Genomic DNA, 72,089 nt, shown 5'->3' on the forward strand with positions numbered 1-72,089 from the left:
CAATTGTCTTGGCCGTGATATTTTGATTAAAAAAAAATTCTTTTTAACATACAACGATATAATTTCAGTATAAAATAATTAAAATTCAAAGTCGGTCTTTGCAGGATGGTCAAAGACAGTTAAACTTGCATAAGTACCAAAGAAACTTGTCAGGATATAGAGCACATTTTGTGTCCCTGAAATTTGCAGAAATTAGAAGCAAGCGTTGACTTTTAAACGGAATTAACGACATGGTCAGCTAATAATCTTAAATTAGCAAAATTTGGACTTTTCAATTAAAACAATTGATGTTTCTTTTTCTGTAAGATGGCAAAGCACGTGTTAAAGTATATATTGTGCATTATCCAGCACAATAAGCCGGCGTTTTTGGCGGCTTACCTGCTGTTATCATCTATGAGACTTTTAAGCATACTGTCGACTTCGTAACAAACAGGGCCTAGGTGTAAGAAAGCTATCTATTTATTCCAATCATGTCTGCGATATCATATTTGGGAAGGAGTTTCCTTTAAGAATGGAATTACTGCAGACTAAATGAGTGTAGCTCGGTCTTGTCTCTTTGAAAAGCGGTTCATCTAGCGTTATTGAAAAAATAATTGTAATATCAAAGAAAATTGCAGTTATCAGTCTATTGTATTATCAGTATTAAAGACAATAGGATTCGGTGCTACGATGACACCGAGACGTCAGTTTTTATCCTCAGATTTTGCTTGTTATTCATTTCCAACCTTCATTGATTGGGATAAGTAAGTTTGAGAATTTCTCTTCTTTAGGTATCGGGATTGACGCAGGAAAGGTCCCTGATTAAAAGGTATAAATAAAGCACAAAATTCCGCTTTCATCAAATAAAGTGAACGACTTGCTGGATTGCATTTAACGGTAATTATTAACTTATCTACTGATCAAAGCTGGAAACGCTTGAAAGAAAGATGAACTCATCAACAGAAAACAGCTCTTCCATTACACCTGCGGCAGACTGCCGCATTTGGAAAGAAAAATATGACCACGAAGACTACATTTTCACATTGTTTTCCATCATCTTAAACATGTTGACTTGTCCAGTGATTGTCTTCATCAACTCGCTGGTAATAGTGGCTGTAATAAAGAAGCGAAGACTTCAGACCACGTACAACATGCTACTGGCTTGTTTGGCAGCAACAGATCTGACAGTAGGAGTTGCCGTACAGCCAAGTTTTATATTCGGCGAGATATCTCTCATCACCTGTTCTTCATTAGATGATTATTGCAGACTCTATAGAGAAACAGTCTTTGCTTTCCTTTACCCATCTTTAGCATCTCTACTTTTACTCGCGTTGCTGAGCATTGAACGTTTTTTAGCTATGAAATATTCATTACGCTACTTCGAAATTGTAACTAAATCTCGTTTAAATGTTACTGTAACTTTTTGCTTAACAACTGCAGCTATTCCAGCGGGTATAAGGCTAATTGCTTCCCTTTCCAAGCTACCTACGTCGTTGACAATTACCATAGCTTGTATAAGCTTTTTAGTAATCATTTACTGTCAAATTTTTGTATATCTCGTAAGTCGACGTCATAGGAACCAGATTCAAGCCATACAAGTTTCACAAGATACAGAGCGAAAATTCTTAGAAGAGGCCAAAGCTGTAAAAACCACAACCATTATAATTGGATTCGTTCTGTTTTCATATTTTCCTTCTATTGTATATCAGTTTCTTGAACGATATTTTGGTAATGCACTCCTTAGTTCTAAGCCTCTTATTTTGTCTTGCATTTTGCTCAATTCGCTGTACAATCCTATTATTTACTGTTGGCGAAGCTCAGTACTTCGCAAAGCGCTTTTTGAACTGCTTCGAAGAACCAACAGCACTGGGTAGAAGATCAATCGTCAAAAGAACACAATGAAAAGGAGACCTACTGTAGATAATATTCCAACTGTCTGGAAAACTGTTACAAAAACAATTTTTGTTAAACTCGAATGCTGTCATTTGGCTGAGATTACACAATTCATCCATACTTCTCTTATGCAATGATAGTGTTGCGGCAGTGTACTTATTTTTGCACGCATCATTATAATGCTTGCTATTGACTAGTATCGAGCTTGTAAAGCGACATGTATTGTTTGTATATGGCATGTAATATGTACTAATTTGTCAGCCTTTTTTAAAACAGAGTTTACTTCAAAAATATTCCGCCCGCAATCTCCTCTAAAGTCGACGATATTCTGTGGCAAACGAAAACGGTTTGCTGGGAGATCCGAAATAATAGCCTCGCTGAAAGTTTTACTCCTTATTATGGCGGGAACAAGAGTTAACTTTTTTACCAGGCTGCTAGAATCAGTAGAGTACAATTGTGTTGCTCAGAACTCGATAGCAAAGATCAATTTCACTAAAGCATAAAATACCCAGACCCAGATATGGATAACAGAACTTAACTGGAGTACTACGCTTAACACTGAAAGATAATTTTTAAGTTTTGGATCTTCTCGCAGACTTTACTGCCTTTCGTCTTCATTCAATTGGTTTTGTTGGATGTTAGCACTCCAATGCTACACTGAAATCCGAATGGAAATAAAGTTATGTATTTATGAATGTAAAAAGTCCTTTTCGTATAAATCTTTGGTGTCAAATTCTGCATAGCTGTGCTTTTAGTAGTTTCCGGGAGAGTATTGACAATTGTTTCCTGTATTCTAGATCTCGCGTTACAAAGCTGGCGAAATCTGCTGTATTGAGCTTTTAAGCCATTTCTTTCCGACGGAACCCGCGGACATTCAGTCACGTGAGGCGCTCAGACCAATTAGACCAATCGTGAGCGAGCGAAAATATCTGATGGATAAAAATGGCTGATAACTGAGATTCTTTGAACCAAACAGAAGGCTAGAAATACGTTATCAGAGGATAAAAATGTAATAGAGGAGGTATCAAATAAGGCACCAAATTCTGCTTCCATGTACATGATAAAGAACACTGCCCACTCGATTTCAACCAGAAAGGAATACATACAATTGTCATTATTTTACTTGTATGCTGAAAGGAAGGTGAACTCATCAACAGAGAACAGCTCTTCCATTCAGGACCCCGGCGTGGAATTGTCTGTCTATCTACAGAGAGAGAGTTTTAATTAATAATGAGAAAATTCTGAAAGGCGTGTGTCAGCGAAGATCGGAAATAAACCATTCCACCATTTTTCTCTCAAGGGAGAATATGAGCTTGTCTGGTTTTCTCTTTAGGTTGCAAACATATATACTCTACGAGCAGTTGGTTTCTCCTAAGCCGAACGAGAGAGAAACCCGGCACTGCGGGCAACCGTTCGTTCCTTTGAGCTAAGCTCGCACGCATGCGCTCACCAACATAACTGTTGCGTTTAAGCGAGCCTACCGTGTAACGATCAAAGTCTAAGTCCAAGGCCGCGTTTTATTCGACCAAAATTTCCGGAAATTCTGGTTCAAAGCCGAATGGAACAGAAAGTTTAAGGAAATTCGTTTCGAAAATCTCGGTAGACCTCTCGAGGTTGTCCTTTTTCCTGTTCCATTTGGCATTTCTACCCGGTATGAATCGGCCCTAGTTCCTGTAGTCAAGAATTTTGCTATCACCAAAGCTACAAGATGGCGGCGAGTCGACACTACACTGGATGTACAATGATCTGCCATAGTTCGAGCCTGTTATTGATAGCCTATCTTCCACAAAAACGTTAGGAGCAAATTTTTGTAAATCGTGTAGAGCTCAACGAAAAATCGCAAAATTTGTTGAATTTGAAACTCATACGAAAAATCGTAAAATTTGTAAAATTTGTAACTGTGTTCAATCCTGGACATAAGTGTTTCATGCTCGTAAAGTACGTTGAGCATCAAGTCACCTCTTGTGTTGAGTGCACGGAGAATCACGTGGAACCACAATAACAGGAGTCAAATGGAACTAAATTAGCTCTGAACATGGATGCTTATTTATTACTAACATTTTATCATTTACTTACTAATATTTTATTACTTACTTACTCACTTACTTCTTTCCTTACTTAGTTCTTCCTTTGAGTTAGATTAGAACATTTTATGCAATTGGTCTTATAGGGAGGCGCGGTGGCCTCATGGTTAGAGCGCTCGTCTCTGGATCAAGCGGTCCGGGTTTGAGCCCTGGCCGGGGACAATTATGTTGTGTTCTTGGGCAAGACACTTTACTCTCACAGTGCCTCTCTCCACCCAGGTGTATAAATGGGTACCGGCAAACTTAATGCTGGGGGTGACCCTGCGATGGACTAGCATCCCATCCAGGGGAAAGTAGAAAAACTCCTGGTCGCTTCATGCTACAGAAACCGGGATGAGCTCCGGCCTGGCTAGTATGCAGACATAACCTACCTCTTATATTTTTAAGCTGAGGAAAAGACGTAATGCTTTTAAACACTGTTGGACAGTAATATACGCAATAGAGAGTAGGCAATCGTAATAATGCATGTGCAATTATATTACAAGTAACATTTGGAAATTCCCTTAAAATTGCACGAGCATTCAAGCAATTAGTGCAATTTTAAAGAACGTTCAAATATCGCTTTTAGTATAAATCCTTAACTGCCAAGCTTTGAAACTATTACTCGTTTATTATATGACTGAGAAAAGTACGAATGCGTGTGCGTTAATTTACACTGCAGTGCAAATAACAAAAAAAATCGATGAGCAGCATGAGAACGGTATGGCATAGGTTTGATTTCTGCTCTACGATGCAAAACTTTTATTTGTGGCAATTTTAGGAAATCTGGAAGAACTAGGGTGGTCGTGATTAAATTGCGGGAAATATTCAAGACTTGAGCTATCGTGGCTCAAGAAAAGATCTTTAGTAAGAGAGCAAATCCCCCATCCCGGGGGGTACTCCCAGAAAAGTTGGGTAGGGTTGTGCGGCCCACTTCCCAAAACCCTTACCCTATTCATGACCAAAATCTGCGATTTTTGCTACCCTGTTAATGAACTGACCAAAAATTCGATACCCTATTTATGACCTTTGCAGCTGGCACAGTTGCCTTAATGGGGAAGGGCTTTTGTAGACGGTCTTATTAATAATGATGAAAAAGTAGCTTCTTCTAAGGAACAGACGCAATTCATGACTAGAGTGCTAAAACCACACACTATTTAAGACTAAAATGGCCAAAATCGATACCCTATTTGCGGCCAAAACGGCTGAAAAACCCTACCCTTTGGGGCCGCACATACCTATATAGTCCATACAAGGGAGTAACCCTCCGTGCAAAGCTGCACTTTCGTTTGCTTTGCGCTCGGTTGGCTGTTCATTTTTCTGCCGTTCATTCAGTTTGTTTTTGTTTGGATAGGAGAGAGAAAGTTCCCAAATGTATTTTAAAAAAACTAGCAACTGCCGAAGCTCCTTTTGGGTTAATATCAAAATAGGCATCCCCACAGCGTTGGAGGTTTTCCTTCTTTTTGTAAACCAAACATGAGCAAGTACCTGCGTGTAAAGCCGCTTGGGCCGTCCATACATTGCACGAGCACCCGTGTAAGAACTGGGTACCAAGCCTGAAAATAACTTAAGAGGGATAACCTTGGATATAAGGCCTACATTGGGAATTTTCTCTTGAATAGTTATGATTAATATTATTTCAACTCATCGCTATCCATGGTTATTATCTTCGTTTCAATTAGGAGAAGCTGCCGTGCTGCACAGGAACTTTTGCTTGTATAAGATGTATACTCTCCTCGTAAACACAAATGAAAGGCAGATCAGGACGCCTGTTGAGGTAACAGAATTAGTAGCAGCTTGTTATTAAGTACAAATATTTTTCCTGCATATTTGGGGGACAAATGTTTAATTTTGTCGTTTATTGAGAACAGATCGCACGGACGCATTAATCTATTGTTAGAGTATTAAAAGAACCATTAAAATAAATACCATCGAATTGAGCTATGGACTGCTTAACAATCGTTGTTTTTATCCTTCTATTTAAATAGTTTATTTACATACACATGCATCCAGTGTCGCTGTCTCCTTTTGATCTGGTTTGCCAGGTATAATAAATATATTTTTGACTGATTTTCTGTAATACACGACCCCTCAAGCATGTAGTGATTAAACGATAATCGTGTTTTAAATAAAGGATTTTACTTTACTTTTCTTATGCATTTAGTCGATGCAATGGAATGAAACATCACGCGACTGACATTCAATCAATCATTGTAAATCTTAACAATTTGGCTTATCCCATGCCTACCTTGAAAACTGTTCACCAGCACATACGGGTATTCCAAATAAGGAGTCTGATAGAAGGCAAGAACAAAACCCAAGATCCACGTGACCCCTAACACTGACGTCAGCTTCAACACGATAACAGGCAGATTTCTCTGAGTGGAGGCAGCCTTGTTTCCCTCGGGGAATAAGTGTTATACGCAATGGTTATTGTTTGTTTGCGTATTAAATTTGAAAACAATATTAGCTTGTGAGAGTATGGTGGCGTGATAAATGGGAAATGTTACCTTTCACGAATCTAATTCATTGTAACTATGTTTAACAAATGAATAATTGGGTAGAAATATAAAAGAAACATTATAGCTCAGGCGTGGTCATTTGTCTTGTTAAATGCGTAACATACTTTAAGAGTCCTGGGATAAATTCTTACAAATACCTTATTAAAACATTTCAAATTCACAAGGAAACCACAATTTTTTTTATTTTATAATCACCCGTCTACGCTACTCGTCATTCCTCACAGTATAAATAGTTAAATATGTTATCTTTCAAAAAAGATTTGGGCCGGGTTGTTCAAAGCTCGATTAAGCTAACCCAGGATTTGCGAGAATTTTGATTTCAGTTTTGTAACTTTTCCGTGATGGTTTCTGTTAATATCGTTTGACCTTTTTTAAGTTTTTAAGTTTGAATTATGTTAAACTTCAAAAAACATAAACAGTGAAAACATTTGTATTCAAGAAAATTTATACTGCGGCTTACTTTTAATACTGTCTTTGTTAGCGTTAACCGGCTTCCGAACAACCCGGTCCAGTGTTTGTTTATTCCTAAGTATTTCACATTCCGCTCAGTATATCTTTTGCGAGCCGTTATCATGCACAACTGTGATATAAATCCGGTCATATTAGGTTTTTCTTGACGATAGAACACTTTTCCTTGTGAAAGCAGCGCTTACAATTGCGATCGTCGTCTACCAGCGATTCGTAGAAATCGGTTTACTTCTGTCACTGAAGTGGCGATCCCACTCGCTCGCTACTCACTGTATTCGCTATTTTTAGTCAGAGGAAACCTTTGCTCTTTCAGGATAACTTGCGAATTAATCTGATTTTGGTAACATTTATACCTGTGCACTTTTTCTCATTGCAACAACGGTCTGGATTAGAGCACCAATGTTAAAAACCAGCATCAATGAAACAGGGATCGCCACGGCAAATGTACGAGCGGGAAGGTTCAGCTGACATCCGTCATGATTTCCTAAAACATTTTTGAAACACAACGCATTCATCGCTGGAATAAAGAATTTTTCTTTACATTTGAAGACCAAATGAGTACATTAACTATTTTGAAATATTTTTCCTGTGGTTAAGTAAAAGAATTAAGTATAAGAGCAGATGGTTTGTAAGTAACTTTTCTTCAAATCAAAAATCTTTTAATTTCCTGGATTTCACGTGCCCAGTTTAAGACTGCGCTCAAATCATTGAACACACTTTAACCGCTGGTTTTTTCTTGGTCCTTTCTTTTCATGTGAGTCTTGTAGCGCTACAGTCCCAGCAGTCCTACTCACTTTAATCTTTGGAGTTTTTTTTAACCTGTATTGAATTTGCACTTCATTTCGTTTAGCTGCTGTTATTGGCCAATTTCTCCCTTCTTTAGAACCGTTTTCCAAAGTCATTGCAACAAATGTCTATAATATTCGCTTTGACTTTAAAAGTAATTTCTATTTACAAGGCTAAAAAAGGAAAAAAAAGGAAAAAACACCATTTACTTTTTACCTTTTTTAGCCTTGTAAGTAGAAATCAAATCTTAAGTATGTTTATTTATTAGGATAAGTACTCACCATAACTGGTACTTCCGATGCTGGTGACCTCTAATACCACGCAGATACCAACAGTGACAAAGGGCAATCCCCAGCAGAACAGACAATTCCGTGTGTAAGTTCGTCTTCTTTGTTCGTGAGTCAGAGGGGAGTTGAAAATCTTTATATCTGCGTCTATTAATGAAAATGTTATAAGCATAGAGATAAACCTATATAGTCTTGTTCAGTTACATGCTAACAATGAACAGTTTGAGAATTGATTATATCGCCAAGCATTGTTATCTAAACAGTACGGACAGCAGCATCGTTATTGTCGTCTTCGTCACTATCACCACTGAATTTTGGGTATGAAGAGATTGCTTGCAGTTTTTAGGTTTAAACTGTTGACCAATTGATCTGAACACAATTAAAAACTATTCATTTCCTCCTGACATTTGGTAAGTGGTTTTCAGCAGTATTTAGGATACGGAAACGATAGGTAAGGTAAGGTAAAGTCTGCATGCGAGCCAAGTGGCCCATCAGGCCGGAGCTTATCCCGGTTTCTGTAGCATGAAGCGACTAGGAGTATTTCTACTCCCCCCTGGATGGGATGCTAGTCCATCGCAGGGTTACCCCCAGCATTAAGTTCGCCGGTACCCATTTATACACCTGGGTGGAGAGAGGCACTGTGAGAGTAAAGTGTCTTGCCCAAGAACACAACACCATGTCCCCGGCCAGGGCTCGAACCCGGACCGCTCGATCCGGAGACGAGCGCACTAACCATGAGGCCACCGCGCCTCCCACTACGGAAACGATAAGGTACATATATTCTTGTTGGAATTACGAGATTTGGTCCAATGCGGTATATCCATAATTCCTACGTAAATTATGCTTTAGATCTAAATCTTATTGCCCTTTCAACCTACAATCTTAATACATCATGGTTGCCGGCCCTCGGAAATGTGATCTTCTTTAATAAAACAAATATTTGCCCGAGAAGCAAAGCTTCGAGAGCAAACACGCTAGTTTTAAGAACGTTAAATTTCCAAGGGGCAACTATCAGACCAATAGTTCCGAGACATAAACACTCTGTTGTCTCAGTTTTGTTTACCACTAAATTTTCTTCCACGCAAGTTCAAAAATTGAATGTTTTTTCAACTCTTTTAGACGGAAGCGGTGAAAGCCAAATGTAAAACTTATAGAGGAAAACAGACTAAACCAACTTTAATTGTTTATTTTCTATAAGCCCGCTTGTTTACAGACAAATTTTCACGGACGGGTACTGTCGATCTGGGTATTTTCCTCGGACGGACACTATGGCTGATAGTGTCTCCGCGGATGAACACTATCGCGTCACGTGATCAATTTAAACCAATAAGAATCGGAGAAAATTTTGTGGTGAACTATAATTGAACATATCGTGTACTCACTTCCACTTGAAAACACCTTTTGAGTGTTGTAGGCAATGGTACTCATCCACGAGAACACAACCAGGACAAAATAATGCAGCAAAACACCAATCACTGCGCAGACTCCAGAGGAAACAACATCCGGGTCAGACACAAGATATATCGACTGCATGGCTATCATTGCGCATGACAGATGCATCACCTTTTTACCAGGAAAGGTACGTAGTTCAGCAAAGAGCAAATAGGTCACCAGAAGGAAAAGAAGAAAGGCGATTGACACAGAAAACCCAACATATGTAATGATTTGTATCGCTGGAAATTGCTGTTCGGTTTTCACGTCCTCCAATGTAATTCGTCGCTCAGTGTAATTACGGGAGAAGTTAGTGCACAGGATCAAAGTGTTGTTTGCCAGGACAAAGCTTTCGTTGCTGTACGTCATGTGATGAGCAAATACAAGCACGGAATTATTGCTCAAGATCTGAAACTCATTGGGAAGGAAACGAATCTCAGCGGTGCACTTCTTTTGGTTGACGACAGTGACACTGATTGAAGAGCTGGCAGGAATAACAGGAATACACCTACCCTGAAATGGATCATATACTTCATTGATTTCGCAGGTGTAATCGACGTGTAAAGTAATTACTCCCCGTGGAACTTGCCGTGTCTGTGAGCGGGCTTTAGTAAATGCAAACAACAGTGAAGGAAGCCTGGGTGCGACCCGTAGGCCTCTACTGCATATTACCTTTTTATTCAGGATGGTTCTGTTCCAAAGAAGAGCACAGTGAGGGTTCTTAAATGACCCATGAGGCTTAATATTCACGCCATTGGCATAGGAACGACACAGATTTTTGAGTTTTGTGTCTTGCCCTATCAAGGCGGCATTTGGTGTAATAATACACTTTTGTGCTACTTGAATGTCAAATGGCCTAACCTCCCAAAACGTGTCAGGGGATCGGATAACCTGTAAGGATATATCAGAGACGCCGCGCTTCATCCAAATTTGGACATCCCAAAGACGAAGGTTATCTGACTTCCCATGACACATAGCGCAGTAGATGTTGGCATAAGTCAAAGATGTTACCATATCAACCACTGGAACAGCTGATGCAGGGTCAGCGGAATAATTTGTTGACAAGCAGGCGTGTTCTGTTTGTGCATCACTCCAAGATAAAGGACAGCTGGCGACCATCACATAGCCATAGATATCTTTATTTATGGAGGAAGGAGCCTTTCTACACTCTAAAACCTCTGGTGACATGCCTTTTTCAGATTTGTTCGGTTTGATCCTTAAATAAAACAGACAATAGATAATTACTCACTTTCTGTAGTTAACCCTCGTTTAATAACTCCAAATATCATAGAATCCTGCTTTTAAACTCAGTCAGGCAGCTCGGTCGGCCTCAAAACAGCAAGTTTGTAGCATCGCACTATCCACAATTTACATCTGGCACACCTTTGTTTTGATAAGTATACATTTTATAAGAATATCGAGGCTGAAATTTGCGAAATTTTTTACAAATGTTTTAAGAATAAACCCGAGCTAAACCTGTGGCTGAAAGTTTGAAAATAACAAAATTTTACAATACAGTTATACGTCTTTGAACTGGAACTTACTTTGGCTATCTAGACAACTGATTATCTGAACCAAACCAACAAACATCTACACAAGCACTTTTCTTAATACTTTAACTCCTAAAATGGCTAAAAATCACGAGATAAGCGTATATTATTCGACAAACGCGATCTTTGCTTCATGTCACGCACCGCCATAACTCCGAAATTTAAAATGCGCTGGTTTCCAAACGAAGGACGCTATTGAGCTGGAAAGTTGTAAACAGATATAAATTTAGTACCTGTTACGCCTGACGAGGATAAAACCTTTAGGGGCTCTTAAGTTTTGGATTTGAGAATTTGATGACGTCACGTTAACACACTCTATATGTAAGTTTATTGCTAGTGCGATGAATTAAACCCTTACCAAAGATCAAAGTCAACGCAGCAATCACCAAGAGTCTTACAGAGCGGATCACAGTAGCAACCATCGCGGAGGCCATCTCTTCTTTTGGATTTGGTGTTATTAGGGTTACATGAAAGAAGGGAACGATTACAGAATTTGACGTTTCCATCATTGTGTCGCGGGAGAGAAAACAACTCATCGCACCAAAATGTCTTGTTCGCCTCAAACGGCTGGCAAGGATACTCTCTATCCGTAAAGGTACCTAGTCACAAAAATCACAACAATCCAATATGAACAATTTAAGAAAAATCCAATAGTGGTCATTAGTAAGTAAAAATAATAAATTATTTGTAGTGAAAGACGTGAAGTCATAAGCGTTCGGTGGAAATATAAGGAAGATGACTGTTTCAGTCATTGATCCAAGTCACTAAAAAATGTACCAAGCTCTATACTTGCTTGTATCTCTTCTTAAGCCCGCGCGCTTGATGAATGACGTGGCGTGACGTTGCGACATGATGTATGCGCAGTAACAATGGGCGTGAACGTCCTTTTAAGGTGATTCCTCAGTATTGCATTGCGCATCCCTGCTGCGCACTCGCGTCTTTAGCGCGCGCACATGAGCTCGTGCACGTACACAACGTAAGAGATTTCCCTCAAGCTAAACTCGACAGCGAAATAAATGCTCGTTTTCTCTTAAACGAGCACGGTTACCTCTATTTATATTACATAATTTTGGTTTAGAAATCATCCTCTTAAAGTCAAAAAATTAAGAAAAAAAATCGTTCGGAAGGAAAAAAAAGTATGGCTAAAAGAGTGCACAAAACCGTTACTCGAGGATGCAAATTATGACCTCAAAAACAACGATGCGAGGAACGTTTTGAGTCAATGTCGTTTAGAATTGTATGATTTTTCCATAAATTATGTATTACATTGTTTCAAGTACCCAAGACTTTCTGTCTATCAATTTTTTTTTCAAGTATTGCTTTAAAAACCTTTGCCTCCACCTACCGCAAAATGTACCGTGAACTGATGAAATAAAGAGCGTGTTTAGGCACTATGAATGGGGTAAGATTGGCCCATCATATCTCTTAAACGAGTATGGTGACGTATCCCTTTTATTGTATTTTTCCGAAACAGTGCTTGGTAGGGAAAGTTTGAAAAAAATTGTTCGGCAACTTTTATTTCTGAGGAATCACCTTAACGACGTCTGGCCAGGACTTTAAAAATCTCTGGCCAAACGATCGCAACATCTCAACGCAACATATCGCGCGCCCTTTGCGACGTTTTGCGACATATTGAACATTTTCACATTTTACGCCCAACAATGTTGCGATATGTTACGCTGAAATGTTGCGATCGTTTGGCCAGAGCTTTACGCTTATGCGCAAGAATATGTTTAATACTGCAACGATCCCTTGCCCTTCAAGTGTCATAGCAAATACCCATAACATTGTGAAAACAGTCTTGAAGTATATTCGAGGATTAGTAAAGGTGAATACTTTAACATCACTTACTTTCTCCCGTGGATGAAATGCCGAGAAAAAAGATTGCCCACCACAAAAACATTCCTAGCACCGTAGAAAAGCTGCAATATAATAAAATCTGAAACACAAGAAGAAACAAAGTTGTGCTTGACATGTGACACTCGGATTCTATTTGTGAAACCATTTGATTTGCATTCTCAAACCTAGACGGCAGTCCGTTATACACAGTTGATCATAAAATTCTTGCTAGACCCAAGGAGCAAGTTAACAGGGAAGGCGCCACGCTAAAAGCATGAAAGCCACTGATGTTTTGATTGAGCACAAATGCAATTACCCTCTCGAGTAAAATAGGCCAGTATGGACCACAAACTTAGTAATGCGGCAAACGCATCGAAGGGTAATGGTAAACAATTGCACATTATAACAAAAGACGAACACTAGCATACAGTAAGCAACTGTCAATCAACTTTAGTGATGTCCACGGTCACGTGGTTAAGCAGCAAACACTATTCCTCACTTAGTCAGGTGGAGGAACATCTCTTAGCTCGCGATTACCTTCGCAAATAAATCTCTACCAGCAAACCAAAGTCTTTCTAACATGACAGGGAGTATCTATCTAAAACACAAACTGTTTGATTAAAATGGACATCACAAGATATCTTATTTGTGAAAACGAAAAATGAAGAAAGCGCAATAGGACTAAATCTATTAGGATTTATCATAGAGCCCCTCGCACACTGAAACAAAACGTTACTATACTATAGGAAAGCTGTCCTCGAGTAACTTCTAGTGAAGAGAAAAACTGCTGTTTCCATGCACGACAAATATTAACATTGCATATTATGATTCTGGCGCTGCACGTCCATGTTCAAAGGTTTCAACCTTTTACTTTTCTTGCCGGAGAACAACTGCTTCATGTGAAGAATTACACTCTAATTATAAGAAGGACAGATCCAAAGTTAACTTTTCCATTATACTGCAGTGAATAACTGCTTTGCGAATTATTAAAATCCCAGAAAATAGTTTGTTTGCCTAATTAATCCCTGTTTGTCCTTTTTCAGTTTTCTATGACAATCAGAAATTATCCATCTTTCTATTCAACGTTGATCAATAAAATGATTGAGATTTTCAAGGAAAATGGACAATGGTTTTGATATATATTTATTGAAAATATTATAAACTTTTACGCAGATATTTATTATGCAATATCCAGTTGACAATTAACGATTTGCAGGAAGCGCAACGAATTCTTCTTTGAAAACTGTTCTTTGCTATGTCAGTTACAGAGAAAAGTTTGGAAAACGAAACTTCACCGGTATTTTAACAGTTTGAAGCGTAAAATTTACGAAGTGAACATTTTCTGGCCTTTCCACTCTAGGTTAGGGATGCATACATAGATAAACAAGACGCAATAAGTAAACAATAAGAAAAATATGAATTTATACCAGGGCGATATATGTATTGAAAACCATTCAAAGACTTACCCACCGAATCTCTCTCCGGATTACAGTGCAAGTGGGTTCAGGAAAATTGTTCAGTTGGATTTAATAAATTTAATAAAGGGTGGAAAATTTCACACCACGTACCGGAGATTTATTCTTTGATAGAGTAATCCAAAGAAGTTTTAACCACTGTATTTCCATCTCAAAATTTGATTGAAGAAGTCTCATTGGTTGGTTTATTAAAATGTCGTTCTTATGTATCTCGAGGCTTAATTGAGCAATACTTAATTCACATAAACTGAATTAACCAAAGGAAAAATATTGCCTGCGTTCATCAACAGGATGTTTTGCATTCTCAATCTACAGTTCTTATTGTATATGGCTGCATTCCAAAAAAATGGCTGCGACATTTGCCTCATATATGCGTTATTATTTTATATTTTGCCACAAGCCCCGAAAACATGGTCCAAAGTGGCGAGAAACAATGAAATATAGAAATAGAAATTTACCACTATTAAGTAGCTTTTCTAAAATATATGAATGCACTTAGGAAATCTAGGTTTCATTCCAATTAATTATATTGAAATGGAATATTGAAGAAGATCTAGAAATCTGCGTTAGTCACTGACTCGATAGAAATTGTGCAGTCATGTGTATGCTCAGCGGTTTTCCCCAAGCGCCGCTTAGAGGCCTGGCCGCCATCTTTAGGTTGCTTACAGTGGGGTTTTTATTTTATAATTGGTGATATCCTTTTGTCTGGGTCAGCTCAGGATATATCGATCAGTTTTTTTTAATATGGAGCAGCTAGAGTACCATCATACATAGACAATTCGATTAAAAAATTGATCATTTTAGGAGTACTTCAGTATGAAGATTAGACAGTTTTGTGAAATTCTGAGTTACCACTGTAACGTGTTAGGGGCTGAATTGCAACAACAACGACAACAAAGATATCAATTTTCCTTGAAGTTAACGCACGACGAATTTATTGTTATTTATTTCAATGGAACCGCTACTGTCCTCTCTATAACCATCACCGAATAAAAACCTTCAACTAGATTACATTTCTAGAAAAAAAACGCCTCGAAATGTTCTTGCCACAAACCTAAAATGCGAAGAAATCAGTTAAAAAGTATTAACGAAATTTCATGTAATATAACTGTAGAGAGGCTTGGCCTCGACGTCATACTTTACTTTTCAGAAATTCTCTCACTAAACCAAGCGTCCTGAAAAATACGTGACATCGCTATGACCTTTATTTTTAAGTAAACCTCACTGTGAGTTTAATGCATCATAGCACTGTGCAGCCGTTTAAAACATGAACCTTTACTAACTGGATGACATTCAGAAAAGCCAGAAAGCGCCCTGAAGTTCACTGGTCCTTGTGGAGCGCAGCATTTACCAACTGACGTTTACAGCTTCTCAGCTTTTACATGATGTTGTTTTACCCTAAGTTGCCGTTTAGGGAATACTGGATGATGGAATAAACTCGTAATAATATAGAAAATTAGGCTGATATTTGAAAAAATTAAAAAAAAAAAAAAAAAAAAAAAACCATGGAAAAACTTACCCAAGGATCTATCTTACACGGGAACAGACATTGGGAACTGAAATTGAAGTTGCTACGGTATTCTCAGTGAAATCTGAAATAAATTGATTCCTTCAATACATGTTCAATCAATACACGTGTTTGCGTGTTTCGTGAATTTTCTAAATGGACGATCAAGAGGAGATTGCCGCAAGTGCTTTACTGAGCGATTCTCAAGTTCCAATAACCGAATAACAACAATGATGACGGTATAAACTAAACAAATAAGTAAATGAAGAATATCCAGTGATTAAGCCGCTTAACTGCTTCCCATTTCGAAAGTGTTGACAGTAATTGCTTATAAAATCATTTTGAGGAAATTGAGAAAATTTAAGGTTATCTGAGAAGACAATAGAACCAAACAGCTGTGAGATACCGCCAGCAATTTACAGAAGGATCCATTAGTCATAGAAACCTGAAAAGATCTGGTATGTACTTGAGCAAGTTTTCTTGCACTCTTTCTCAAATCTAGATGGTCTTCCGAGCTCAATTTGAGCTCAATTTTAGCTATACCTGGCGCGTGTCCGCAAAGCCAACTGTACTGCTTTAAAAGCACAGTTTACGTTTTAATTCCCAGGAAATATCAGTACGGTCCAGTAATTTAAATGTTACTTTATACTGATCCCGATACTTTACATTCTGTGTAGTGTAAAGAACAGCTGCAATCGTTTGTTCTTTTCTTCCTGCGATAGAAGGAACATAAAAAGATAATAAATTTTCAGGACGGACTTGCTATTTGGAACAGAAGACTTTCGGATATAATCAGCAACCACAGCAGCAATTTGCGTGGAACAACTATGCATTAATAACTTATGTTCAAATTAGATGACGAAATCGATCGATGCTCTACGCTTGCGACACTAACAACATTACCACTAGCCGAGATACGGTTCAACTTGATTGGTCAATCTATTTTTGAAATTCTACATTGTTATATGAAGCATCATTTATCAAACAGCAGATTCATCCATGACGAAAAGGACATTCCTGATTGGTTCCCTGAACGCTCCGAATTTTGCAATAAGGACTGAAAATAGACCTTTTTCGACTGGGCGGTTTGTTGCCCCATTTCAGACCATGTGATGATTCTCTTGAGAATTCTTCCTTTCAAATTTTCAAATAGTTGCGTGTATATGATGAAGTAAATAAATAAAATAAATTTATAGATTGATAAAAGAACAATTTTCTGGAGAATGTCACGTGGTCTGTAATGGTGCAATAAACCGCCCAAGCGAAAAAGGTCTATTTGCTTTTCCAAAACATTCTTCCTAGACAGAAATATATTTTCCTATATAGCTATAGGGATAATTTCATGAAAAACATAACTTCCACGGAAGCGGACTGAAAAAGGCAAATGTAAACTTAGCTTTCGGTCGCGCGCTTATCGAGAATTGATGCATTTATTTATCAGCAGAATTTGAAAAGATCCATTGTAAAAATTATAGGTGATTAGCTTGTTCGGATCGTGCTGAGGAATATTGGTCTCGTTTTTCTTTCTTGGAAAGTTTATGGACTTCACCTGAGATTTAGTCCATAAACATATATGTATTTTGAACTTTAAACAGATGCGGGATAAACATGTAAAAACATGACAGATCAGACAGATTGTTTTTGGTTTTTATCATCTGAAATTTGAAGACTTTTTCGAATTCGCCAAAACTAAGTGTACGAGAGCTAATCATTCGTACAAACTTTATATCAAACCTGCCAAACTCAATTGTTACAAACATTCTTTTTTTTATTAGAATAGTTAAGCTATGGAATAATTTACCAAGAGACTTAGTGGAAGCTGATAGCTTCCAGCTATTCCGATCGAAGCTCAAATTGTATCCGAATGTTTAATTAAGGATCCTTGTTTTTATATATTTTCAGTATTTCTCGTATTATTTTTAGGGAGTTTTTACATAGGGTTTACCTCATAACTTCCTTTTCGAGACGCCTTTTCTTTTTTATCTTTTGTTTTTATATGTATACTTTTGTAACTTTGCGTCTTGAATAAAGAATGTATGTATGTATGTATATGTATGTAAGCAAGCTGTAGCAGTTATGTAGTTGCGAAAATAAGGCCTGGGTTGAATTAATAATGGGTATATTCTCGATATATGTATGACTATCCGAATTTAAATCAGTCTAGGTCAGCACTTGCCTCTAACACCGATTTTAGTTTACCTTTAGCAATACTGCCTCAGTCCAAGGACCTTGCGAGCACAGCTGTTGAGCATGTCGGGGTATGCGTTCCATTTTCCACCAGTGGTTTTGGGTTTCGTATCTGCTGGTGTCTTTTTTAATAGTATTTAGATATTTTTGTCAAGATCGTACGCCCATTTTTGCAACAAACTGGCTATGAAGTCCCCTACCTACAACCTCGTTCCCAGGGTCTCTCATCTTACCGCCCCCTGGACCTGAGAACGAGGTTGCTCGACCTACAGGCCCTGGTATAGTACAGCTGTGTACATCTTTGTGGTATAAAGTGAGACAAAGTCCCAGGCTTGAATGGGACTCAAACCCATGACCTCTGTGACGTCGGTGCCCATCTCATAATTTTTCTTTCACTGACGCGGTCTAGGTAATAAAACAGTCGAAAATTTCTACTATTGCTGGTTTTCAGTGTCACCCAATTCAAAATAAAAATCAAAACCGGTCAATGGATAAAGTCCAGAATCTGGGAAATGAAAGAAGGTAATTATGCAAAGACTCTCGCCAAAATTCTGGTCACAGCAATTTTTCTTGTGCGAGATATGCGGAGAAATTTTTTACCCTTTTTTTTAGAGATTTGTATGGCGACGCCATGCTGGTGCCCATCCGTATGAGCACCAACATGGCGGCCGGAAACCAACAGAAACAGCTGTCGCTGAGTTTGGTACAAAAGCGTCAATTTATCCCTCGAGGAACTCTAAAACATTAAAATAATACTTTTTCTAAGACATGAACTGTTCAGATAGCCAAGTTCCCCGAAATAAGTCACTTTTTTAATCAAGATGACAGCTCTCTAGGCCGTCATGTAAATGCCACGTCACGCAAAAGCTTAGAAATTCAAGCGTTGTGTATCACAAAACCAAGAGCCCATTCGGAGCGAAAATTTGTATGGATATTAGTTTTCTGATGCTCTTATACATCATTTAAGTAAAATCTCAGGAAGATCAATAGTTTTGTAGTTCGAATTTTAGTGACGTCATGTGAAAACCAGCTATTGCAGATCAATTAGGCCAACCTGGTTCCAGGAGTCCCATCCAATCCTGAAAGTTTCCTTACTCTCAAGGTCGCGAAGGACTAAGTAACACTCCTGAGCCAGCGATAAAGGCAGTCCGTTGCCATTGAAACAAAACAAACATGGCGTCCGTGGTAAGAGCAAAAGTTGTCTGAATGTACCGCGAGAACACATCAATTTGGAGGGTTGATTTTCGTCTTGAAAGCACGTGACTACAACAAATGTCAAGTGACACACCAGCTAAACTATCAGAAGGAAATGAAGATGACCATGAAGGGAAAGAAGGAGATCTGGTGACTCCTCAAAGAGCTCTTGTAAAGTTCGTCGAGCATCCTTCGGAGTCAGACGAAAACAGCGGAGATGAACCTTCACATCTTAGTCGCGAAGTCACCAAAGAAATACGAAGGAGAAGAAAGACTATTGTTAATTCTTTTCGACTCGCAGAGCTGGTTCCGACTACGAGCACACCACACTCAAACTACCGGCGAAAATCGGTTGTTGTTCTGACGACAGAAACTGTGATAGATGCAAAAGCTGAACAACAGTAAGTAGTGTGCTCACAGCTAAGCAGATTCAGTATTTCTCAATGAATTTAATGAACCTGGCGTGTTTTGGAAATCGTTGGAAATGCAATTGGTCGCGGCTGCACGTTCTTTGTCGCGTTCCGACATCTTGTTAGAACTTCTAACTTAACATGAAGATAGAGGTAGCAACATAATTATAACCCTGCAGATTACATAAAGAATGTACGAAATATCTGTAGAAAATACCATCTGAGCTACACAGAAAGCACAAGAGACCTCAAACTCCACTTTCGCTTATTTACTCGCTAAATTAGTCTGTATTATTACTAGATCCTTGGAAAAGGGGTTTATTAAATGAATATAGTAAAAGAAGAACCTCAGTCTGCAGGCCGTGTAGTGCATATCTAAGCATTGCTCGGATGTACGCGACTATATACGGGGCCAATGCTTGAAACATCAGCTTTTTGCCTTATCAACTACTAAGTTGATAGTTAACAAAGTAAAACATTGCAGAGCATTTGTACAAGTTTTAAAGTGATTTTTGAACATCACTGTTTTGTTTTTTTTCAGCTTTAATGAAGGTGTTACACTATCAGATTGGGAGGACCATAACCAGGCTATAACATCATTTAACAAAGCTATTTCTCTAAAACCAGAAGTGGTCAAAAACTACATTGCAAGAGGTGAAAGTTACTTGCAAATATGTGACTTTCAGTCTGCGATTTTAAACTTCAAGAAAGCCTGTATACTGGATCCAGACAATGATCAAACATATTCCAGATTAGCGTTTCTGTACTTTCTTCAAGGACAATGTTTATTTGATGAAAAACTTTACAGTGAAGCGTTGGAATCCTTTTCAAGAGCAGCGGAAATGAAACCTGAAATGATTGGTTATCACACAAGAAGGTAAGAGACTTTTCTGTTGAACTTAACTTAATTTTAAGTTGATTAACATTTGATTTTATTTTTGTTTACAAGTAGTTCTGTCATTGTAGTGCAATTGCTGTGAACAAGTTCTTGACTCAGTCTGTATTCAAGTGCTGTATACCTGTCTACACAGACGTTATTATTTTCAAATATGCAAATTTGATGTGATTTTGCTGGTGGAAGTACGTTTGTGTATTATTGATAGTACAGTTGAACCTCTCCACAACGATCACCTTGTGGACAGAGGAAAGTGACCATTGTAGAGAGGTGACCACTATAGGGAGCTAGGGGTGTAATATAACACTTGCTTGTTTTTGGGGGTGCAACATTTCTATTTTTTAAAAAATGCTTACCGTAGCATACAAATGCATGCACAATTAACATAATCAAAATCAAAATTAACAAAATCAATATAAAATGTACGCGTGTATTGATCAATAAAACTGAAACCAAACAAAAACAGAGACCAACGACACTTGGTACAGATCAAGTTTCATGACCTTTTGCAGTAAAAAATGGGTTTTGGTATACATCCTTCATCAGTCAAGGTTAATGGTCAAGAGGTTATTTTGGCTGTTGGGATGCACTTTAGTGGCCATTTCTATTGTGGAGAGGTGGCTGTTGGGAAAGGTTGAAATAAGAGTGAATGTACATGTATAGACCATATGCTGGGACAAAAAAGTGGCCGTTGTAGAGACAGGTGGCTGTTAGTGGAGGTTTGACTGTGACACTGCAGTGTCTGCTGTGCTCCAGCATTCAACATGCAACAGGTTTTTTTGTTGTTGTTGTTGCCAAATACTACAGAGTTTTCTGAGCCATGGCTAGTACATGTACATGCCTTCTATGTGACTGACCTTGAAGTTAACATTTCCCTTAAGCATTTGTGAAAGTCAGACTATCGATCTTAGTACACATACTCCATACATGTGCGGAGTAGATTATACATGGTGTATAATTATACACAATTATATATGCAATTGTAGATTCCATGCAGTAACACTTCCCAAGGGCTCCAAGTTTACTATTTTCACCACACTGTATTCCTAATATGTTTTTTGGTGTTATGGAAACTTATTAATAATTATTATACCGTAATGATTTATGTTTGATAATTTTTGGATTTAATAGCGTGGCTTGCTTGGCTGCCCTTCAGAGACATGGAGAATGTTTAGCACTTGTAAATAAAAGACTAGAAGAAGAAACTGAGAACCCAGACCTGTTTATCATGAGAGCAAGACTACATGAACTCTTCCGTAATGTGAGTACAACATCGTTGAATGGGCAGGATTTCTGTCCAATAAAAGTTTGTTCTGAGAGTACAAATTAGTGGTGGCTAGTCACTAACATAACATCGACAGTGTAACTAATACAATCATGTACACGTAAATACTGTATCGTAGACTCTTGATGACTTACAAACATGTATCCCACCTGTAAATAGTCTTCTTTGCAATGTGTAGTTCCAGAAAATATCCATACCTCCCCCACAGAAAGAATTTTTTCCAAGACCCCCCACCCCTCTGGAAATTCCTATTAAACTTCACATTTTAAATTTTTTGTTCTTAGCGTGAAGAGATCCCCCCACCCCCCAGGAAATTTCAATCCCTTCTGTGGGGGGAGTATGGATATTTTCTGGTACTGCACAATGAATGGATTGATACAATTGTACATGTATATGTATATTTGAAAGAGTCAATACAGACACTGACCTTGATCATGGTCGGAACCAGTAAATTGTCAGCACCAAAAAAATAAGGGATCTCATATTTCAAGGAGCAGTTGGAAGCATTTTAAAAGGAGTATAATTTTACTTGTACAATTTAAAAAAAGTGAAACTCAACTATTTTATGGTAAGTGAACTCTTTATATGTTTTATAATTATTTCTTTATTTTTAGTCAACTCTCTGTTACTATGATGCTAAAGATGCACTCGCTCTTGCCCCTGAGAATGCAGAAGCTAAAACTTTGATGGCTTCACTTGAGAAAAAAGCAAAGGACAGCAGACAACAGGTGAAAAAATTATCAATTCTCAATGTTGACTTGTTTTATATACACTGTACAAGTATCTGAATTTGATCATGACTGAAAATACATGTACGTGTCCTTACAAATCATGTAAATATATGTTTTTCATTAGTTGAAATATACATGTAGTCTTTAAGGGCTCTTAAATAGGCACTGTTTCAGCAGACATTCATTGGGGAGGAGAGATTGAGTGATGAGCCTTTCTGACTGTGTAGGAGGGTACGTAAAAGTGGGTGGCCACTAGATACATGCTGCTGGGGGCACAGTATTACAGGTGAACCTTGCCTAGATCTGTCCTGGAAATCATTTATTGATTTTCTTAGCTTGCTTTTCTCTCATAGGCCATACAGTTACATCTAATGGGCAAAATCAAAGAAGCTCTCTCTAAAATATCCATTGCCATAGAAACCAATCCATCAGTGGCAGATTTTCATGTCTTTCGGTAAGTATGGCTCAAACACTGTCTTATGAATCAATATCACTGGAAAGAAGACTGTCTTGCATTTACTTTGTATATATTCATTAGCTACATGTCTGCACATTAAAACTTGCAGAAATTACAGGTATCAGACAAGTAAATTGTTCAGAATGTAATTAGATATTTAGAGCTACCTGTAAGAGCATCTTTTAGTCAGCAATATTCTTTGTTTTTGACTTGAAATCTATTCGACATGCCAGCTGACTGTTTTTTTTTCCAGTGGTGCGCTTCATAGAAGGATGTCTGATTTTAATGCTGCCATAGACGATTATCTCTTAGCTATGGACAAAACGGACCATGAAGAATCTAACAGCACATACAAAGAGGCACAAAGACAACTTCTTCTGTGCTATAATGACTTTGCTGTGGAATGCTTCAGGTCAGAACAGCTTAGGACAACGCCTAGTAAACAATGAATTGTTATTTTACCTTCGAATTTTGCAGTGCAAGGTATCAGAACTTGCTCAAGCTAAAAATGTAATACCAGCATTCAATTCCAAATGAAAATACCGAAAATTAGCCGCCGTCGTTTGTGTTCTTCAAAACATGCAGAACTTAGTCATGCGGAGAGGACGACGAAGAAATGTACAGACATTTATTACGGACGTGCAAAGCCACTGTTCTTCTCATTAATACCTTTTGTAAGGTTGCATTCTCGTTATCACTGCCGTCGTGTATTGCTTAAGCTCTTTATTAATGTTAATGTAAGTCAAGAAACTTGCACTGTGGTTGGCTTTTTAGACCATCTCAGATTCTGTAAATTTAACCCTGATCTGACTGGTCAATTAAACATTCATTCTTGTTTCAAAGAGACTTGCATACTAGCTGTTATAAGTTTGACCATAATATGACTGTATTTATAATACTCTTTTATTGTGTTCCTTAGGAAAGGATTCTATGATGAGGCAGTTGTTCTGTTAAACAAAGCAATCAAAGGGGAAAAAAATGAAAAAGGACTTTACATTAACAGAGGAGGTATTTGTTTAAAAAAAAAAAGTAACAAACGATTACACTGACTGCTCAAGAGTTACCATAATGAATAAGATCAATGTAAATAAGACTCTTTGTACACTGTACGTACAACTAAATCAGTATTCGTATGGTAAGTGCATTTTTACTCGATTCGTTTACTTACAGTCCTCTTTTGACAGGAGTTTAATTGAAAAGATTGTTGTTGTTTATATATCTTCAATTAAACGAGTTAAAACAATTATTAAACTGAAGACTTGGGTGTAAGGTGAAAGAGAGTCAGGTGAATAGCTAGGTGAAAAACTAGTACATATATTTTTTGTGATCAAAGTTAAGTACGGAAAACTCAAACAACAGACGCAAGAGATCTCATTTTTCCCCCTCTGTACCCGTCAGGCATTCCCTTCTCACACTACTCATACATGTCTGTACATGTAGCTGTTTAAAACACAGGCCTGCAGTTACAATGCTGAAATAAATGCAGCAATCGTTAACTTTAATACATGCTTGTACTTCCTGCGGTACCCATGACTTTATCGACTTTATCATTGCCTTCGCAGATTGTTTTTTCCGCCTGAATGAGTTGCACTTCGCTCTATCCGACTACCAACAGGCGCTGGAGATGGATAGCAGTGACTGGTCTGTCCGCTGCAGACTGTCCATTGTCTACAACGAGTTTGGAATACTGGAGTACTACGACAGGCATTACCTGGAAGCTATTGATCACCTGACCACGTGTATTCGATACAACCCGCGCATTGGAGCTTACTACTTGTCACGTGCCAGGGCTCGTTATATGATAGAGGTGCGTGTGTCTTGTAGAATCGGCAATAGCGATACAAGTCTTTCCTCGAGAGAAACACGCTGGAGTTCCACGCTAATTACATACCTCTACTCTCTCTAAGGCCCCTTCCACACTTAACGCCGGAGTGCAATTTCATTTCTGCTGTTAGGCGTATCGTCCACACTATTCCGTCACGAAAACGGAGCTTTTCGAAAACTCTCTTCAAACTGGAGGAATTCGCTTTTCGTTTTCGTGTGGACGGAAAACATTTTGAAAACAGAGCCCTTCGAAAACGATGACATGACGATATGTGATTTGCCTGCCCGCCTGAGGTTTTTTTAAACACAAATGACCGGTGATTGTTGCGTTTTCAAATTCCTCCGGCGTAGTGTGGATGCCGGGCCTAAGTTGTGTTTTTGCTGTTCAATCTTGGACGTCGTGCGGGCGGGGAAAGAATTTCATTTTGTGGGCTTTTATCAAGCGTATTAAGTGTTAATTGTTTGTTTCTTTATTTACTTTTTTCCAGGACTTGGACGGTGCTCGACATGACGTCCTTGTTTCACTCTATTTAGACCCTGAGAACAAGGAAATTGTGTCGATTTTTTCACGGCTGTTTCCTGGACGCGCGATAACTGACGTCATGAAGAGTCACATGGGAATAGCAGCCGCACGTCAGGCCGAGGCTTCCATCCGGGAAACCAACAGTTACCAAGAGCTGTCCCAGCATGCCACAGGTACAGCACAGCTACTATGACTAATCTGGTCGGACATAACTTACACTAACCTAACACATAATACAAGGAAAAGAATAGGAGGAAAAAGAAATAATTGAAACTAGAAAATAAATAAAATAAATAAATAAATATACATTTATATAGCGCCATTTTCCACTAATTGTCCATGGCGCTTTACAATACTACAGGTGGCACAAAAGATTACCCAGTGTTCAGTGTATCAGCACAAAATCCTTTGCATTATTTGACATTGACATTTTTACATTGTACACTTTGTCAATATATTTGTTGTGAACGTTTCCTCTTCTTTAGTAATGATTGTTAATAATATAGACAGAGTGGGAAGCAAAAAGTCATTGAAGAAAAGGGCATTGTTGACAGATTTGCATAAAATATGTGGCAAACATTTCCACGCAGAACATGAAAACAAGAAATGAGTAGAACATACAGAAAATCGTCAATGGAACTTTTCTTGGCTTCTTTCAGGTGTGAAGAATTCTGAAGCAACAGCCAAGTTTAGCGGTAAATCTGTTCTACCACCGATTCGTGGCTCTGTTTTTCCAGAAATACGAGCCTGTATGGAGGAACAGGACTTCCACATCAATATTATAAAGGGAAAGAAAAAGGTTAGTCCAGGCATGCAAAGACGAGGAAACGGTTTCCAAGTCCAAAGTACCTAAATTTACATTCTGTTGTAGAGTTTTGTTAACATGCGTCATCTAAATCTAAATCTTTACTGTGGGAGGAAGTCCCTAAGCGTGATATATGCACCCAGGGACACGGTCAGCAGTTACTTAATCGTACATGCAGTAGTGACTTGTACATATTAGGCCATTAATGTCTACATGTAGGTCCCAGTATCAGACTAAATTCGTACCGTTTGTAAAAGTTAAGAACTTTGCAAATGAAGTTTTGGGATGCGGTGGAAAAAATACAAGTGATTTACCGTAAACTTCCGAAAGTAACGACTCCCCGAAAGAAGCGACCCCCCGAAAGTAGCGACCCCTCGAAAGTAGCAGCGCCCCGACAGTAACGTTGAAAAATCATGGACGCTAATAAATCCTGAAAGTAGCGATCCCATCACGTACCCCTCACTGAAAATAGTGAGACCCAGGTTCAATAGTATATTTATTTTGCGAATCAATAATCAGGTGAAAGTTACGTATGGTTTTTAATTTAGGCACTCAACAACAAGGAAAGATATCGCTTATGCCACGAAGCGTTGTGAGATGTCAATTTGTGTATGTGTATGTGTGTATGTGTATACTTAATTGGCCACTCCCCATCGAGGCTTTTCAGGACCAATGTAAACAAACAATGACAAATAAATATTCAAATAAACATAACTAGGTTAAGAATCCCAACTGGCGGGAGGCAGACGAGTTGGCTATTTACAAGCGCAGCCGAGAAGTTGAACTTGGGGCTACCGAGAACAACATCAGCTAGCGGTCAGAACGGGATTTGAACCCGGGACCTAGGGATTTCAAATCAGGCGCTCTAACCACTCGGCCACGCTGCCTCGGCCACGCTGCCTCGGCCACGCTGCCTCGGCCACGCTGCCTCGGCCACGCTGCCTCGGCCACGCTGCCTCGGCCACGCTGCCTCCAAGTCATGTTTCATCAGTTAATGTTGCGCCGTGTTAAAACAAAACCCGTAGAATTTTCATCAAATAATAGGAACGTATTGGAGCAAACTTTGATTCAAATTAATATCATTTTCAAGTAGATCGTATTAAAAGGAATGTTTCTTGAATTTTAAATTGAAAACTCGACCATCGCACTGAGGCATGGATACAGCAGACTAACACAGCAGTGAGTCAGTTTACCGTATCTGACTGTAACGAGGGTCGCTACTTAGTTTACAGTATCACGTTTAGGAGATGCACCTCCAAACTCTTAGAAACGTGTGCAGATATATCTGTCTAACGTGAGAAAACAAAACAAACAAGTGATAAAGAAAAGAAAAAAAATCTTATCTTTATACCATTCTTTTGTTTTATTTCAGGCTACGAAGGCTTTGCACAAGGCGTTAAGTGCTCGTCAAGATCTGAGTTTCAAAGGTCCTAGAGTCCAGTCTACCTTATCAGTGCCAACCGAGAGAAGTCTGGTGAAGTTTGGAGGGCTGACCGAGAAAAGAAGTAAAGATCAAAAGGCTTTGGTTCACCTAGCGTAGCAGCCATGAGAGAAAAAAGAAAAATCGATTTTTTTGCTGGTATTGATACCAATAATGGACACGACAAATTTTTAAACCCATTCGTTTGAGTCTTATCAAAGCAGAAATCCCCCTTGCCATTGAAAATCTTTTACCTTAGTTGTGGATCAGTATTGTATTTTAGAGATTTGAAGAAAAGTTGCAAACAAGTTTGAGAACAGCACATTTACATTATTTAGGAGCAGATATTTATATTGTACAAGTGTAAAATATATAAATTTAATTTCGTAGAACTGAAATGAGATTGATTAATTGTATTTTCTACAACACAATGAAACAGAATAAAAAGACTTAAAACCTATTGTTCCGTTAGCTTGTCTGTGCCTCGAAACACTGTACCTACTACGGTGGTAAAAACACCTACAAACATTAACAACGCTAATACTTTATTTCTGGTGCGTTTTATAATAACTTACAAAATTATTAATATGAGACATGCTCAAAAATAAATACTTAGACTATCTTTTAAAGTTCAAGCATCAGTCCAAATCCTCTTGCTAAAAGAATAAGAAACAACCAAGTGAGAATAGGTGTTTGATTTATCCTGTATCGAAATGTCTTGTACTTCTTTCGCGAGCTCAGTAGTTCCTACGATTTCATTTTTACGCGGCACTTACTGAAAGCAATAGTTATTTTACCTTCTCTTTGAGAACTATACGAACGAATTTAAGGGGTTTAGCGGTTTCATTTGTTTAAATAATCTCTTCCTACATCATACTAAGTTGAAATTCTTAAAAATACTGTTTAAAGTTAAGGCGTAATCAGAAGCAAAATACTCTCTTGATAATCTAAATACAAATCTGGATGAAAGTTTGCGTTAAAGTGGCTCGCTAATAACTGAATTATTTGCACCTTTGAATTATTCAATTGTTCTCCATATGTCAGAAAATGATATGCCTTCTTGTAGTAGCATAACATTTCTGTAAAATAACCTTTACTCATATGAGTCAAGTACCCTAACCCTAACCCTAATTAGAAAGCAGTGACAGGTAATTTATTTCGCATGATTAAATACATGTTTCTCAATCAGAACAAAAAAAATGTTACTGCGAGCAGGTGACGATCTGTTGCTGCTGGAAAATGTATTAACATTGATAATAAATCGGTTTTGTACGGAAACAAAACTGAATTACCATTCAGTACCAGAAAAAGTTTTGGCATTTATTATCGACGTCAGTGATCATCAACAAAAGCGCATTTTATCGTACTGTACGGGAGCTGACGTCATATCAATTCAAAGCGTTTTAAGTTAAGTATCTAAAAATTACTTGTCAAATTAGATTTCGTAAAATTCAAATTGGTCGTCCTTCTTTGTGTATTTCCCGTGGTGTCCCGCGGGAGTCACAACAGCGTCTGACTTTCGCAATGAACGCAGGCGTCGCGTTTTTGGCTTGATGTACTTTCTCGACAACAGATTCTCTAAACTGTTTGCTGATTGAAAGCACTCTTGCTCAATACTCGTGCTTGAAGACGCAAACACTTTGGCCTCGAATCTTCTATGTGCTTCCGGTGTCTCTGGAGTGATAGTAATTTCTGGGGCTTCCACGATAGAATTGTTGCGTGAGTGTTGAGAGGAATGGGCGCTAGAGTGTACAGAAGCATTAAACTGCATGCTTGACCTGTTGGATCTGCGCTCGTTGATATACCCCACAGCTCCGACATGCGCAATACTAGTACTCATTGTCACTAGACAAGAGTGTATTTTGTCCTTGTCGCGATTTTTTCCGTATCCGTAAAATGTCCCCTCTGAATCGTGAATACTTTTCACGAGTAAAATGCCGACGACCGTTAACATGATCGCAGAACAAGCCAGCGGTATTCCAATGAGTATTCCAAGCTCTGTAGCTCTCGAGTAAGGCAGGCTGGCTGTGCTATCTACAAACAACAACAAAAAAGAAAGACAGCTTTATTTCAATAAGGCTTGAACCGTTATACTAGACTAGTGGACAAGGAGATCAATGAAAAAAAAAAATATGATAAAACGTTAAAAAAGAATACAGTTTCCGTGCAATTTTTATGCGCGTCTCCAACTGTCCAACGTAATTCATATTGCCAGAAACATTGTTGCTGTCATTCTCGTCCCCAGAGGCCGCGTTCCTTTTGGTCAGCACCAAGAATCGCGACCTCTGGCCGGTTCCAACACCTGAGGTCCGCGATCCACGGACTTCCCGTCACTCTGCGCATGCTCAGAGTCAAGTCTGACAAATCTGATTGGTTCCGGTCTCATTCTATTGTGTTTGGAAAGCCAATCAGAACCGGAATCTCACTCTGACTGGACCTGTCCAGAGGTCGCGATTCTTGGAGCAGACCAAAAGGAGCGCGGCCTCTGGGGACGAGAATGTGCTGCTCTAGAAAAGGTTGTAAACTGGAAAATAAAATTTCTAAATGATCCGAAATATTTTTGTCTTTCATTCGGGGTTTTTCAGAGGTTTACAGCCGATTATTTTACAGACTTGTTTTAGTGAAGTTGTCCCAAACCTGCACCAAAAGATTTTCAGTGACTCACCTTTCTTGCAGATGTAAGGAAGCTGCTGTTCGCATGAAGTGTCTTCCCACCATCCTTTGTGAATCATTTGTACGCATGCGCCCGTCTGGTCTGGTTCACCTGGTGCCCAATTCTCGTACGCAATCGGTTTATTGTCAATCCAATGGAGTTTAGAATCTGACGATAGTCTTTCCATTCCCAACCATATCTTAATTTTGCCAGGTTGGCCAATAAATTTCTCAACTAAATTAAAAATTTTATCATTTTCGTCTTTACTTGTTATCGATATCAGATGCGCCGAGCTTATGGCGCAAAATCGTTCAGCATAATTGAATTTTCTAGCTTCTGTCACAACTCTGTAACAGAGATCTCCATCATGAATCCAGTGCTCATCACATATACCTAACAAAAACAAAGTGACATCAATTAGGACATGTTTTCAGTTTAGCTTGGGCGGACAAACCAAACGAAAACCTTAAAGATATCTTGTAAACAAACCATTAAAACGCTAAAAAAGTGACACGGAGACGTGTTTCTCCGGAGACATTGTTTGCGTCAACGTACAAATCTCCTGCCAGAAATTTTAGTCTCCCCTCCCCCTTTTTTATAAAATGAATATGCGTTTTTGCGAGAATTTCCGAATCGAAGCGCCTGTAAGTCGTCGCCTGAGGACGACCCGGATGTTGAACTTTCAGATTTATTCCTGAATTAATGTAAAAGCCATCAACGAGATGTTTTTGTTTCACAGTAGAATAAGATAATGCAAAGTTACAATCGGACGATAACTGAAATCGATGATGTTTTTCTTCTAAATTCATTTTAAAGACGTAATAGTGTATTTAAAATATATTACTTTGGCGTTGCTGTTCTGAAACTTAGATCTACACCCAGGTTGAAAAAATTCACAGTTTTTTTCTTGTCTTTCTTCTGTTTTAAAGAATAATTCACTCTTAGGTAAACATCTTCTTGAACGATTAAGTGAATGAAAGGGACAACCTGTTATAAGTTTAGTGTTAGAGAAGGAGAAGTTAAAATGTCATGTTGGGTTTGTTTCGGAGAAAACGAAACAGCAAGAGTGAATGTTGGGATCTTCCAAAATAAAGGACTTCCATCTTACCTTGCAAATGTGCTAACTTTGTTTTTGTGACAGGCGTATTAATTTGAAAACTTGCAGTTTGTGAAGTCAATTCATTAAGTGCTTTAGACGCTGTAATACTCGCGTTTAACGTTCTTGAAAAATCGTTCGCAATTGTTGCTTGAAAACTTGTCAGTGACGGAGTAACGTTGTTTACACTGGGTAGAAGAGAATATGATGGTGTTGGTGAAAGTGTCCCTATGGCAAATTCCCAATGAAAGACCGCTGTTGCTAATAAATGTATTTCCAAAGACGTGTTTCTTTTGATTAGCAAGTTAATGAAGAGTAGAAGAAGCAGCTTTAAGAAAACGTTCTCCAACTGAAGACGTGAGGTTAGCTTTGATCCGTTAAAGAGTGTTCTTGATCCATCCATGATGAATTGAGAAATTATTTGAGATCCTGTTGGAAGTTCGTAAGTGCTACAGCCTGGATAAAGAATAAAAGAATACAAAATTTGATCAAGGGTCACTGCATCATTTCAATTAATGAAAGTAAATATATTTTACACCTTGCGGAGCAGTCTAAAGCAGCTTCTAACATTTAAGCACCGGCAAAGGGACTCGTTCGGCATTTCACGGCAACCTTTTAAATGTCCTTTTCCGCGAAGAAAGTTTAGATTTTTATCAGACGGGCGTATTTCCTGACTATATTTGCAAGTATTCATCGGAGATAGCTAGAAAAAAAAAGTAGATAAGGTGTCTTTAAAGGTCTTTAAAGCACGACTTAATGCATCCCTTTCAGTGATATCATCTCAACTCCCATGCAAACTTCGTACAGGTTATCGCGCCGAACGATTAGATTGAATTTTTCCCTGGCTATTTAAAAATTAGCGATCGAAGTACGTTCTTTTAGTTGTGTTGCCAAACTCTAGAATTCGTCTGCATCCAGATCTTCGAATTTCAGGAAGATTGCAACGTTTTCTACGTGTGCGCTCTCGGCGATTCGAAGCTACTTTGAGTGCGCTCTATCATATTTTGCAATTCCAAAACTAGAAATAAGTTCCCAAAGTTCTGTACATGGCTTTTCACTGATCCCGTAAAGGAAAGATTTCTTAATATCTACCATCTGTCACGTTGTATTGGTTGACTGAAAAGACGAAATGTGTTATTAACTGAGTTTGTTTTTAAACCTACAAACCCGAGACTTCGTGGCTTTTTTTACCTTACAGAGCAGTATAAAGCAGCTTCTAATATTTAAGCACCAGCAATAAAGTTCTTACTTACTTGTAACAAAGAATCAGTCCCTTCTAAAATTGTCACAAGTGATAGATTAATCTCATGAGATGAAAAGTTTTAGTTTATAATAGCCTATAAACATCAGGCTGGCAAATCTAATTGCATGACGTGCGATAAATCTAACTACGTACAGAGAGACTGAGGCTTACAAACAACTGTTCTTAGTTTTGTTTTGTTTTTGGCGTCACGTACGTGTTTTAGAAAATAAATTCCTCGACCCATTCATCTATTCTCTTGTCACTCGACATCTGAACCACACAAGCCGTACAATAGGGATTCGATCTGGTAAAGCAGGTTAGATTTGATAACGATGAAATGTTCATTTTGTCACAAGCGTAGATCACACTCAATTCGAACCCATGACCTCCCCGATACCGATTCGGAGAGACTCGTGGTGAGATTTTAGTTATTTAACAGCTCTTTTGAATGAAAAACTGTCGTAACTTACGAAACGCTTTCCATTTACATTATCTTGGCCTTGCCAGCTGCTAAATTCATACAAAGTCACGGTACGTCCCCTCAGTGAACCCGCAGAGACACATGTTGTTCTTTTGCCGTTTAGTTTACGACCCTCGTTTATCACAGCGTTACTTTGCTTCGATAAGTTCAAGAGGAATCTCTTGCTGACCGACGAGCGAACACATCAAGCCAGTGCATGATCCGCTGTCCGAGCGGGTGACCGCCATTATTGTCGATTTTCATGTTTCTCTCTCTCTTCGTTCCTCGATCGCCGCGAGGCGGCAAACGGGAAAGAAGACAACTAAATTTTTCTTTAGGCTTCTCAATTCAATCCTAACACGACGTCGCAAATTTCTTGGAATAAACTTTTGTGTGCGAGCCTAAAGAATGCGCTACTATGACTTGCGTCACTTTGGTGAACGAGATTATTTACTGAAGAGTCACATGAAGATCCTACAGCGATTCTAGCAAACTGCATATTGAAACAAGCATTGAAATATGCTGTTGTTTTAAATGGAGCTAATGTCCAAAAACTAAAATCGACTTGACACTGAACACATTATGGATTACATTTTCAATGCTGTCATGTAGTTTCTTCGTGGCCCTTTTGTTTTTCCTGCAAAATGACTAATCTTTATATAACACAGTATTTAATTCATTATATTATATTTGTATCTTACCTTTCCTTGACTGATATTCAACAGGCCGATGAGCAATCTCGTGATTCTGTTTGCAACATTGGCTTTGAACTTTGTCTCCGCTTTGAGGTTTTCCCGTCACAAAACAACAGCTAGAGGGAAATATGAAGTTTACCAAATCTCTTAGTGCTCAATGTTATACTGACTATACTTCCTCATCTTCAGTATTATCTAACCGCGACGAGATTTCTCTACTATATAATAGACAGATAAATCTTAAACAAGGGTTTGTGACCTCAACCCACGCAGACAGGAAGACAAAATATCTCTTGTTTTCCTCAATCTGTCGTGGCAAGGTCTTTGTTATTTCAAAAACCCTGTGTTATAAGCCTTTACAAACACAACAGTTTTCAACGCCATGTTAAACAACGTAAACAGTAAGGTTTTTTTGACGCGACGTCGACCAGTTCGTTTGAACTGATTTCTGTTTCGCGTAAATTTATTGTTTTTCATTGATTAGGAAATGTAATTTCGCTAATCTGATATTATGTGACTTTCGTTTGTTTGCTTGTTTTTTTTATGCAGGTCGCAATAAAAAAAAAAAGAAAACAGAACGTTTAACTTAGCGTAACGTCATGTGGGGGAGGGGGTGGGGGTTCATGTGCACACCAGGGGTGCTTATAGGGGGATTCATGCTGACGTCATTGTTCACATTGTTTACATTTTTGCTCATTTGCATACGGTTTTGCGTACAGAAGGAAACATGTTAGATATGAATTGACTCCAGGCAGCTAAAGAGCTAAAGAAACTTAATACATGGTGAAATTTTGAGCTCTTTGGGTGTAATATTCAAGGAGATATTGTCTTTCAAAAACTGCAAAATTTCTGGGCGACAAAAACAGTAATGAGCTCATACATACTTGGTCAAATTTTAAGTTTTCAGACCCATGTTGCACAAAAAGTATTCAATTAATCAGGCTCATATTAATTGGTGGAGTTAATCGTACTATGGCCTTTCAATATTCAGAACTGATTCATATGTAGCTCCATCAGAAACTGAATTGCTTATGCTAATGAAGCAAATATTGTAAACAAGGATTCTCCTATTCGGCTCCTGATTATAAGCTAATTCGTGTATTTAATTTTGATTGCTGTTTTGCAATTTTTCAGTGAGGCTTATGTTTTTTTTAAGTTTCAGATTGGAGGACCAGCTAGACAAAGATTCTGTTCTCTTTCTGCTCGGTGGTAGACGAGAGGGAACCTCTGCTCGCAGGGTAGACTATGACTCAACAAACTCTACTAAACATAAACAGAGAAACAGAAAATTAAAACCCGTGGTGCGAAGATCTATTTCACTCCATCAATATGCTTTTAAAAATACCTTGCGTAGATATTTAACATGCCACCGTTCATCAGTAGAAGTGTCTGTCCCTGATTGGGTTGAGTTATAACCAAGTTGTCTCTTTGATGCCAAGACATACTTTGTGCTAGTGATCCCAACGCAAGGACAAGAGACACACAGCTACGCATGGCCCCATGAATTCCTCAAGGAACGACAACATGAAGGAGCTGGAGACAAGAAAACTGGTCAACACTCTGCATAAAAAAATATTAGACTTCTAAAGCATTATCCTTTAAAACTTCACACTTAATTATGATTTTCCCAAATAAAAACCAGGAACAACGACCGAATCAGCACTAAAACAAACAAGCAGAAAGCAAAGAATCAACTGCTGTGATTTTTGGAATGAGACTAAGAAAACAAACTGACAACGAATCTAAAAATTTGAAATGCAGGAAAAGTTGATGTGACGTGACTCGATTTTTTGCCGACTTAATTAAATGTAGATGTGAATGTAGGGGTTGTAAATGCAGTTTCGTTTTGGTTCACTCATTCAGAGAGTGATAAAAACAGAGGCCGAGAACAACGAGGAGGGGCCAAAGACAAAACGCCCTCTATATTGAGGACAAAACAGTGAAGCAAAAACAACAACAAAAAAACCAGCTAAATAGCCTCAAATCAGCCTAGAAACCAAAGGGAACCAAAGAAATACACACCTGAAGCAATATAGGCATACTTTTAGTTCTTAAGGAGTTCAGTATACAACCGTTTTCCCATACAAAAGGGTTCTTGTATTTTTTACTTGTTTCGACTGTTCGTATACATAATGTGAATACTAGTGTTTGTACAGGGACGTTTATTTGCGAACTTGGGCCACCTGTGGTCAGTTGTACCAGGCTCTTGGTTGTACTCATCTCCGTTAAAATGAGTTGTTCCAGTTTGAAGACAAATAAATTTCGGTCACTCGATCTGACCTGGCCCGGAGATCAACGAAACCAATGCGTTCACAATGATTAAATGCCTTGTGTTCATTTTGCAAATTCCCCATTCTTTCAAGTATTATGGACTTAGAGTGATGTCTTTCGAATAAATAAAAAATTCATTCAGCAAATGTCCGCCATGTTTACTGACTTGCCAAGATGGCAAAGATGGCGAGCTTAGTAACCAAGCTTAGAGATGTTATTCACCGCCTAGCTTGGTGAATATAGTATCATAAGCCCAACTTTTCGACCAATCAGCGAGTCCAATTCTTGAATTTCCCTCTGGAGATTATTCTAATTAGCTATTATCAAGTCGATATCAAGAAATACGCTGTTATATGGCACACTAGTCTAAGATGAAAAGGAGACCGAATTTTGCAATACGGACAGCCAAGATGGACGGCTCTCGAATTATTATTTTTTTTCTCGACTTGATTTTCCAAACATCGCAATGAAATTTCTTACTAAGTAGCAAGATTTTTTCCTTCATATTTGGTAGTCTACTTCAGTTCAAACGAAAACAATTTCTTAAGTTTGACGCGCTTAAACCGAGAAGAGATCGTCGCAACACATTGATTTATCAGCTGAAGTCATAAGAGACATTATAATAAATACATTATTGAACTAGCTTGGTCGGTCCGTACAGAAGGTTCGAAACGAACGTTTGTTTCGCTCTGTTTATGAACCTAACCAGCGGTTTGGTCCGTAAATTTACCAAGACACCAATATTTCTTCAATACGGACCTCAAGCTTGTTCAACTGAACAAATATGTAGCGTTGCGCTGATAAATGCAAATTCCACCGGTGATTAATGTTGTTCTCTTCGCCAGACAACATTTCTCAGATGAACAGTGAAGACAAAGAAAGACACGAAACAACATTTTGCTGAACCCTTATCCTAGTCAAGCAACAAACAATCCGAAACCGGATTTGCCTGCTGATGTTATGAACTACACAACAGTTGGTAAGACCAAATCAACATATCGAAACATGAGATAATTTGCCGATTCTTCTTTGGTAGTTCAGTTTAATTTACGATTGTTTATAATGATGAAATACTACGAAAACACTTACTGGGCGGACTGAAGTTTTCAAAGCTCCAAAGACCTCCAAAGCTTTTCTCACATTCAGCAATCACAAATTCTCATTGATGGAGTAATTTCGTTCGTATGAATATTAAAACTGACTTGAAGAGCTGTGACGGGTTGCATTTTGACCGGAATGACGATTTAGCAAATTTCGAGATAATGGGACTCGTGAGTTAGTTAAAGAATAAACTTGGTAAATTACATGTGCATATGGTGTGACAGGAATTGTAAGAAGCTCAAACACTGAACGACATTCGGCATAGCTTATGCTTGTGTTGGCGGTCAGTATCACCATCTTCTTTCGTTTTAGCTAATAACTTTGGAACTTATACATATTCAGCATGTTAACACAAAGCAAACTGTATTTTGAAGAGTACAAAAGCAAACATTTCATACCCAACACTGCACGTAGGTTTCCTTTCCAATATTCAAGCGAGGTACTGCGCGGTTGCATGAACTTGTTTAGCGGCGAACAACGTTCGGCGGAACTTGATACATCCACTGTGAATCCCATAAACTATGTGCAAGTTTTAATCAAACAGTAGCTACCACTTTGCCTATTGTCTTGTTAACTCTACTAATATTTGAATAACAATGAAACCTGGAAATAAGTTACGTCGAGAAAATGACTATTATGAGTTTTAAAGAATTTCATATTTATTTTTCGATACGTATGTCGTGTCGATTGTTTATTTTTCAAGGAAAACTCTTGTGGAAATCATGAAAAACGGCCTTAAATTTAAAGCATTAATTTTTTGTTTGTTTTACAAAAAAGACATCTGTGATGTTATTGCTTTCTCAAGTCCTATTCTGGCGCTACAGGAGGCATGTTTTGAAGCCACGTTAAAATAATTGCAGTTGACCGAGAATTGATAAAAACATTCATATGCAGGTAAATCAGGGAAATTTTTAAACAACAGAAAACAACACCGTCAGTGTTCCTAAGCCATTATTCTTCTTGTAACTTGAATATAAATAAGTTCAAAAACATTCCTACCAACGCGTCGTTTCAAACATGAACTTTTTTATTCATAAGCTGATACAAATGTTTTTTAACTGTAAAAATATATCGCATTTCGAATTCTGACCTTTCTCGACTACAAGAATTCATTTTTATTACGTCAACGATGTTATAAATTCTTAAGAAGCATCAAAAATAGCACACAAATATAATGGGTGAAGTATTTCTTGCTGCTTTTGAATGTTGTCGAGGATGACTTCTAAAAGTTAAGTAGTACTGACAAGGCAACGAAAAAAATTATGTAGCGTCATGGGCCTTCAGAAATAAGCTTACTCATTAGTTCGAGCTAATATCTCTCTATTTTAAAACCCCATTTACCCCCTGGAGTATTATTCTTGCTCACTGTCTAAAAACAAGCATATTTTGTCCCTTTTATTGCGCGAACAAAAGCTACTGCAATCTTTATTTCGTATAATTATAGCTCCTACGACAAATGTCTAACTGAGTGCAGACATACAGCATTTCGAGCTGGCTCTCAAAAGCTTCCATCAGGCTTTACATATTGAGAGGGCTTAGAACTCTGTGAATACAACTTCATCTAAGCTACTTAATAAGCTTAATTACTTTGTCCTTTGTTGGGGGAGGGGAGGGGAGGGAAGGGAAGGGAAGGGAAGGGAAGGGAGGTGGTGAAGTCAAAGTCGAGCAAATCATCAGTGGATACTTTGACTTACATACTTTCACTACTCTTCGAACAGTTTTACTATGGTTGCTTCTTGGGCGCACAAATTACAAATTCCGATGTGAAGTTACCATTAATTACCTTTTATTCTGACTCTTGAGCTGCTAATTGCCTTCCGAATAAATGATAATTGCTTTAAAAACCTTTGCAGTTAAGATATATCTCTATTACCACATCATATAAATTAGTTAACAGCGTCATTTGAAGCTGATGGAATGTTAAGGCAAAAAAGTTGTAATAACTCATAATAATGTGAAACATGAAGTGTTCAGCACGTCGCAAGCATGAGACAAAGAGAAAATTTGTGTCTCCAACAGGATTCGAGCCCATGACCTCCCAGATAACAATCAAGGGTGCAAAGACACTCATGGTGAGCAAGTCTATTTGCGAGGTTCATCCTGTGTGGAGCGCGTCCTGCATGCTGTTAAGACAAGCAATGGTACCATGGGTGATATTACAAAGTTCCAGCTCTTGTCTATCTCTTATTTATGAGGCTTCTAAAACTCATCGTCACTAATTACGTAATTCTCAAAACCTAAATGTGGCATTTTGTCGGAACCTAATAAAATGCAAATTATTGTAATAATTGTTATCCAGTGAAACGATTTTTACAATTTCTCCATATGCATATTCTTAGCTTCCAAGTTTAAAACGTCTTTCCTAAAAGAAGTATGGTCTTTAAGTCAGTCATAGCGCTATAACTTTCAACGACAACTTTCAAAAATAAACTTCCCCCCAGCAAACAATGAATGAACATGGTAAAAATCGGAAAGGCACTTCCGCTTAAAACGGAATTCTGTTAAATTCAAGACGTCAGAAGCCACAAGATAAACAATAATTGTTCAGCAATGAATATTTTATTGCGTGATTCCGCTGGCATTCGGTCATTCCTGCCTTCCGTGACTTAGGAGTTAAAAATATTAAATTTTGTCCAATTGTGCTTGGATTAAGACAGCGACCATCACGAAGGCTCGCTCAGCTTTTGCCACCACACACCAAGATCAAATTCCGCCACACAATAGAGCAACTATTATTAATTCAATAAGTTTAGCTTCCAACGGTTAGCAATTGTTTTTAAAACTCGGCGAGGTATTGGTTGGTATCCCACAGAGACAAGTCTTTAAGTACACTAAATCGTAATTATCGAAAGTTATTCAAACATGACAAAGCAATTTAAACAAATTAAAACAAATTTCAAGTCTTGAAACCCACACAGACATGAAGTTACGGAATGTCAAATTAAAATGTTTGCTTATTCAAGCCATATTCACAGCATAATTACCCAACGGGATTCCATCAGGAATTTTTGTGACTCGCTCGAGCCTCCAGCAATGTCGTCGTCTTTAATTATTTTAGTCACTCAGTCGGGGCAGTCCGTTCACAAGAGAAGCGAATTGTTTCTGTCGAACCATAAAATCAGCATACGATTTGCAGTTTGATTGTCCTTTACATGACAAATTTCTTAATTGTTTGTTAATGTTAATAGGATAAGGGAAGATATGAACAAGAATTTGTTACCCTGAACTATTCATACTAGCTATGTTGTAACGTAGTAAATAACGCTGCCAGTACGCATAATGTTTGGAGCAGAAGCTAGTATAGATCATAGATTGGTGAGAGTGTTCAGAAGTGAGGTACGCTGCACAATGCTGCAAATCCGAGGATGTCAACACTGATTTACTGAGTAACGCGGCGTCCAACGGCACGAATTAGTTGACACGAAGAGTGCTCGAGCATGTTCTTTCACACTAATCTTGCCACACTTTTTGATTCGTGAGTTGTCGATTAACTATTATTTAAGGTTAACATCACAAGAACTCCGACACATTTTTAAGTTTCTGGATCGGGACAATAATTAGTTAGAAGCTCTATGTACTTCCAAGCTGGAAGATTGCCTGGTAAACTCAAGTATGTGTCTCATAAATGGAACATGAATTAATCACAAGGTCAACATAAACGAAAACACCTAAAGACACATGTTGTGCAAACATCTAGTCTGATAGTTTTCAACTTTTTTCTCTTGTTCCTGCCTTAGCAAAGTTGCAGTTCTTGTTTTCTGCTGCACTCAGTTATGTTTGCTCGGTTATACAGATGGCGAAAGATTCGCTGAAGCGGTCCGAATATTCTAATTTGTTTGAGTAGTGTCGATAGCTATATCGACATGCCTACCTCACAACCTAATTGAAATTCAAAGAAGCTCTCTTTTCGAGGCAATACGTTTGATAAACAAACGAACATTTCCTAGCTAGCTCTACCAGAGTAAAATACAATCGACCTAAATTCGCTACTTCACTTCAGTACATCAAATCTATTAACTCTACCAATAGTTAAAGTTAGTCGACTTACTTGTACCCTTATGATAAACCTGTTGTCCTGACCAAGTGTCAGGCGCTGGCTCCAGCTTAGTGCCTGTTAGAAAGATCTTTCATGCTGTGAGATAGCTTCGCCGACATTTCTTTCATGTTCCATCAATCCATTTCATAAGTAATGAGCTTCTAAAACACGTATTAACGACCGTCTCGCTCCAATGCCTTGTTTAGAATGCATTACGCCATCGAAGCAATGAAGGGAAGCGAGTCGTAAACGCAGTAAATGATTTCTTTTAAAAGATTAGGACGCGTTAATCGTTTCAACAAAAGATTTTGAATAATGAATAGAAGGTGTCATTTCTATGTTTGCTTTGCTCATTTTCGAGGGGTTGTACCCAGTTAGATGCAATCGGAAATCAAATATACGATTTCTGATTGATTGTAATTAAAAAAATAGAACGAAAAAAAAAAAATCCTAACCAAATTACTGAAAAAGTTGCGGACTATAATATGGGTGACTGTCGATAACCAATATAAGAAGTGATATTTTTCATTGAAGTTTATATGTAAAACATCAAACTATCGTTAAATTGATATTCAAGAAGGAGTTCTTTTCAGCTAGTATTTTCGCAAAATAGTGAGTTCTTAGGTTACAAGGAAATTGCAAAATTCTGGTTTAAATTGCAGTCAAATCTTTTTATCTCAATGTCAATTTTAATCCCATGGGAACAAAAGGTTACTCTCTTTTTGAGGTTAAAAGCATTTTAATAATGGAGACCCCAGTGTGCCTTTGTTGACTCATAATTTTTATGATATATTTTCCGGAGTAATCTTAAGGCTGTATAATAATTACCAGCTGCCTATTGAGCCGCTGACCAATACTGACAACTCAACTAATTGGAAGATTTCAATTTTAATCATAAGTGAGCTTTTAACACGTATCTAGTAAGAGGTTGTTTCAAAAAAATCTTATTGAGTGTAAATTATTTATTATTTTAGTCTCGAAAAATTACTGTTGTTCTAATTTACGTCACCAAATGTCTTATCTTACTCAAAATCAAGTCTTAAATGTCTTAAAAATATTTCCGTTCAGTTCTGGCAAAATCTTTAACGTCCTTGGAACACGAATTACCATTTTCCCCCAAAATAAATAGTCGGTCGACACAACGCAAAGGACCAGAAATGCTTGAATAAAACTCTAGGAAATCACACGCTTAAAGGTCTCAAAGTTATTTCAAGTTTAACAAGGTAAAAATATGGCTGCATATTTGAAAAAATAATAGAATACAAATAAGAATAAACGCACCTCTATCAACCCTGTGGTTTTCCATTGGTGGGTAACTTTATCTGCCAGCCTTATCAGAGACTCTTTGAGTGATAAGAATCACGTACAATCCACGACGTAAATATCGCCAGTGTTTTGCAAGCTGAGTTGAAAATAATTTCCGTGTTGTAAAATAAATAAGACATTGCCAGTGGTCATGCTGAAAATAATCCATGGGATATTACCATGAACAGAAAGTCTCCGCCACTCTGTCCATTAGCTAGCCACCCAACAGGAAAACAGAAAGGTGTTAATGGAATGTGCCTCTTGTAAGTAAACTGTTTAAAAGGTCAGTTGAAAACACTTAATAACAATCCAGCAAAACAGCAAAAAGATGAATCATACACTTAACAATCAATCATATATATCGGACTGTGATCACCTACGATTCAGATAAACAAGGTTTCCTCTTCAGTAGCTCGTGATATTTTCGCTCGGTTATGTCGGTTTGCTTATGTCCATAAAGAAGACCTAAAGAAGAGACTATTGCACAGCGGTCGAAAAAGGCAAAAACAAACATAAGAGAGTCCCAAATGATTCATGCAAAGCCAGATACGGTTACGATGACCAAAACAAAACTCTTTTTCATACTAAGACTCCCTCAAACCAGTGCGGGTTAAACACAAGAATATTTTACCAATAATATCGCTGATGTATTCTAGTATCCATTTGAGCCATACGTTTGCATATAGGGAGACAGAGAGTCTGGTAAATGAATTGAGAAGCAATTGTGACTACGTTTTCTAATTGTAAAAGTACTTGGAGCTAAAAAATGTACCCGAAAAAAAAGAAAGAAAGAAAGAAAGAAAGAAAGAAAGAAAGAAAGAAAGAAAGAAAGAAAGAAAGAAGGAAAGAAAGACAGAAGGAAATATATATAATCAATGACTTTGGGTCCCATGCACAATACCTAGCAGAAATTTTAAAACGCAGCTTTATTTTTCGGTTACGCTCACTATCCACGCTAATCCGTCACCAAAACGGAGCTTTTCGAAAACGTTCTTCAAACAGGAGGAATTTGAAAACGCCGGCCTTGCGTTCCAGTGTGGACAGAAAACATTTTGAAAACAGAGCTTTTGGAAGAAGGTGACGTCATCATGATCATGTGATTTCCTTGCCCGAGTTTTCCTCAAACACAAATCCAAAATCACCGGTGATTGGTGCGTTTTCAAATTTCTCCACCGTTTTATGGACGTGGCCTTGCTTTAGTATTTGGTGAGGTTTACATAACACACACAAACGAGAATTATTGCACGTGTAAAGGAAGCATGTAATGGTCGTATTTTGGACGAGCTTTTAGCTCATAGACGTTGCTTGTCTAAATAAATGATTGATTAATTAATTGAGGATAAAAAGAAAATTTTAAACTGCTATCGGCATATCTGTGTTCAAGTCTTTGTGTCGAAAATCCACAAACCCATTCGCCGTCTCTGCAAGTAAAATTGCTGAAATGGCTGAACGTTTTAATGCTTTTTCTGTGTAACAATGTGTTCTACCTTACCCGCGTTATGGCTGTAGTTAAACAATGTTGCATAGAGTAATAACTCGTGCTACACAAGGCCAAAAGAAAGTCATTGTAGTTTAATTACACTCTTTTTTTTTATAAGGGTACATTTTATAAGTATATCGGAATTTTAAGAATAAACCCGAGGCTGAGATTTTGAAAAGTATTCTGAATAGTATTTTGAATGTTGAAAATGTTTAAATACAATACATTAATACGTTTTTAACTAAACCGTATGAAAATTCTTCTTTCTCGGCTAAACGGCAAAACAGCCCCAAAAACAACAACAATAAAAAAGAAACAGTACTAGCGTTTGACGCTAATAACATTTCTGTAAGAGGTTATGTGTGTTACATCAGGCTTTATTGCCTGCAGTCTGGCTCCAAAATGACTTCAACGTCATCAGAGAACAAATATAACCTGACGTTGTGCCGGAGGAGCCCTTTTTGTATTCCTTTAATCTAAGAATATTCACAAGAATATTTTGAGCCTAAACCCAGCAAAAAAATAAGAATATTCAGCCTTAGCCGGAAAAACAATATTCTTATATGTAAAAAAGAATGTTGGAAAAAATCCCCCAATTCAATTCGCAAACCGTCTAAAGAAAGTTGATGTCGTTGACAAAATATAAGCTTTGAAAGTTCCACAAAGATTGCGAGAAGGACGAGCGACAAAAAGGTATATTTTATTTTGAAATAATATAACTTTTCTTTCTTATTGTTATTTTGACACATTGCCATATGCATGGATCTCGCTTTCTGCTCTACAGTGTTCTAATTGAACCAATTTATCATTATTTCGGTAACATGAAATTAACCAGAGCTTAGGCAGAGTTTTCGGCGCTCATTTTCTTCTTTTTCTCCACGAGGCATTTGAAAGCACAGAAACGTTAGCCTAAGACCACGCACGGAAAATAAAATTCATTTTCAGATTCAAGCAACAATTAAGGTCCTCACACCAAGAGTAATTATTCAATAAGTCTGTGTATATACAAACAATAGGGGTTCTACTCGAAATAGTGTTTTTAATTTTTAATGGTGTGAATATATCAAAATAGGTTTCAACCCCAGTATTTCGTTGATTATCTTATATTTTATGCTTAAAAAGCATACTATTCCGGCGGAAAACAGAAAAACAATACACGTATTCCGGCTTTCGAATGGGAATTAACTTTTTGTGCCTTTTAAATTTGTCATTTGTCTTTCAAACATTCGCACCGCCTATAACTTTAATATTTATTGCTAGCAGGCCTGTAACTGCGTGAGAGGTACCGCGTCTCGCTTTCTTAGCTTACGACGATCTAATTATCTTTAAATGGCTGAGTCCGTATCACTTTCAGAACGCCGGTCGGAAAGCAAAATTGTGAGTATATTTCCAAAGCATTTTTATTTATTACATACAAAGATGTTTACGTTTCATGTTTGAAATAACACAATGGGGAACAAGAAAGGCGGCTATTGTTGATGTTCTTGACATTCAATAAATCGTACCAAAGTTGTGAATTGTTGATTTTCAACTCCAATTAGAATGCAAGACCGTCGAAGTAAAGTGCATAAACAAATTCTAAATTACAAACATATGAAAGTGATTCCCTGGTACTTAAATTCTCTGAAGACAAAAGTCTGTTTCGTCGTTTTTCAAGAAAAAATTACATTATTTGGAACGGTATTGATCTCTCTTCGCCTTCCTATCTTTTGCATCAAAATTCAATAGAGAAATGAAAAGAAATTCTTGCTGATTACTATCGTCATTGTCATGTTTGACGCAAATTACAATAATTCAGTTCTACTGGTGAGAAAAAACCGAAAACAGGGGGCAAAATATACGGCCCGCTAAATCAAAAACAATACTTCAACATCAATGTTTCGTTCGACCCCGATGGAAAGTTATCGATCAGTGTTTGGTGACAAGCAGGCAAGCAAGAAAGATATTGGAACGTAACCTAGCTATCTATCTTAATTTTTCCTGTTCTAAGTCGGAAATTTGGAATAATGTACCACGAATTCACTGTAGATGTCGAAGAAGAATAGGATAAACAATGTAAGGGTATTCAAGCCTCTAAATTTCGTTTACAGATTAAAAATTGTGTCAAAGATAAAAAATTTATATCGAACAAGGACTTATGAGAACACCTTCTCACTCCGAGAGAGCTGTAACAACACCACTGCCCGATCCATCACCTTCCCTACGAAATATGACATTACGTGGCTTAAAGACAAAACTGTAATAAAGAAATAAAGAAGCTATATACTCACCCACCACATCTAAATATTCTGCAGAGAAAGGCTTGAATTAGCAATGTTTCCAAAACACGTGAACAACCCGCCGGGTTTGTAGTTTAAGCGGTCCAACTCATACAAGCCTCTTTCAAAAACAGGCCGGAAGAATACTGTAAACAATTGATTTCGTCGGTTTGTCAGAGAACATAATTGTTCAGTGAGCTGTTTAGAATCAGTCGCCACTGAAAGGGTATACACACGGATATTAAGCTTCCTATTGACGAAATAACCCCTAATAAATCAGATATACAGATCCTTTGACGGAATAATAAAGCGGTAGAGCACGTCCTTGGGTTCAGCTCAAGTTATCATGACTCGAGAGCTTTCCTCTTTTTTATTCAAGGATTATCTGACAGTCTATTGTATTTAAATACCTTACCCTCGAATATTTAAAGAGTTTTATCACCGTGAGCCGTAAGGAAAGAAAGGAAAGATTGCATTTCATAAAGATAACTGAAATAAAAAAAACACTTCAAGGTTATTACATAATAACAATCCCTGTCGCATATAACTAGATTTTTTGTTTTAACCCCAAATAATTGTGCGAACAAATATTATTTCAAAGTATAACGCAGAATTGCGTGCATAACATATGTTTAATAATATAGGGCTAGTTCCTGGCCGCTTTCACGAAAACATTAAATTCACAAAAGAATATAAAAATAGAATTCTGACATCTCTTTATTCAAATTGGGTCAGTCTCGAGAGAATGATATGGGGGTGCGATTCTTTTTTCCCGCGTTAATACGCGCTAAAAACCGATCTCACAGGCTAAGTAAACACAGTGGTATTTCATATTTGTTGGCTCCTTTAAAAAAATATTAAAAAATGTGCCAAAATCAGCGTAAATGAAAATTTGAAAAAAAAGAAAAAATTCATTTTGATAACGCCTGATATTAATATCTTCATATATGTAAATGGTGATTTGTTGTTAAGTCGGACAACCTTATCTACTACATTGCATTGCAAAATTTGCCATAATTCATGCTTCAAACTCAGTGCGTTTGCATAATCCGGTTATGTGCGTTTTGGTTAAGATCGATAAACCATGCTGGTTTCTTGAGATATATGTGTGTATTAACTTTCACGTTATTTTTGACATTTTTTGATTAATTAGGAAATGGGAAAATCGTAAGAGTTTTCGTTTTCAAGTCGGAAAAAAAACAACAACACCCGTTTAATTAACTAACAACGACATAAGCAGTAACTTTACAGGTGACAATGGCAACTTTAAATTATACTAGAAACAAAATTGTCTTCACGTAGTTCAGTCGTGACCTTGAACTCTTTTCTGCTCGACGCTTATACAGTAGAATGTCCTCAGATTAAGGTATTTACTTGAAACTACAAAGATATATTGCCGTAATAAATTATTAGACTTTATGAGTCAACAAGTTCTGTAATTGTAAATTTAAATTATAAACGATTAGAAGCCTTTCTCTAGATTCACGCAATGCTGTATGTTAAAAACGTTCAATCACGCAGTGACGTCTTAGTTACCCATCAAGCTTCCGAACAATAAACATGGCGGCGCGCGGGAAATTTGAAATCTTAAAAAATTCGAAGCGAAACGCTCAGCATTCAAAACAGACAAACAATCATCGACTTCAAATCACTGAAACAGTTTAAACACAAACATAAACTTGTGATTAGGAACAAATCTGTATTAGCCAAGATTCCCTTTAAAGTAAATTTCTTGATAACAAAACCTTCAAAGTTGCAATAACGTATCTTAACCATATTCTTTTTTTTAAAGTCTTATCAGTTGCCAGTTCTGCTCATCCATCTACGAATGCTTTGAGGGCACGAGGTTTAGTAGAAGTCGCCATGCTGTCTAAAAGTCCGGAAACAGCTTGAGAAAGACTATCTAAAACAGCTTTAATTCGTTGTTCTTTAATATCATTATCTTTTTTACTTGTGTCAGGATCGCCGTGATCACTCCCCTTTTCTTCCTCACAAATCGACCTTCTCTTCATCTTAACCATGCGGCATTCGTTAACGAACAGAAATATCCATATTATAATGAAAGCTCAATTACAAATCTCATATCTCGAGCTCGTAATTCATCAGTCATTGTCGCGCCATGGGACGCATAAGGCCTTAAAGCTTGTAAATACAGGATTCAATACATCTCGAATGAAACCACCACCCTCTTGACAGGGATTTGGTTCTTTTTCGTGGAAAAAATATTTGGTTCAGCGGGACTCACAAGAGCATCCTTCTATATCACTTTAATTTACTTCTATCTTCTTCGGAGATTGCCGTATTTTCCGTAAGCCAGCTGTAAAATAATCTGCCCTAGTATGTGTATCTGTTGTGGAGTAGCGATCTTAAGGAGAAACAGACGCTGGTGGAAGGAGCTGGAGGAAATCAAGATTGTTCTTAGTACTTGTGATATCATCACAGAATGAGGGTAGTAAGAAGCCAATCTTCTTTAGAGGGATTTTAGGGATTTAGAAGAAACTGAATCTCTGTTAATTTTTAAAACAATGATTAAGGACCTATTTTAGTGAAAGCTCTTAGAATTTTTAAATTTTGTATATAGTTTTCATCTTACATACATCGTAGTGTTTTTAGGACTTTAATTGTTATTTTAATTCTATTTGCTGACGCGTTTACGCTGGCTAAATATGTTTATATTATCATTATTATTATTATCATTATTATCATAATTATCATAATTATCATAATTATCACAATTATCATAATTATCATAATTATCATAATTATCATAATTATCATTATCATTCTTTATGAGCTGACCAAAGTTTTACATACAGACAGAGAGACACACAGGCAGACGGACATATGGGTGGACATACTTTTTTTAAATTTAATTACTCTGTATATATTGCATTACAATTACAGAATACTTACATTACAAAACTTACAATTTACAACACAATACTAAAATCGACTTATACACCTCTAAGACGGTGAGGGCCATCGAGTATTTGAAAAGAGATTTAACAAATCGAATGTGGTTTAGCGTGGTCTGTACTCTTATCGACAACGATACGCGTCATCACAGTGGTCAAAATGCTAAACCACATTACGATTTGTTTTTTACCAAAACAACAACGTCTAAGAAAATTTTTTTTTTTCAGAGCGTAAGCAGAAAAAGGCATTGCGTGACACTTTGACACATTGACGTTGAAAATAATTTTTTCAACAATGGTTAACATTTCATAAAAAATAATTATATTACTTGGAGGTGAGTCTAAATTAAATGTTACCCATCTCCTACAGTATTTATTCAAAGGATGTCTAAAACATGTCAAAGCTGTTAATGCGAACAGCTATACAAAAGAGCTTCTCAATTAACATCAAACGAATTTTAGAACTTTAATTTCTTAATTCAGTTTCCAAAGGGCCAAAATGAGCGATTGCCTATAAAAATGTACTCAAACTTTGAGTTTGTACTTTTGATGACTTCTCACTCATAAAAGGGAGTACGAAACATTCTTCACAAGTTCCGGTAGGAACGCTTAATTACTCAGTTTTCGAAAATGGGCATTATTTGTTTATTGTGGCAATTTAATACTTCATTTTAATGCGTCAAGGAAAGATGAACAGATGTATTTAAAATACTTTATATTTAGGAAATAATGATATTCTATTACATCAGTGTTTAAAAGTTCCTCGGTGATGAGCAAGTAAAACGCACGCTCAAAAAATGGAAACCTGGTTTTGGATTCTTGGCTGGTCTCTTTCCACCCTAACGATGGCTGGAAATGGATTTATTATCTTCCTTGTTTGCAGCAAACGGCAGCTTCGCACCAAACCAACGCGTTTGTGGTTTCACTGGCAGTGGCAGACTTCTCTGTCGGGATGAGCGTTGTTCCATCAATGTTCTTCTGTGAGATGGCAAATGGGTGCAAGCGACAATTTTTCTGGATAAGGTCTCTAAGGTTGCTGTTCACCTACGCGTCAGTGATGAACTTGTGCAGCTTAGTAGTGGATAGATACATTGCAGTTGTCAAGCCTTTCAAATACCTAACCTTCATGAAGCGCCGCCGTGTAATTCAAATGGTCTCCTTATCTTGGGCAATCCCACTCGCCAATAGAATTGTTTTCTTACTGAACCATTTTATTTTAAAAAAGCCTCATTTCTGGAACTTTCTGTTTTGGGTAACGGTGATATTTTTTGAGCTTCTTCCCTGTTTTATTTTGATAGCGAGCTTCGCATTCATGTTACGAGTTATTTATAAGCACGCGCGAGCCGCCCGCACCAGAGCAAGACAGTTACGTTTCAACCATCATCGCGTTTCGTTTAAAATTCAAGAAAAATCCGCGGTCAAAATAATGGCAGTTGTTATAGGCTTCTTTTTACTGTGTTACGGATTTTATATTCGCTGTTCGTTTGTATTTATTTTCAAAATCGTCGTATGTAATGATCAGGAATATAAATTACCTCTGTTAGTTTTAAACTCCGCCATTAATCCTGTAGCTTACGCTTTTTTCAAGAGAGACATTAAGAAGGAGATTAAAAGACGCATCTTTTGTGTCATCCGTGAAGCGTGAAGCGCAAGGCTTTTCATGAAACATAGGAACAATTGTTTTAGTCCAGAAAACTCCTGTAGGAGTGTCTTTATTTATTGTCGGAATAAAGAATTGGTATTTATCATTAGCTATATAGTAGACTTGGAACAGAAATATACTTAGAATGTTAAGAGATTAATTAAAATGTTTTACCTCTTTTAGCAGCCTTCAATTCAATTTTAAACAACTGATTACGAGGGGAAAAAGACTTAATAAGCTTTTACAGTGATTTGACTAAAACTTAGCTTTGGACACTGTCAAGAGAACCATCCATGGAATACATTTTTTATCTGACAGAAAAATAAAAGCGCGGTTGTAAAATAAGGTGGCTGTTTAGTTGGATCTATATCATATAACAATATGCCTTATTTGTTTCCAAAACGTGGAGGCGAAAAATGCATAAAACGCATATAAAACAATAAAGAAATGGTGTTTCCCACCAAACCTAAGCGAGCTGCATGCCTTTTCAGAAGCGTTTCTTTTGTTCAGTCTTGTCAGTGCAAAACGGAAAAACAAATTGTTCGCAATTGATTCGCAGTGTACCTGTATGCCGTGTGAGGATTTATTTATGTTGCTTTCGACGTTTATTTTTGTCTCTTTTTGTGCATATTTCTTGAAATATTTACTCGAAGGTTACTCGAAGGTTTAATTTTCAGCATTTATGATCATTTAAGATCATTTTACTCAGGTGCTTTATTCTGGGGTGCAAAAGTTAATACAACAATATTAGTGTCCACAATTGCTTGACAGTTCTGACAGCAAAATTCAAAGGATATAGTTGACCGCAAGCGAACCCACGTCATTGAAGTCGGGTGGCTGACCACTCAATGATTGGACAAGGCCGAGCTCATTACGAAATGATTTTAATAAGGCATATTGATATATGGTATCGCTCCAACTAAGCAGCCACTTTATCTAACAACACGCTTTTATTTTTTTGTTTTGCTCTTCGCTTTGCTCCGAGGGTTTTTCTCTGGGTTCTCAAGTTTTCCTCTCTCCACAAAACCCAACATCTCCAAATTCCAATTCGACCAAAATAGAAGACTCGCATAAAAACCAGCGAAGGCTGATGTGGCTTCCTCTCTAAATATCGTCAGTTTTTTTTTTTTTTTTTACAAAAACAAAAAATGTCTGTGCCTATTATGGGCTAATTGCACCGGATGTTTTACAGCTATGAACACCTGTATTTTTATTTTTAGCTATAGCCAAGGCACATCTTATTTGGGTCTGAAAAAGACTTTTTCGACGAAGTAAATCTTACAAGTAAGAGAATTTACTTTCGTGCTACTTGACTTGAAAGAGAGTCAATTGCGAAATTATTGTAAAAGTTATAGTTAGTGGGAATTATCTGGTTAAAAGTGTTTTCCGCGATGTTTCAAAATTAACAAGATAAACGATTCATCGCCGCTTTAGCTTAGTTGTACTCGAAGGAAACTACTTAAAATTACCGTACAATTGCAATTTGCTAAGATGGAGAAACACCAAAACAAGCAAAAATCGCACAGGTATAGTTAAATGCCGGTTAACTCAGTCCGAAAATTAGAAATTCATGAGAAGAGTCACAACATGTCTGAAACAGGTCAAAATTAACTCATCAACTTATGCTAATTGTTACAGCTGATAAATTCTTTTCAATAAACATCAAATGGATGTTCTCGGCTGCAGATCCTTTTCATTAACTGTCTTGTTGAATTAGAATAAAAGTTCTAACAGCACCCAGTTTTACTTCAGACGGTTCAAGTCTCCCTATATAAAAAACCTTTTCTAATCTTGAACTATAGTTAATATCAGACTTCTACATGTTCGTAACATGCCGGCCAACATGCATATGCGGGCGGCTGCCACAATGTCACGTTCTTCGTGCTTTCTTAACCCTTACAGGGAGACATTCTAGACAAACCCCACGTTTTCGCACAACCATCGCAAACAATAAGGGTCTTATGTTCGCTAATCGCGCCTGCTAAACAGCTCGGGACTGCCGCATTTTCGTTGATTTACACCGTTATAGATTGTGCTATTTCTTTCGTATCCAGTGTATCATACGGATCGAGTAACGCGCCACGAGACGAGATAAAAAGCCTTCAGAAATAACAACAGTTGCTACCCCCGCATTTTTAACCTTTTCATCCTGGTTGATAACGGTTGAGTAAGTTTATAAACCATGTCAACCAAAAACTAATCGTCCCAACTGAACGCGAAAAAACTCATCTAACAAAACGGCGATCGAACACAAACTAAATTTCTGAAGTATTGGCTGTTGAAATAAAAAAAATTGTTAAAATTAGGCCTTCTTTGTTTTTGCTTTATATTTTGTCAGTTATAAATTCAGAAACATTAGCCACAAGTGCAGTTAATTAATCGGTATATCAACCATGAACATAAATTGATTATTATCCCATTATTTTAATACGTCAGTATAATGCGTCAAGAAAAAGTGAATAGATGTATTTAAAATTATATTACGAAAACAATTCATATCATTCAGTGTGTGGGAGTTCCTCAATGATCAACAAGTAAAACTTGAAAAATGGAAACCTGGTTGTGGTGGACTCTTGGCTGGTCTCTTTCCATCCTAACGATGGCTGGAAATGGATTTATTATCTTTCTTGTTTGCAGCAAACGGCAGCTTCACACCAAAACCAACGCGTTTGTGGTTTCACCGGCAGTGGCGGACTTCTGTGTCGGGATGAGCGTTGTTCCATCAATGTTCTTCTGTGAGATGGCAACTGGGTGTGACCCACAGTCTCACGAGATCAATTTGGTGAGGTGGCTTTTCGGATTCGCGTCAGTGGCGAACCTTTGCAGCTTAGTATTCGATAGATACATTGCAGTTGTCAAGCCTTTGAAATATTTGACTTTTATGACGCGCCGCCGCGTTATTCAAATGGTTTCCGTATCTTGGGGCATCCGAGTTGCCCATGCTACGATTTCCGGACTATACTGGTATATTTTTAAAATATTTCTTTTATTTAATATCAGTTTTTGGGTATCTGTGATATTTTTTGAATTTCTTCCATGCCTCCTTCTGATATTTTGCTTTTCATCTATGTTATATGCTATTCGTACTCGCACCCGAGCAAAGCAGTAACGTTTTAACCATCACATTTTGTTTGAAACTCAGGGGAAATCCGCAGCGTCGGTTAAGTTAATGGCAGTTGTTATAGGCTTGTTTTTACTATGTTATGGATTTTATATTCGCTGTAGTTATTTTAAAAAATGGTGAATGTAATGATGAGGAATATAAAATACTATTAAACTCCGCCATTAATCCTGTAGCTTACGGTTTTTTAAAGAGGGACATCAAGAAGGAGATTAAATCATGTATCAGTTGCGAAAAGGAAAGAAGTTAGGTGCTGCCTGTCCTGTTAACAACTGTTTTACTGTAGAAAGTTAGAATAACGAGCGGAAAGGAGATATTGAGAGAAATGCTATCAATTTATTTTCGAGGTTATGTTGTCTTTGAAAGTATAACTTTGCAAGGGACACCGGCTGTTATAGGAGTTTTGGCTCTGTAAAGAGGATTTCCATAATGTATATTCTACTCTTAACAAAAAAAGAAAATAAAATCATATGGCAAAATAAGGTGGCTTTGCATTTGATTAGAAGAGCGAATATGATATAAGAATATAGCCTGTCTGTTTCCAGTGGAAGAGGCCAATATTGCAGAAACAATGACAAAAACTAAGTATTGGCGTTTCCTACACAAATCAAGTGTATGTGTATTTCCTGTAGCCCATGACCAGGAATTAACAACTAATAATTAAGGAATGCTATGAGCTGAATGCCTTTCCGAAGTGCTCCTTATGTTCATCTTATTGCAAAACCGGTAATAAACCGATCAGCAAAAGTTGTATTTGATCGAGGACCGGCGTATGCTGCCTTCGACCTTTGTTCGCTTTTTTTGTTGTTGTAGTTTTTTTTTTTTGGTATATTTTTTGATGTGTACATCCTAAAACTTCCACAGCTATTCGTCTCATGATTAGCAAGACTAAAAAAGACTTATTTTTTCGGGGCATAGAAAAGGTGGTTTAAGGTTTCGTTTTTCAGCTGTTATGACCCCTATAGTCAAAAGCTTTGTCTCTGCGGTTCGCTAATTATTAAAGCAATATTAGTTTTTTGACAATTACCGACATTTCTGACGGCAGACTTCAAAGAATATAAAAGACGTAGAAGCAAAACAACTTCATTGAAAGTGGCTTGTTGCCGTTTGATTGATTAAGTAGAAACTCAACACATAATAATTGTCTCTAACAAGTAGTTATCGTTCTATACTAATTGCACCGGATGTCTTAACTCAGTAAACACCTGTGTTTATGGTTTTAGCTTTAATTTAGCACAGGACCTCTTGTCCGTTTTATTTCTCTCCACAACAAGTCATCTTTCTATCGAAAATAGTCATGAGAATAGGAGAATTAACCAAAATGTTGACAGAGAATGATTAATAAACAAATGATTTTGAAAGTTATTATTCTGGCTATTTATATCTTATTCAGTAGTGTTTTGTCTCTTTTTCCTGCAAAATTAAACATTAAATTGCGTTTTGTCAACAGATGAGCTTCGTTTGCTCGGAGCATCACAAAACAGAGATCAACCACGCGTTGACATGTTTCAAAATTAACAAAATAAACACTCTCTGGCTGCTTTTATAGTTTAGTTTTAGGGAGAAAGGTATACTAAGGTAGAGACGGTAGAGAAACATCAAAAAGGTAATATTAAAAGTAAACAAATCAAAGGAGACCTATCGTCAAACTCGTGGATTAAGAATCTAGAGATGAAAAATGTTGGTGAACTTGCAATTACTGGTGTACGTATTTTTTAAGGCTGTCAAAACAAGCCGGGGTCGTACCACACAAGGTCGCACTTATCTCACAAAGTGAAGGCTTTTTTCGTTGGCTTTTGTTGCACACATATTACAGAATAGCTAGGGTGACAAAATTGCAGGTGAACAGAGAGTAGTAAAGGCTAAGGGCTCTTTGGTCACAGAGGACACTCGAGCCAAAGAAATCATAGAGTACTCTCCTCCTCCTCCTCCTCACCGCCCCCCACCACACACACACACCCAGATCTTGATGTTGATGTTTGTCTACCTGCTGGGGAAATTTACAAGTATTCAAGTCGTACGAGCATACACACCTTTTTCATTGCATTTGACTCAAGGCTATAGGTAAGGTTTCTTATGAGACAGCACTTCTTTTCCAATGTAGAACCGCTTGTCTCTCTATATATTGCACGTAAAGTACATCAAAATAAGTAGCCTCATTTGCAAGCATTTTCAGCGTTGATCCAAAAAATCTTTTCACCCATAAATATGTGCTCCTACGAGCTCACGGAGGGGTTTCTTTCCCTTTGTTATCTTTTCAATCAGGAAGAAAAATTGTAAACACAAGACAAGGTAAAAATCATTTAAGCTTATCAAAATCAAGTATTTGGGAATTTTTTTCCAAGTTTATGTGCATATCACATCCCACTCAGAATTCAAATCAATATACTAAAATAAACAAGACAAGTATAGAGAACACAACTTTAATCTAAACTTAACTGGATGTCAGTTGAACGTGGACTATTCAACATAAAAAACTTTAGTTCTTTTAGCTGCAAAGCTCTGAACGAAGGTCCCGCTTGATTGAACGTTGGGTCTCACAGGAGATCTAATCAGCGAACTTGAAAAGTTTAGATGTTACTAAACTATAAAAATGAAATTACAATATTATGTAATGGTGCCGATGTTTGTCCTGGTTTCGTTCATTGAGAAGTGTTCGTTTCGCTCATATAAGTTCATTAAGGTCCTCGAATAAGACACATTCTCATCAAAGCTTACCACATTAATAGGTTACTTTCCAGCAAACAAATGCTCATCTCCTGGTCGTTTTGAACGCCTGGACGAGTCAAATGCTCATGAAATTCAGCGTTCAAGTTGGCCATAGTACTAATTCGAACATTCGAAGTCAACTCCACTTCAATTTAGCGAAACACCTAACATTAATGGTCGTGTAAAAGCCACAAAATCATCAATTCGGGCTGGCACGATGCATGCTTAGAGTAGTAACCGCGCAAACGCGATAGCGAGGCTCGCGCTGACTGCACGGTCACTATTTCAATATGCCGTCGGGCTCGGTTACTATTCCAACATGGTGTCGGGCTCGGGTGCTCTCGTTCGGGCCGACTAATTACGAACAGTGTCTACACCTGAGTGAGTGAGTGAGTGAGTGAGTGACACATTTGCATATCGGAGTCCCCGCAAGAAACACGTTTCTACGCTTCGCGTAACCACGAGTTTAAAATTGAATCAGTAAGTTGAAATTATAACCTTGCAGATAATCGAAGATAAAGTTCGTCATTTAAAGCAAAAGCAAATAGGTCGATCTATTTTTACGTGTTTAGTTTTAGTCTGCCAACAAACGTTTACAGGATATTAAAGAGGCGCGATCGCAAGGGGGAGCTAAGACAGCTCCAGCTTCTTCTCTTACTCTTGTTTTGTTTGATCTTGACATTGCCTTGAATTTTTGAGGGTAAAATTAAAGATACACTAAATTTATAAAGTCTGATATGTAGTGCCTGATGGACTGCAACGTCAGAAGACACTGAAAGACCAGACAATTCCGAACCGAAATTTAACTTTGAACTCAGTACCTTGGCTCTCCAAGGGATCAACGAAGGTTTTTCGTTTAAAGAGAAGCACATTTTTTCCAAACCTTTCTCTTTTCTCCATAATGCTGTCCAATTGACCTATCCTAGTCTCTAACAAGCAAAATTTGGCTCGATGAAGGATTTTATGGATTTTTGGTTAATTAAATAATTCACGTATTTTCTGTTGCTATACTTTCTACAATAGCGTAACTCCGTCTTGCACTTTATTAACACCCACACAATCCGCAAACTCCGCTGCTAATTTTGGGGCGATCACGCAAAAACCCTTTGCCACCCTCTGGAACACGCTGAATATTGAAAGAGATATTTCGTGTTGTTTTGCCACCCGACCAAACAAGCGTCAGTAAATAAATATTCCAAATGTTGAGCGGATCGTTTGAGGCAGATTTTCCATCAACTGGTTTCAAGCGTTGCAATATAATTGAATTTGCAGCCATTCTGGCTCCAGCGATAGTATATTTTAAATGGCAGATTGAAAAATAAGAGAATCTAGACGTTTTGCAATGCCTCCTATGGTGGCCCTCCTGGTAATCCTCTAATTGATAAGTTTTGGATATCTCCGCTATAAAGATAAAATAAAGATGTGATCTTAATAAACTCCCTTTGTCATCAAAATATCCTGCGCTCAAATGGTATCGTCTATCTGCCCCGGAGACACCCGCTCTTCCTCTGACTATTTTTGCAACAGGCTTTCCGTTAGTCCATTGATTCCTGAATTGAGTGTGGGTCGTCGCTAATTATTCTGATTATTTGTTCCTGGCAAATGCAGTGATCTCAGAGGTAATGTTACTGTAAACGTTGCTAACCAGTGAGAGGCTGGGTGCAAGTGAACAATGAAAATAATGTCTGAGGTAACATGATAAAGATTCCGGTGTTTTTACGCTACACAGTATAGTTTAGGAATTAGGGAATTCTCGAAGTTTGTCTAAAGCAAAATGTGCTCGGATTAGCCGGACGAGCAGTTCAACAGTCTCAAAATATTTCTTTTTCACATGATTTAAAACGAAAATGGCGTGGTATACATTTGCTGGAAGTTTCAACGAGAAAGCTTGCTCTTCGTGAAAAAATGAAAACAAAACGTTTATGTGTACCTCAAGGCAATCGGGAGAACCTAATGAAATAAAGATGGGGTACTACGAGATCACATTGACGAGTCAGGTTTTGGAATGTACCTGCGTTTCACAAGCTTACCCTGCCGAAAACCAAGACAACAGCAAGGGTCAACTACGTGACCACAATGGTTAAATTTGACGATCACGTTTCAAAACAGGACCCTTATCTTACGGAACGAGAGGACTTCTGTTCTTAAATGTCAACCTATACAAGCTACCGATGAAAATGTCCTGGTGATATCTGCGAGGAAGCTGTTGAAGACAAATGTATTTGTTATCGTCAGGAGGACGGTTACAATATGAGGTTTTAAGACGAGGGAGCTCCCCTTTTACTTCGAAAAGCCATGAAGATATTTTCACCGAAATTCGAAAAAAGTCTAGAAAAGGTAAGTTAAAAGAACAAAAATTATCGAAGATCGAAAGCGTTAGGAAGCGAAGGAATTAGCCACACCCTTAAACTGAAATCAACACTGACTGACAAAGAACAAGTAAGAACCCAAAAGAAGTTATTTCTGAACAAACAGTGCGGATACTAAAGATACTGCAATTGTCTGTAGCCCCCCAGAGGGACTATCTAGCTATCTAAGAGATAATGAGAAATTGTTTCATAATAGCGACAGGTAAACTGTTAACATGGTCAACCAAGTTATGCAAACTGAGGCTTAGTCAAGTCCCACATCTCAAGGAAAGCAACTTTGCCCAATTCACACTCCCGTTTTCAATGCATCCATAGCGATTCCAGCTAATAACACCCATTAATCTTCTACGCCCGAGTAAAAATAGCATGTCAGCTCAAGATGCAGAACAAGACCGCTACGGGGCTGATACATATATGGTGCATTGGCAAACGAGCGCATGTATTTCTGATACTCGTGTCTACGAGGGATAAGCAACTTGTCGGAGTAAAGAATCTCCCTCTGGTAATTGTTGGATGAAAGTGGCCATTCCCCTTACCCTGAACACTTCATAACAAGTATCACTGCTACTTACCACTTACAAGGAAATTACGGGAATAGATTGAACGCTTGAGACAAAGAGTCTGATTGGGTCAGCTAACGAGTTAACAGAATAGTGTCCCAGACGTTGCAGGGGCGCAAAAGCATGATTACAGGGTGCGCGTTTGCGTTGATCTTACCGAGCTTAAGAAAGCAGCACGTCTAGATGTCCATCCTATGCCGATAGGCTATCTCGATCCAGATGATACCTTGACCCACGTTGTGCCCAGTTACCTACCTTCATTAAGCCTGTTTGCTAGATACACGTTGAATTGTCGGGCCTATCTCTGTCCCTAAAATATTCCCAGAAGTGCACGGAAATGGGGAAAGCAAGAATGGAACATGATCAGCGATTAAATCCGGCTATTAGAGGGAGAGACTCATACTCAACCCTTCTTTTCACATTCTTTCCACAATCATAGACTTTTTAAAAGAATTGTGTATACTTATCCCAGTCATGCAAGAAAGCGATTGAAAGCACACACGTGGCATCCAAGGAAGTTCTTGCCCTGTAGAACCACGCTCCTCGTCAGATGCAAGCAGCCAGGTTTGGACTTGGTTTGGACAATTGGTACAGTTTTGACCACCCATCGGATGATGTGAGATCAGTACGTTATGCCATTAGTTCCACGAACGGTTCCGACCGTTGGTATCACAGGAAAAGAGGTGTTGGCTATGACATGTACGGCAAAACGGCTATTGAAAACAGGACGGATGTTTAGATCGGAATAAACTTGACGGTGGAAACTGTACACTAGCAGTAAATACCCGCAGAAGGATTCCCAACTGTACGTTCACGAGTTAAATTTATACAAAAGCAAACAATTGTCAAATACTTGTGAAATGTTCGTGGCTAGTCTGACGCGGCGTTTCGTCTCGGCCAAAAGACTCTTCAGAGACCTTTAGAATTCAAAGGCAAACTCGTTGAGCATCACGCCCAAAGTCCCGTTCGCAAATTCTTGATGTTGACAGTCTGACCCTCTATCCCAGAGGGATTCCCAACCGTACGTTCACGAACATTTCACAAGTATTTGACAATTGTTTGCTTTTGTATAAATTTAACTCGTGAACGTACGGTTGGGAATCCCTCTGCGATAGAGGGTCAGACTGTCAACATCAAGAATTTGCGAACGGGACGTTGGGCGTGATGCTCAACGAGTTTTCCTTTGAATTCTAAAGGTCTCTGAAGAGTCTCTTGGCCGAGACGAAACGCCGCGTCAGACTAGCCACGAACATTTCACAAGTAATTCTAAAATTGGTTTCTTAAATCCGAAACAATCCGGAAAGGGATTTTACGTTTCTTCACTAAACATATCAAACCAAGATCTCTCGGATCATGGTGCGTCAAAGGAACTAAAGAATCCACTTCCAGAATGGATTCCTCGGTTCCTTTGACGCACCATGATCCCAGAGATCTTGGATTGATCTGCCTACTAAAGAAACGCAAGATCGCCTTTCGGATTCTTTCGGATTTAACAATCCAATCTTGGATTTTCTGAAAGAAACGCACCCTTAGTTTATCTTCCCGGCAGGGAAGTGAAGTAGCAAGAGCTGCTTAATTGGAACGCCGGCCAGCGAGTCATGAAGGCAATAACACACGATATAGTTCAGACCCACAAAAGCTGTGTTTATGCGCTATATGTGTTTCTCGGATACAGCAACAAACACAAACTGCTTCTCTAATGACCTCCTTGTTAAAAAGCAGACAAAAAGAAGCAACCCCCTCCCCCCTCCCCCGAAAAAAAGAAACCATTTAAATAAAGTTTCATTTAATTGTCAGTCGTTTTCGCCAGCGCTTTGCTAACATTTGCAACTTGGTTTCGGGGGTTGTAAAATTCTGGAGTCTGTGGTCTATTCCCTCTTGATAATAGATTCCCCATCGCTTTGAGATACAATACCTTTTTATTATTATTATTATTCACATGTTTTTATCGCAATCTACTTATCTCAGCGAGGGCTAGGAAACTAATCAAGAACAAAGTTGATTTACAGAGCTGGCTATCGATGAAATTTTTTTCAAAAGAAAGAATCGAACACAGCTAGCAAGTATTTCCCTCAGGAAACCAATTTTGTTTTGGTTTAACAGATTCATCTATTCACAAGATGGTGTCCCTAGGTTTCCCCGCAGGACGTCCCTAAATTACGTTTTCAAGAGACCAAAAGATTAAACACTGCATGCTCAGTGCAATTACGATAACGTTTTTCATTCTTCCAAAGAGTGTCTTTTGTTTTTATCTAAGCTAGTTTGTTCATAAAACAGGAATTATTTGTCATATAAAATGAATGCCGCGATTTCAACCACCTGCTGAAATTGTCTGTACCTCATTTCAATACGTCAAGGTACAACTTTAGTGCAAACATGAGCAGGTGTCTTTAAAAGATATTGTATTTTGGAAAATATGATTTTCACGTCAATTGTAGATTTATCTCGATGACCAAAAAGTAAACCTAGCAGCCTCTCTAAAATGGAACCTGGTTTTGGATTCTTGGATGGTTTTGCAGTAGAATGGAACGTAGACACGAATATAGATTTGCTTAAAGTCTTATTTTAATCGCCATGTGCTTGGCCCGACAAGAGATTACATGATGCATGGGGCGCGCATGCCCGTATATGATGTGTCACGCTGGACGTACCGTGACATCCCCCCCTTTTTGAAAAAGAGGTCCTAGTTACATGCAGATAAATCGATAAAAGGGGACATGATAATCAATGCTAATCAAATTAATATAATCAAACGTCTATCAAACGACAACAGGAACTAAGAACAGTTTCATGGGTGTAAATAGGAACCCAACGTCAATAAAAGAGTTTTTTGTTTGTCCCTATTTAATCTTTGAACTTGGTTGGGACAAATTAATCAAACGTCTATCAAACGACAACAGGAACTAAAAACAGTTTCATGGGTGTAAATAGGAGCCCAATGTCAATAAAAGAGTTTTTTGTTTGTCCCTATTTAATCTTTGAACTTGGTTGGGACGCGAGTGATGCGTCCAGTCCTTGTAACTTGGCTCTTTGGGTGATAACAGGTTCCTTCACTGGTTACAACAGCACCTGCTGGCTCGAGATCAATTTGCCTCTTGCTGCACGGTAGTTGGAGAGACAGTGACTGATCTGGTGTCGGTGTACTGTCTTGAGGACTGGCTTCTGACAACGGAGGTGGTCTGGTCACCTTGTCATTGGGTATGTGTGCGTCTTTGGAGTCGTCTACTGGAGTTACTATACCGATAGGCGGAGTGTTACTGCCAGCTGAGAGGGGTATTTCACTCTGGCTCCTTGGTCTCAGGTGCTCTGTTGTTCTCTGGTAGATCTTCCCTTGAATGTCCACTGTGTAGGTTCGGGAGCGCTCTATTGGCTGTGGCCTATTTAGCACAGTTCCTGGCTGCCAGGTATAGTTCAAGGTGTTCCAGACGAACACTGGTTCTCGGTTGTTAAGGGCCTTCTTGTCGCTACCAGCCTTCCTGTCATAGAATACTGCTTGCCTCTCTTGGCATTTCTGGTTAGCTTCATGGTGGAGGTCATCATTCGGGTGTTTGGACTTCAGTGCGCTTCTGCTGCTTGGGAGTGTCGTTTGGGGTTTACGTCCAAACACCAACTCGTGAAGTGATGGCATCTGGTCACTAAGTGGAGTCGTGCGATACATCCATAAGGCTGTGTAAGGGCATTCCTTCTCCTCTAGTGCTTTTCTTAACAGTGACTTGCAGGTTCCAATTGCCCTCTCTGCCAGGCTGTTGGCTTGCTGGTGGCATGGGGAACTACAGTGTAGTGTGATGCCACTTTGTTCGCATTTGGTTTTGAATCTTTCGCTGATGAACTGAGATCCGAAGTCGGCAATGATAGTGGCTGGTAGGCCATATTCTGCAAGGATGCTTGTGAAGTGGTTGCACACGGTGTGGCTGGTCATGTCGTTGAGGAGTCTTATCACAGGGAATCTTGAGTAATAATCGACGACCATAAGGTACTTCTCCTTGTTAAATTCAAAGATGTCCGTTCCGAGCTTCTCCCATGGTCGGGTTGGAAGGTCTGGCTGCAAAATGGGTAGTCTGGGCTGAGCTGGCTTGTGTTTGTTACAAAGGTCGCAGTCCTTTACCATCTGCCTGATGTCAGCGGAGATACCGGGCCAGAACACTGATTCTCTAGCTCGGAGGATGCATTTGTTCTCTCCTTGATGTCCCAGGTGGATCGCTTGGAGAACTTGGTTTCTCATGGAGGCTGGTACGACGATCCTGCTACCTTTTAGTACTAGGCCGTCCTCTAAAGTGAGGTCGCATCGGAAGTTCCAAAACTCTCATAGTTCTTGCGGGCATTGTTTTCTGTAGGGAGGCCAGCCGTTGTAGATGGTATTCTTCAGTAGATTCACGGTAGGATCTTGTACTGTAGAGGACTTTACTGCTGTTAGGTCAATGGGGGTGGATATGAAGTGGATGTTACGCTGTGATGCGGTGTCCTTAGTCGTAGTCTCAGTGCCATGTGTTGCTCTCGTGTGACACACTCGTGACAGGGCGTCGGCAACTGGGATGGATCTCCCCGGCTTGTACTGGACATTGATATCAAATCGCAGGCATCTAAGAAGTAGCCTCTGCAGCCGGCCTGGAGCCTCATTGATGTTTTTCTTGAAAATTTGTTCCAAGGGGGAGTGATCGGTTTCAACTGTCACGTTTCGACCGAGCAGGTAGTACTCGAACTTCTCCAGGCCATATGTGACTGCCAGACACTCACGCTCAATATTAGAATATCTGGACTCTGCGTCGGTGAGTGACCGGGACGCCATGGCAACAATGTGTTCATTTCCTTGAGAGTCTGACTGTCTTAGCCAGGCCCCAATGCCTGTTTTGCTTGCGTCACACTGAAGGATTGTGGGTGTACTCGGATCTGGGTCGTAATAGGAAATGAGTTTGGACGTGCAGAGTTCTTGCTTAATCCTATCAAGTGCCTTCTGGTGGTGGGGCTCCCAGCTAAAATGGACGTTCTTCTTGGTTAGCTCTCTTAGTGGCGATGTTAGGTCCGCTAGCTTTGTCGAGAAGCGGTTCAGGTAAGTTACCATGCCCAGGATAGTCTGAAGCTCCCCCATGTTTGATGGGCTCTTCATGTTGTGAATTGCTTCAAGTTTCTCCTTCGCTGGTTGGATTCCATTCTCTGTCAGAACGTGCCCGTAGAAGTCGACTTGTGCCTGCTTGAACTGCAGCTTTTCGGAGTTTAGGCTGACATTGTGCTTGCGAGTGGCCTTGAGCATTTCACAGAAGGCTTGGTCGTGCTCTGATTGGATTGCGCCGCATACCACGATGTCATCAGCAATCCCCATTACATTGGGGATGCCCCTGTAAACCTCATCGAGTTTGCGTTGAAAGATGTCTTGGGAGAGTTTGACCCCGAAGGGTAATCGTTTAAAACGGTACCGTCCGAAGGGAGTATTAAAGGTGCACAGCAGGCTTGACTCGTGGTCCAAGGCTACGTGCCAATAACCTTTCTTAGTGTCAACAACAGAGAAGAATTCCTTTCCATGCAGCTGCGGTAGGAGCTCATCGATGGTACGGGTGTGATAGTGCTCTCGACGTATGCTCTTGTTGAGGTCCTTAGGATCAAGGCAGAGTCTGATCTTCTTTTTGCCTTCAGGAGTTTCTCTGATGTTACATACGATTGAGTTTTCCCAGTCGGTTGGCTCGGTCACGGCTGTGATGACATCGTCCACGATCATTTTATCAAGGTCCTCCTTGTATAAGGGAAGTATGTGTACTGGAACGGTGCGTGGCGGGTGGATGACTGGGACAGGGTGGTCAATTAGCTGAATGTGATACTTCTCTCCCGGAAAACAGCCTAGCTTGTCGAAGCAATCTTGGTATTCTTCCATAACAGTGGGCTCGGATAGCTGACCACGTTGTGCCTCAGCTTCTGTCTTGGTTGGGGGAATGGTGTTAACTTCATCTAAATTTCTTGATATTATTCCCAGATCCTGGCATTGTCGGCACCCCAGCATAGATGGGCTTTCTGTGGCTTCCACGATGTTGAATTTGATATTGGCTGACTTGTCCTTAAAGGAGACCTTTAAGGTGGCAACACCAAGGTTTTCTATTGCAGAGCCTCCATATCCTCTAAGGACATTGCTGCATGGGAGGATAGTAATCGGGAATGGGAAGTGCTGTAAGTCTGCGGAGGTGATGACGCAGGCGTCTGCTCCCGTATCTACTTTCAGGCTCATGTCATGGACTTCATTAATCTTGACCTTGGCAAAGATTTTGTCTGGGTGGCTGTCGAGGGCGTTTAGTGAAATCTCTTGGGTTAGCTGGTGCTTTGTTGAAGTAAGGGTTCCAAGAAATACAGTAGTGGGTTCTGTGTCGCTTGTTTCTTCTTCTGATTCTTCTTCGAGAGTGTACTCATAATCATCCTCAAGGGGGTACTCATCCTCTAGGTGGATGTCCTGGCCCTGGTACTCTGGGCTACTCACGATCTGGTGAACCTTTTGAAGGCGTTTTTGCATGCACAATGGCCAGTAATGGCCAGTCTTGCCACAGTGCTTGCATTTTGCATTCTTGGCGGGGCAATTCGCTGATTTATCATGGGTGTTTCCACATCTGAAGCAGCCTTTCGACTTGAATTGAAGTCGGCGAGGTTTTCTTCCGGTATGATCTCTTTGGTTTTGGTCGCCGTAGGAAGTTTGGTGTGTGAAGCTTTGTCCCGGTGGGTGTTTTTTAGTCGAATATGCAGATTCTCTTTGAACTGTGTGAAGATCAGATTTCTCGTCACGTTTGGAAATTATCTTCATTTGTGCTTTAGTACTTTCCTCGACTTTCGCCAGGTCGTAGACTTGCTTGAAGGTTAGTCCGTTACCAAGTGCTATCGCGTCTTTGCGTACTTTATCGGACGCCACGCCAAATACCAGCGTATCTCTGAGGGTATTTTCTTTAGCGGCGGGATCGTATCCACCATCTTCTATTAATAGTCGCGCTTCGGTTACGAATTCCTCAAGTGGTCTATCTCCCTGCTTTAGGCATCGAAGTTGGTTTCTAGCGAGGATTTCATTACTTTGGGGCTTTGTATAAGCCTCTAGTGCCGCCATAACTGGACTGATCTTGAGGTCGTCGCCTTCGCTGGCCCATGTGGTCGTGTTGTAGATTTCGAGGCCTTTGTCGCCAATCCATAAAAGCAGCAGTCTCACCTTTTTCGCCTCTTCGACTTTATCGAGTGGCCCCGTGAAGATAAGTTTGCACTTCTGTTGGAAGAGTTTGAAACGCTTGTGAATGTCTCCTGGAGTGGTCCAGTCCATAGCTGGTGGTTTGAATCGATCGGCCATGTTGTTTTGAATGCTCGAAGTAATTGATGTGCTCTACAACTTACGCTTGAATGAATTTGTGTTCGAATGCTTGAAATGCTTCACCTGGAGGATCCAGTATCTTCTCAGGATCCCGCTTCTGCACCATGCAGTAGAATGGAACGTAGACACGAATATAGATTTGCTTAAAGTCTTATTTTAATCGCCATGTGCCTGGCCCGACAAGAGATTACATGATGCATGGGGCGCGCATGCCCGTATATGATGTGTCACGCTGGACGTACCGTGACAGGTTTCTTTCCATCCTAACGATGGCTGGAAATGGATATATTATCTTCCTTGTTTGCAGCTAACGGCAGCTTCGCACTAAAACCAACGCGTTTGTGATTTCACTGGCAGTGGCGGACTTCTGTGTCGGGATGAGCGTTGTTCCACCAATGTTGTTCTGTGAGATGGCAACTGGGTGTAGCACACAATTCTATTGGATGAAGTCTTTAAGGTTGCTGTTCAGCTACGCGTCAGTGACAAACTTGTGCAGCTTAGTAGTGGACAGATACATTGCAGTTGTCAAGCCTTTGAAAGATTTGACTTTTATGACGCGCCGCCGTGTTGTTCAATTCAAATGGTTTCCTTATCTTGGGGAATCCAGGTGGCCGTTAGAATGGTTGATATACTAAACTGGTCTATTTTCAAAACATCCCTTCTCCTTCACATTATAGTCTAGATAAGTGTTATATTTTTTGAGGTTCTTCCGTGCTTTGTTTTGATAGTCGGCTTGATATCAATGTTACTTGTTATTTTCAAACACGATCGAGCAACTCGCACCATAGCAAAACAGTTGCGGTTTAATCATGGCGTTTTGTTTAAAACTCAGGAGAAATCCGCCGTCAAAATAATGGCATTTGTAATAGGCTTGTTTCTACTGTGTTACGGATTTTATATTCGCTGCACTCTTGCACATATCTTAAAGACGGGAAATTGTAATGATGAGGAATATAAAATAACAGTTCTAGTTTTAAACTCTGCCGTTAATCCTGTAGCGTACGCTTTCTATAAGAAAGACATAAAGAAGGAGATTAAACGATCCGTCTGCTGTGTTATGGCAAAAAAGTAAAAGAAAATATCGATCGTGTTATGAAGACAATTATTGTAGAAAGTGAGGCTCCTTCAGAAGTGTTTAACGAGCGACGAAATTCTTATTTTTCTTTCAGGTTTTTTTTGAACTTTGCAAAGGAGACGTTTCGATCATTTTTGAAGGCTAGGTAGCCTTCCATAACCATCTGTGTAAATGTTTCTACATCGAGAGAAAGGAGAGCGAAAATAATTCCATGTAGCATAACAACTTGTTTCTTTAGTTGATTGTATTTTGTTACTCCCACCTTTACCTTTGCTCGGCAAAGGTATCGGATTATTTACTTCCACTCCCTCCCGGTACATGTTCACAAAATGTTCAGCTCGACGAAACTAAACGTTGTACTTTTTTTTTTTTTTTCAATTTTAATGATCATTGTAAATAACATAAAAAAAAAAAATATATATATATATATATAATATATATATATACAATTAAGTTGTCCGTCCTCGTCCTCGTTTTCCACAATTGCCTACAAATTTCATTACTCGAGGTTTGGACTACGAATCCTTTTGGATCCTTCTGGCGCGTGGCATCCCTGTTGGCTCGAAGCATCTTAACTTTATATATATATATATATATATATATATATATATATATATATATATATGTATTGTAATATTTTTTGCACTTGGTGTAGCCACGAGAGTTAAATTTTTCCGTTTTTGATCGCCTTTTCTTTTTTGTTTTGTTTTTGTTGTTACAGGTTAACTTTTTGCGTACCTTTTTTGTACAGTTTTAAATGCAAATTAGTTTTTTCACGTCGTGTTATGTAATCGTCTATTGTTTATTACGTAACCTCGTTAAGTTTATTCTTTTAGTTCAAAATTCCATTTAAAAGCGTAGTAGTTTTTTAGTTGTATTCAGTCGTTGTCAGTTCCGGAGTGCCGTACAGATCTTGTAAGTAATCTCGTTTTTCCTCTCTATTTTTTGCTGTTTTTCGTATTGTTGTATTTTCAGTTTATTTAAGTTTAAGTTCGTATTCATTAATTTCTGTATTTGTTATTTTGGTTTTAAGTGAATCGTTCGAATTAAAGACGAATTCGAAACGTACAGGAGTGTTATTTACACTTAGTGAGGTATTATTTCACAACATATATATATTGCAAGACCACTGTGAACACAAACTAAAAAAGATTTAAAAGAACAACAAATATATGCGAAACAACGTCATTCAGGGGGTTACATGGCCTTTGATTGGACGAGGAGATTAGAAAACCAACACAATGACGTGAAAATGTCAGTCACCATAAAAGTGGCTGTAGTTATAATTAAAGCTAATTTAATACACCGAATGCTTGACCCTATAGGTGTTATAATTTAATTAAGAAGACGCATTTCTGCAACCATTTTATTTGGTTTCCAATTATCCTTCGTCAATTAAAATAAGCCATAAAAATGAGAGACTTTACTGGGGTTCTAATTAACTCATTTGGATGAATAAAAAAGAAATTGGCGAATGTTTTTCAAAGGTTGTTGATTGCGGAATAGATGTTTCTTCCATTAGGATTTTGTATACCTGTCTTCAAAAGAGAAACACCCTACTTCATCATTCTAGATGAGCAAAGAAGGTGCTATCTTAGAATTATTCTAAAATAAATGAATACCTCACAATGGTAGTCACTAAAGGTTTAAGAAAGCAGCGAAAAGCTAATAATCAGTTATAAAGAAACAGTCATGTATTCTTTACAAAATGCAGACAACTTACGGCATTAAAAACAGAAAACAACAAGCAAAGAGGGCGATCTGTGTTTGAGTTAGTGTTGTCAACATAGTTCATCTTCGTTGACGCAGGAAGCCAAATAAATTGCAGAAACTGCAGAGGATTACGGAGCGTGAACGCAATAGAACACAAAATGCTTGGCCTCGTACATTTATAGAACTGAAAAGTTATCAAAAATTAGTTACTTTGGCAGACTAGATTCAATAAATGTTTAGCACCCGTCTCATATAGGTGCTGTTGGACTGGACAAGAACAAGTTGCCTTATCAACTAGATAAGGCACGATCAGTTGTCGATAAACCCGGGGGTGTTCTTAAATCTATCGATGGAAATGGTCACCAGAAATTCAAACAATCAACCAATCAACTGGCCTGGGAACCAGCCAATCAACCAAACAATCAGCCAGCCAATCCAAGAAACAATTAACCAGTCGCTTAAGCAACCAATCACTCAATAAATCAAACCTCTCTTGAGTCATAGCAGAATTAATCATTGCTTTCGAGACGTTATTGCACTGATCACTGACCCCAACGTTAACCTTTGGCATGTTGGCTTGGATTTTCCTCCTATACAAACGCAGAATAATCATGATGGAAGGTTATATCCTGTGTGCGAGACGATATTTCGAAGATTTGCGGATTTTCCCCTTGAGCTCGTGCTTCACTGAATTGCTCTTAGAAATGATTTATTCCTATGTTCTCCTCCTCATTTTTTTCAGCTACAATGGAATCTTCTTTGTTCGGAAGACTTTCTTTAAAACTAATAATTTCGTGAAACATTTCGTGAGAATTTTGTATGTAGCATAATTATTCATCGACCCTTGTGATTCGAGCGAATAGCGTGTATGGTGTGAGTTCCATTCGAGTTGTACTGTGCTGGAGTCGTAAGCTAGTATTCGAGCTGTACGTTGAAATAAGAGTATTTTAGAGTTGTTTTTGCTATTGATTGCCGTTCCGTCCGACCAGTCTTGTTAATTTGTTCTTGATTTCCAGCTCATCCAAACATTTTCCACATCATGGCCTATCGCCATGGCTAGTGAAATGACTCACCAGGCACGTGCACATGAACTGAGAAGACGTCTAACTGTGTTTCCCACTACACATCCTTCTTTCTCTTCATGTGTTTTAATTCTCTACAGTCACAGTAGGGCTCTACTGTTGGTAGTGGACCCATCAAGTCTACAATGAACTTTTTCCGCGTCTTTGTTGGCATGGTGTTTAGTCTTCGCAGGAGGCGCGGGTTATGGCAACAGGGGTCATATCTTGCCATCCAAAGAATTTTCTTGCAGTTTCTTTCCACAACACTTTTCATTTTCGGCTACTACACCTCATAATCTACTACATCCATCATAATCCCTTGGTGTCCAAGGAATTCGGTGCACCAGGCCCAGACCCCCCTGTCTACCTAATTGAGTTACTCATCCTCAATAGAAGCTATCTTTATCTCTTGGTTTTAACATTAGGCCGCCTTAACCTCCACCACCTCAACGTAAGTTGTTGTCTTTTTTTGGCAATATTTGACGTTTTATTTTATTTTATTTTATTTTTATTATTTTTTTTAACGTAAGTTTTGATTGCAATTTCACAGCGTGGGGCTGGGTATCTTCGTCAAACGACTTCGGACGTAAGACATGTTCTGCTTAGAACGTAATTGTCACACTGCGGCATTCTCCTGAACAAGAAAGGATCTTCCTTTATTGCATTACCCACAATGCTTCATGGCCGCGTTTGCATTGGCAACTTAGATACAATCAGTATACTCTTGTCCAATTTCATTCTCCGCTACTGAATATTTTGATCTTTTAACATATTATGCAGTTGATATACAAAAGGTTGTAAAACTCAACTCGAAATTCTAAAGGCTGAAAAGCACAACCATAGTTAGTAGAGGCACAACCATATTCTTGGAGTCTCAGCACTTATACGGTCAAATTAGTCACATCATTTGTTGGATTGTAAGCCTATGAACACCAATAGTTTATAAACTGCTACAGTGTGTAGCCGTAAAAAGGGGCATTTTAGTAAAACCCAACGGGTGTTTTTCAGCTGATGAATTTCAAGCTTCCCAGTGACTAGTCAACGTTTGTAGTTTAATGCCTCTAATGTGTTCAAGACATTGTCTAATATGCGTTTTTCCCTTTTATCCCTCCTTAGACAACATCAGTCATAAAAACAAGAGAATTTCACCATCACTGTTAATATTACTGGTTATTAAACGCTCGGGTTTCCAGCAATATGCAATAATTGCTATTACCTCATTTTAATTTGTCAAGTTAAAATATTACAACCAAACGTGCAGGTGTCTTTAAAATATATTTACGCTATGCCATATGTCGATCGGTTTGATTTTCACACCAAGGTTTAAAGAAAAATGGAAACCTGGTTTTGGATTCTTGGATGATTTCTTTCCATCCTAACGATAGCTGGAAATGGATTTATCATCTTTCCTGTTTGCAGCCAACGGCGGCTTCGCACTAAAACCAACGCGTTTGTGATTTCACTGGCAGTG

General features: G+C 38.5%; 3 protein-coding genes and 3 pseudogenes across 6 annotated transcripts; 4 read left to right on the plus strand and 2 right to left on the minus strand.

Annotated features, from left to right (window-relative positions):
• Positions 1-5,609: 5,609 nt before the first annotated feature.
• On the minus strand, positions 5,610-11,830 carry LOC110057791 (uncharacterized). Its single transcript, XM_089275738.1, has 7 exons — positions 11,773-11,830; positions 11,338-11,578; positions 9,381-10,645; positions 7,993-8,139; positions 7,285-7,409; positions 6,184-6,337; positions 5,610-5,704 (listed from the first exon to the last, which is right to left on the minus strand). The coding sequence occupies exons 1-7, from the start codon at positions 11,828-11,830 to the stop codon at positions 5,610-5,612; spliced, it is 2,085 nt and encodes a 694-aa protein (XP_089131864.1).
• Positions 11,831-19,121: 7,291 nt separating this feature from the next.
• LOC110057753 (tetratricopeptide repeat protein 16-like) lies at positions 19,122-27,991 on the plus strand. The gene is made up of 11 exons (XM_020764339.2): positions 19,122-19,582; positions 20,133-20,468; positions 21,618-21,747; positions 22,386-22,499; positions 22,856-22,956; positions 23,213-23,371; positions 23,879-23,967; positions 24,522-24,766; positions 25,272-25,479; positions 25,966-26,105; positions 27,484-27,991. Exons 1-11 carry the CDS (start codon positions 19,260-19,262, stop codon positions 27,649-27,651), a joined length of 2,013 nt encoding a protein of 670 aa, XP_020619998.2. The 5' UTR covers positions 19,122-19,259; the 3' UTR covers positions 27,652-27,991.
• Positions 27,992-28,059: 68 nt separating this feature from the next.
• LOC110057750 (uncharacterized) lies at positions 28,060-46,554 on the minus strand. Of its 4 annotated transcripts, none has more exons than XM_089275656.1 (6): positions 46,142-46,554; positions 35,024-35,211; positions 33,685-33,794; positions 31,293-31,736; positions 30,197-30,577; positions 28,060-29,565 (listed from the first exon to the last, which is right to left on the minus strand). In XM_089275656.1, exons 2-6 carry the CDS (start codon positions 35,170-35,172, stop codon positions 28,967-28,969), a joined length of 1,683 nt encoding a protein of 560 aa, XP_089131782.1. In that variant the 5' UTR covers positions 35,173-35,211; positions 46,142-46,554; the 3' UTR covers positions 28,060-28,966. The 4 variants fall into 4 exon arrangements, with proteins under 4 accessions (XP_089131782.1, XP_089131781.1, XP_089131783.1 ...); XM_089275655.1 differs by lacking the exon at positions 46,142-46,554 and adding an exon at positions 41,099-41,513; XM_089275657.1 differs by lacking the exon at positions 46,142-46,554 and adding an exon at positions 37,449-39,077.
• Positions 46,555-49,688: 3,134 nt separating this feature from the next.
• On the plus strand, positions 49,689-50,864 carry LOC110057758 (octopamine receptor beta-2R-like; annotated as a pseudogene).
• A 2,249-nt stretch (positions 50,865-53,113) lies between these two features.
• LOC149101570 (octopamine receptor beta-2R-like) lies at positions 53,114-54,273 on the plus strand (annotated as a pseudogene).
• Positions 54,274-61,926: 7,653 nt separating this feature from the next.
• On the plus strand, positions 61,927-67,848 carry LOC149101571 (histamine H2 receptor-like; annotated as a pseudogene).
• Positions 67,849-72,089: the final 4,241 nt, after the last annotated feature.

Source organism: Orbicella faveolata, unplaced genomic scaffold, assembly GCF_042242905.1.
Source record: "Orbicella faveolata isolate gen_17 unplaced genomic scaffold, um_ofav_v1 contig_37, whole genome shotgun sequence".
Taxonomy (NCBI): domain Eukaryota; kingdom Metazoa; phylum Cnidaria; class Anthozoa; order Scleractinia; family Merulinidae; genus Orbicella; species Orbicella faveolata.

What these genes read in the sequence shown, in the direction of transcription:
- LOC110057791 (XM_089275738.1), bottom strand. Translation starts at nt 11,830, where the DNA reads ATGTCGCAACGTCACGCCACGTCATTCATCAAGCGCGCGGGCTTAAGA. An exon ending in TGCGTTGACTTTGATCTTTG is followed by an intron (nt 10,646 to 11,337) that starts GTAAGGGTTTAA and finishes GTTTTATTTAAG; the next exon opens with GATCAAACCGAACAAATCTG. An exon ending in AAAGGTGTTTTCAAGTGGAA is followed by an intron (nt 8,140 to 9,380) that starts GTGAGTACACGA and finishes TAATAGACGCAG; the next exon opens with ATATAAAGATTTTCAACTCC.
- LOC110057753 (XM_020764339.2), top strand. Translation starts at nt 19,260, where the DNA reads ATGTCAAGTGACACACCAGCTAAACTATCAGAAGGAAATGAAGATGAC. An exon ending in TACATGAACTCTTCCGTAAT is followed by an intron (nt 21,748 to 22,385) that starts GTGAGTACAACA and finishes CTTTATTTTTAG; the next exon opens with TCAACTCTCTGTTACTATGA. An exon ending in TTATAAAGGGAAAGAAAAAG is followed by an intron (nt 26,106 to 27,483) that starts GTTAGTCCAGGC and finishes GTTTTATTTCAG; the next exon opens with GCTACGAAGGCTTTGCACAA.
- LOC110057750 (XM_089275656.1), bottom strand. Translation starts at nt 35,172, where the DNA reads ATGCGTAGCTGTGTGTCTCTTGTCCTTGCGTTGGGATCACTAGCACAA. An exon ending in ATGTTAAATATCTACGCAAG is followed by an intron (nt 33,795 to 35,023) that starts GTATTTTTAAAA and finishes ATTTCCCTCTAG; the next exon opens with CTGTTGTTTTGTGACGGGAA. An exon ending in AAAGTTAGCACATTTGCAAG is followed by an intron (nt 30,578 to 31,292) that starts GTAAGATGGAAG and finishes TGTTTTTGTTAG; the next exon opens with GTATATGTGATGAGCACTGG.